The 72,089-nt window shown below is 40.2% G+C and overlaps 1 protein-coding gene across 1 annotated transcript; it reads left to right on the forward strand.

The window, feature by feature from the left end:
* Nucleotides 1–15,037: 15,037 nt before the first annotated feature.
* Nucleotides 15,038–48,677, forward strand: CHIC2 (cysteine rich hydrophobic domain 2). The gene is made up of 6 exons (XM_084627097.1): nt 15,038–15,318; nt 26,438–26,492; nt 26,684–26,839; nt 43,312–43,368; nt 43,535–43,594; nt 46,799–48,677. Exons 1-6 carry the CDS (start codon nt 15,200–15,202, stop codon nt 46,847–46,849), a joined length of 498 nt encoding a protein of 165 aa, XP_084483223.1. The 5' UTR covers nt 15,038–15,199; the 3' UTR covers nt 46,850–48,677.
* Nucleotides 48,678–72,089: the final 23,412 nt, after the last annotated feature.

Here is a 72,089-nt window from a genome sequence, read left to right on the forward strand (position 1 = left end):
GACTTCTTAAAATCTTGAACTTGCTTTAGGACTGTTGCATGTTTGCTTTTAAAAATATATTTTATACTTTGCAGACCTAACATGAACAAAAATATACAAAAACATGTCAAGGTGATGAACATTTTTGCAAGAACACCTAAAATTTTATAGGTGCCTTTGTGTATGTGTGCATAATATGGTGTGATCACAAACAAAGTAAGCAAGGACTCTGTCATATTATAGCTCTCTCTTATGAAATAAGTGACCACACACATTCCCTACTTCAGTGATTCTTACTACTAAGAACAGGGGGAAAAATTAGTGGAATGCTTAAAAGCATATGAGAGTTTATCTTGGCAGTATATAATGTGGAACACAAGTAGTTCTTTAAGTCAGGCATATTACACATTCTTTCTGGATTAGGGGATTCTACCCTCAATAATGTGTTGTGTCATGTGGTCCTTAAGAGAGGCAGCATCCAACTGCACCAGTCCACAGATCTGAAGTTACAAGGGATCTATTCTTCACTATACTTTACTATATTTTAAGAGCATTGAAAAGGAGGATATCTGATTTTTTTCTTTATAAGGGATCTATTCTTTACTGTACTTTACATGGGGCTTATAAAGAGTCTCTTTTGAAGAAGATACGACACCTCTACATAAATACCTTTTGAACCCTCTCCTCATTAGTGTGACATACAACATCTAGCTTCTTATATTATAAAGGAAAAACAGAATAAATGACTTGACTGGAACAAAAAGGACATAGAAAAACATGAAGAAAATTGAATCCACTCTCATATCTCTTTGCTGTAAGGGCCCAGTTCTGCACCATTAAAGTGAGTGACAAAACACCTGAAAACTTCAATGGTTCAAAATCAAGCCTCAGTTGAGAGTATCTCTTCCCTTTTTGGTTTACAAAGAGCATTTTTATTCAGATAACTGTAGATAAGGAGTTTGCAAACTAAAAGATGCATCAACATAAACAGATCAGCAAACCTAGACAGGGAAATTACATCAATTCTCTGATTACATGACATGGATTCTTTTTACTGGGCTAATAGTGAATTGTATCTACTTTTCCTTTCTTGACTGTGCCCCTCCATGTCTTTATTAATACATTAAACTCAACCCTTTTTACTTTTCTGCTCATGGTTTGGATTTTTTTTTTGTTTAATGTTATATAATTAAACTACATTGACCTTTAGCTCCTTTTCCTGTTTTGGATTGTTTTTGTTGGTACCTTGAGAAGAAAACCATCAGACCCCTTTGATGATCAATTTCTTTCTCCATGTGACCTTACATATTAAGTTTTCCTATTTTTCATTAGTCTGCCTTTTTCAAGTCTATTCTTCTTTCCTGATGCTTTCATCCTTCCCTGGTTTTATCACTCTGACATTTTGTGATAACTGATGCACAGCTGTTACCTACAGTTTCCAAGATCCCAACCAGTTAATTCTTGTTCATTTGTATCTGATCTAAAGTAGTGTCTACTTTCTCCTTCTATCCTTTCAAACAGAATGATGTTGATACCATTTGAGATGTACTGCAGGCCTTGAATTTTGCTATCCTACTTTTCAATTCAGATAGCTAGGTAAGTAAAGCCTCTCTTCCAACATCACTATCATTTCTTGGGGTGTGGGCACTGTTTATCTTTCTCCCTAGACATACTTTGTCCACCTCTTTTTTCTGATTTGTTGACTTTTATAGCTTACCCCCTTAATGAATTCCCTTCCATTCCTTATCTTTATCTTAACTCAGATACTTGCTGTATTTTGACGATGCAACATGAGCCGTCTTTTCTTTCTCTGCCTCTGTGACACAAACTTTTCCTCTTGTAGATTTTCTAGCTTCTATCCCCCACACTTCTGTCCTCTAGTGCCTTGTCATGGCAGGACAGCTTGCGTGCTCTAACGATTCTCAGAGTCTCTGTCGGCTGGGGCTTTTTGCTCCTGGGGTTCAACCATGCCGGATTGGTCTGTGGGGGAGAGGCCAGACAAAACAGACATCCTGGTCCTCCAGGTTGGGGGTTAGGCACAGGGCTAACAACCCTGTCCCATAAAAAAAAATTGTTACGGAAACAGCAATGGAAAAATCGACCATTACTGTGTGTGATGGCCTTCAGGAGTCAATGACCTGTAAGACTGCCAGCTGTGAAAGCCAAAAAGAAGCCACTGGCATGAAGACTGAAGTGCTCAACACCAAGACAAAAAACAAACTTGTTTTTTGGAACATATGGACAATCTATGAACAGGGAAGCTAGCTCAGGTCACAGCAGAGATGAGATGCTACAGCTTACACATCCTGGGTGTCAGCAAGAGCAGATGGACGGGATCAGGAAGATTAAGAACAGCCTCGGGAGAAACTTTGCTGTTTTCTGGACGGGATGATGGACAACACCATGAGTGAGTTGCCATCCTTTTGAAGAAGGGAGTGGAGCATTCCCTGCTTGAATGAAAATCCTTCAACAGGAGACTTATGAGAGCCAGACTGAAAGGGAAACATAATATCACCCTGATTCAGTGTTATGTCCCAACAAATGACAGTGATGAAGTAGTAAAGGACAAATGCTACCTTACACTAGAGGTGGAGTTAGAGAGAATATCACACCACGACCTAACTATCGCCATGGGAGACTTGAATGCCAAGGTCGGTAAGGACAACACAAGCAACAACAGAGCAATGGGAAGACATGGGTGTGGCACCATGAATGAAAACAGAGAAAGGCTTGTTTTTAATATAAAGTATTAAATATAGTATTAGTATATATATTAAATATAGTATTAAATAAACAGTAATATAAATGACCTAGTCATTGGCAGAACCCTATTTGAACATCATGAAATTCACAGGCTGACATCGTGTTCTCCAAATGGCAGATAAGAAACAGATTGTCCATATCATGATCAATGGCAAATGGCGACGCTCACTGACAGATGTGAAAGTGAGAAAGGGTGCAGATATTGGCAGCGACCACCACCTTGTGACAGCCTCCAACAAGCTAAAACTGAGAGGTGTGGGTCCACCAAACAAGGGACATAGACATTATGATATTGACAAGCTAAAGTCCCTTGAAATACAGAAAGCCTTCATTCTGCAGTTAAAGAACAGATTTCAAGCACTTGCAGACCTTGATGAAGAGGAGAGGAATGCAGATGAGGAGATCAATAAGAAGTAGGGCAAAGTAACAGCAATTTATAAACAGAGCAGTGAAACCTGTCTAGGGTACAGGCAGAAGAGAAGGAAGGCGTGGATTACACCCAGCACATGGAACGCCACAGAAACCAGACGAGCTCTGAAGAAAAAAAGTTTTAGACACAAAATCCCAGAAGTGAAAGGACAAATACCACAAGCAGTATAGCAAGGCCAGGTCAAACGCTTTGTGAGAGTGGACAAACAGCATTATATTGATAATATGGCAACACAAGCAGAGGATGCAGCTGCTTGTGGTGAATAAGGAACCATCTACAAAATCTTATCAGTGGTAAACGGCAGACACCAACAAACACTCTCATAAGGAACAAACAAGGACACCTACTAACAACCGAAAAAGAACAAGAAATACGCTGGACAGAGCATTTAAAGAATTGCTGAACAGGGCGCCACCTAAGGAGGAAGCAAACATCCAGGAGGCAGAAGAAGATCTTGATATCAACACAGACACCCCAACTAAGAAAGAGATCATTCAAGCCATCAAATCCTTAAAAAATGGGAAAGCTCCTGGCAAGGATAACTTGAATACAGAATTGTTCAAGGTAAATCCTAAATTAGCAGCATCTATCCTGGCCCCTCTATTTATAGCAGTCTGGGAAAGGGAAAAAGTGCCAGATGAGTGGACCAATGAGGTTATAGTGAAGATACCAAAGAAAGGAACTCTCAGTGATTGTAATAACAGGCGTGGTATCACACTTTTATCTGTGCCAAGCAAAGTACTGTGTAAGATCATAGTCCAGCATATATCAGAGGCAGTTGATAGCATTCTCAGAAAAGAGCAAGCTGGTTTTCGGAAAGGGCATGGATGCACAGACCAGATCTTTGCTCTATGAAACATAATAGAACAGTGCTTAGAATGGCAATGGCAACTCTACATAAATTTCATAGACTTTGAGAAGGCTTTTGATAGCATTCACAGGACCAGCCTATGGCGCATTCTGCGGGCATTTGGAATTCCTTTCCTTATAATCAATGTAATCAAAAGCTTCTATTTCAACTTTACATGCAGTGTTGATCACAGTGAGCTCAGTTTGGAAGTCAAAACAGGAGTAAGTCAGGGGTGTGTCATGTCTGCAGTCCTCTTCAACATTGCCATTGACTGGGTAATGCAGCGTACAACAGAAGACAAGCCAAGGGGCATTAAATGGACACTCTTCTCAACCCTTGAAGACCCGGACTTCACAGATGCTGCTGCTTTCCTATTACATACCCAACACCATATACAAGAAAAAACTACTCAACTCAACATATTCAGCCAGCAAATTGGACAGAAAATCAACTGCAATAAGACAGATATCATGACCTTTATTATTGCCTCACCATCACCAGTATGGATAGAAGATTATGTTCTCACCAATGTAGAAACATTCACATACTTGGGCAGCACCATAAGCCAGAACGATGGAACAAGCCAGGACATCCGGAACAAAATCAATAAAGCCAGGAACACGTTCAGGAGCTTAAATACAGTCTGGAAATCATCAAAATACAACACCAAAACCGAACTCAAGATTTATCAGAGCTGTGTACTTTCAACACTACTTTAAAGTGCAGAATGCTGGGGAATAAGAAAGTATGACATGTCCAAACTGTTTTCATTCCGTACAACCTGCCTCAGAAAAACCCTCCTTATCTTTTGGCCCAGAACAATCTCAAACCAAGATCTACTGACACGGTGCAGCCAAGAGGATCTGAGCACCATCATTGCCAGGAGGTGCTGGAGATGGGTCGATGTGCTTCGGATGGAAACTGATTCCATCACCAGAGTAGGAATGAGATGGACACCTGAAGGCAAGTGAAAACGAGCCTGCCTGAAAACAACATGGCAAAGAGCTGTGGAAGCTGAGCTGAAAAACCTGGGGCACACCTGGGGAACCACTGAAAGACTTGCCAGAAACAGACAGGAGTGGAGGAGCTTCGTCACTGCCCTAAACGCCAGAGGCTTAATAGGAACATCATGATGATCCCCCACACTTTTCATCTCACTTCTGTATAGAAGCTATTTGTTTTTTTGGGTTTTTTTGGGGGGGTGGGGGTTATTTTTTGTTTTTACACATCTTCCATCATCTTATCCCATCATTCCTCTTGATATCTCTCAGTTCCATCCTGAAAATATCTTTGGGGATCTGGGCCATATATTTTATGTAGAAGGCTATCCAAAACCAATGCAAGTAATCAAGGCAAGGAAGTTTAAATAAGTATCAGTGACACTTTGAATAGGCTTGTGGGGAGCTGTGTAAGAATTAGGGAGTCCAGAGATGCCTAGGGCATAAGCCAGGGTTTCAGCAGAAGAAATGGCAGGGGAAAGGATGTATTCTGTAGCAGTTACAGATGAAGAACCAGGAGCATTTGGTGACAGCTTGGATGTGGAAAGCCTGAGAGGTTTTAGACAATTCTATATTTGTATCAGCTGAACTGCACTATGATGTATGTGAATATAAGTTCCCTTTAGCCTTCTCTTGCTCCCCCCAGCTTTTTCCTCTCTCTTACTTTCTCTACTTTCTCTGTTCCCTTTTCCTTGCCAGTTGCCACCCACTTTTTCTTTTAACCCTCCCCTCTCCACTTCTCATAACTAATCAGGGTCAGGCCTGAAAAAAGAGGTTGTTGCTGCCAGCTTTCTCTGCTGCTTGGCAGCAGGAGGAGCTTAAAGAACAGGTTCACTCCTGGACCTGCTGTTTGTTCTTTGATGCCCTTCTTGAACGAAGCAATTTCACTTTAGAAGCCCAGATACTTGCTAATTAGCAAGAAAATGATAGGGGGAAACAAAGAAAAGGGGAAGATCTTCACAAGAATGGGAGAAGGAGTGAGGAAAAGAAGGGGGAGGTAAAAAGGAAAAAGTTAAAGATGAGCACGGGGGAAAGCATGAAGGAAGGGAAGGAATAAGGCCAGGAAGCAAGGAGAAAAATGGAAGAAGAAAGGGAAAGCAACAGGGCACAGAAAAAGAAGAAGAAGAAAGAAATCAAGGAGCAAGAGAAGAGGGCAATAGGAGTAAGGAAAGGAGCACAGGAAAAGAAGCAAAACGGGGACAGGAACAGGGTGAGGAAAAAAGCAGGAAGAAGAAAGGAGGTAAGCACTTATTGGTAGTTAAGATCTTGGTAGGTGGGAACACAGCTTGCTGCAGCAACTCACCCCCAGACACAAAGATTGACGTTGAAAACAAATACACTGGGTGTGCTAGTAATAAGTTATCACATGTATATTTTTGCCATAGCTACTGCACCTTTACACAGAATTTCCAGTCCAACTACTGGCACTTAATTACCAGTGTAGTAGGTGCCTTATAAATACAAGATGCTAATACAAAACTGTAGTTGTTCATAGTGTTCCCAGGGGAGTGACAGGTCTGAGTTGCTTGCATTTAATCTACTGAAAATCATTGTAAGCAGGGCTGGTAGTGGAAAAATGGTCAGGTGGTTAAGGTGCTAGAATAGAAGTCAGCAGATCCAGGTTCAATTTCCTGCTCCATTAGACATCTTGGGCAAGTCACTTAGCCTCTCCGTGCCCCAGTTCACCATTTGTAAAATGGGGTAATAGAAATTCTTTATGCAGGGGAGTGTTGTGAGGATAGCTACATAAAAGATTGTGAGGTGCTCAGATACCATGTTAAGAGGGTCACATAAGTACTTTATATTCAGGTTGCCGGACACTCCCAATTAGAAGACTGTTTTCAGTTGTCTAAAACTTTGCCCAATTTTAAGTGTTTGTGCTAAAATTTTCCGTGCCAAGTGTCTGCCACTGACAATTATTTTGAAGTTTGTCAAAAAGGTTAATGCTTTTCCAAGAATGAGGCAAGGGAAAATAGATTGTTTTGACATTTAAATTATTTTGGGCAACCCTTCTTTTGAGAATTGCTAGAGCCCTGTGCTTTGGAGCGGAGACTTGAAATTTGATAGTCGGGAGGAGGCGCTTTGTATCAGGTATGTGCCTTTTGCCATCCCCCAATTTTTGCCAACTTGTAAGCCTTTGAAAAATCACAGTTCGCATGTTCAGTAGAGAATTCTTGGGGTTTATAGAGAAAATCTCCAAAGATTCTGTTCTCACTCAGCATGATTCAGAAATGGATACTAGGATTGGTTGGGAAAGGAGACTAGGATGAGAAGTGGAGACTAGGACAGAGTAGGTAAGAAGAATGAGACTGTGATAAGGAGTCAGGGGTGGGGAAAGAGACAAGACAGGGACAGGATGGAGAGGACAAGACAAAAGGGGACAAGCCTGAAGGGAATGGGCAGAAGAACCTTTGCCCACTAGGACACATTGCTCTCGTGAGCCTGAAATGGAAAGCAAGAATCCAGAGTCTCACCATTCCTCTGCTATCAAATTATCTGTGAAACCCACTGGCACAGTGTGTGTCACAACCCCTTTTAGGACTAATCCACACAGTGGATATCAACTTACTACTGCTATGTTTTGCTCTGTTAATTTATGTGGCAGAGGTCTGTGCAGTGCATCTCAAGGTTCCAAATCAGCTGATGAACCATATGGGTGTCAACATGATGCCACATGACAGAAGTTCTGTTTTTTCAGTTTTTTTTTAAACAGAAGAAATTACACGAAAACTATGTTAAAAGAACATTATTAAGTTTGTAAAGTCAAGCATTCAAAAGTTAGGAAATGCCAGAAATGAGGATGCCTGCCTCATTTGCTCCAGAAGTTGGAAGGTGCCTCCATAACCCACTAGTGCAGATGCAGCCTACGGCAAGAAAAGCATTTTTTCTGTCAGTGGAAGACCACCACCTCCCCAAATTAAGTTAGCTACATAGACAAACATTCTTCATTGACACAGCTGCATCTATACTCTGGGCTAGGTCGGCATAACTGTGTCAGTCAGGGGCGGGTTTTTTCACACCCTTGACCAACATACCTATGTCGACCTAACTTATAAGTTTAGACCAAGCCTTAGATTCCTTGCTGGTCTTGCATGTGGCCTGTGTTTTGAGCAGTACCTTCTACCATCAAAGCTATTTATACTGTAAAGGAGCTTGATCACTTTTTAAATTTACCCTGAATGAAAGGCAGCTGTGTTATACCTACCACTTTACCAAGGTTTCATGCAACCCCAAGAACAACAATATGATCTGGTTTTACAGTGGAACTTATGTCACACTCCAGTGTATCCTTTGGACAGCAGCCAACACATAAAGAACATTTTTATCAGTGATTATCATAAATGCTGTTGAAAATAGTAGATGAAATCCACTACTGTGAGATACAGGAAGCAATCTGGCAATCAATATTCTCAATCAATTCACCCTTTCATGGCAGCCTATTATACAAAGGCTATAGACCCATCACCTAAGCACAGGATCTAAACGTTTCTGCACATTTAATAGTTTATTAGCTTACACTGTCCAAACCAAAGATAATTCTCCCTTTCTAAAATGCCATCCTGTTCCCATTAAATCCCACACCAGCACGGTCTATGCTTTGTTGTCACAATAGCCAACAGTCTGTTACTAAAAGCCTTATTATATTGCTAGAATTTTGTACCCTTTACATTAACTTCCAGTTTTGACAAGTGTTAATGGTGCAAAGGAAAAACCAAAAGCTTTTTTTAAAAACAAAAAAACAACAAATGTATAGAGTCCTAAATGTTGTGGGGAATGGGGAAGGTCTTCTCATTGTTTGGATTTTTTTTAAGCACATTATAAATGCAAGTTTTATCACTAGTGTTCTTCCTGGAAGACACTATGTAGTATTGAAGAACTGGTAAGATGATGACATCACCAGTACCAAGAAAGTGAAATCTAAATAACAGAGTATGGAAGAGATTTTCTGTCAAATTGTATTTCGTTTGCTTTTTTTAAGGCAACTATTTAATTCAAAACCTGAGTAAAAAGTTGGGAGAAAAGTTCTCATTGTTTAGAGTTGAAGCAGAAGGCTGCTAAATGATGGCTAACAAAGCTTCATTTCCATTTCTCTGCTCCTCCAACAAGAACTCCAGCAAAACCAGTGAAGACTTAATAAACAAAAAACTTAATATTTTAAGGTAAAAAAGAAACAGGAAACCCCCTGCCCTGCTTCATAACTCATAAAGAACAAAAAGAAGGGTGCAAACTGGGCCATTCACCTTTAAAAGAAAAAATGGTGCTTAAAAAAAGGCCTCGTATCAATGTTGCCATGTGGGTGATGAAATGGTCCCAAGGTTGCTATAGATAGCTAAAGGGCATGGGCAGAGGCCGATTAAGATTTATTGGGGCCCTGGGCACAAAACACCTGGGATCCCTCCACCCCATTAGAAACACAAATGTATCAAAATACAATAATACAAAGACTCCATGCATGCCCTTAACATTTCACATTTCTTTTAAAGAGATTATGTGTTGGCGTCATTTTGATTCTGTGACTTGTATCCCATCTATTGAACAGAGAGTAGCTTAGGAAACTAATTACAGCCAGACTTTCATTGCGTATCATTCCCAGTAACATCAGTACATAGCAATGGAAAAAATGTGCTACAAGTAATATACTATAAATGTCTCTCTTTAATGTACCCATTACATTTACATTTTAATAATACTATCACATTGTGTACCCAAAAATAAACATACAAAACATATCATAAGAATGTACAGTCTCCTTTTAAATGATTGCTTGCTTCTGAGTTTTGAGGGAGGAAAAAATCAGGTATAATGTCAAAGTCCATTTGTCAAACCAGTTCTCACTCAACTGCCATTAGAGACAAGGCATTCAGACGCCTTTGATGCATTGTTGATCTCAGTTCGTTTTTTATCCTTGCCATCTTGGAAACAGTACGTTCTCCTTCACAATTTGTAACTGGTAGGGTATGAAACTTCTGAGAGAAAGATACGTATTAGGGAATGTTGACTGAAGGCCGCTTTGCTTTAAAATTTGCAGCAAATGGGCTGGAGATTTGTCAGGCTCATCCTATACAAAGAATTTGAATTGTATGAGTCCATCAGGAAAATTTTGTTCCAAGTCATTCGGGTAAACTGCAGCATGCCTGTGAATGTTAGAAATGTCCAGCAAGTTGTTTTCAAATAGTACTCCAAAGTTGTCATTCAACAACTTACAGGCATCTTGTCGGTGATGAAGACAAGCTACATAAAAAGTCTCTGTGTGAAACTTTTGACTTCCCTCAAGTAAAACCTCAGGTCCTCCCAATTCATCTGCTAACTGTTTTTGTTTTCAGTAACAACTCAGATCAGTTTGATAATTCTATGAAAGAGTCTTGCATGTGTTTGTAGCAGCATTTTCAAAAATTTTGAATTAATCTCATAGAGAAGCCACAAATGATTGTAGTAATTGCAGTAAGTGAACTGCTGTATTCAGGTCGATGTCACTTTTCTGTAACTGCAAGCTGGTCATTTTAAACTGTTGAAGAATGATGTCCCAAAATTGTGCCATAAAGACAGTTTCCAGATGTTCCATTTTGCTCTGAAGGGAAGCCGCTTCCAGTTGGGTGTCAAGTTACTAGTTCACATCTTTTTACATGCTTTCTAGGGCATGTTGAATTGTATTATAGTTCTGATACAGGGCCCTTGTAGAATCTGCCCAACTGCTTCATCATGTGTCAGACAGACTTTTGACTGTCAAGAATGAGTGGCTCCTAGCATCATGGAAAACCTGTTTCCATTGATATATAGAGGCTGAACAGAAAACAAAGTAACTGCAGAAACCAGAAAAAATTAACTGCATTTGAACAACGGTTGTTAATACTGTTGACTCCCACTAAATTTAAAGAATGAGCAGCACACAAAATGTAGACAATAAGAGGGTTTAGTCGATTTAGATGTGCCTGCAGACCATTATATCATCCCAACATATTGCTGACATTGTCATGTTTGTCCACGGCAATTAGATTTGTCCAAACACAAGCTGTTTGTCATTGCAAGTACACAGTCAGCGAGGCTTGCACCTGTATAAGTCTCTAGCAGCTCAAATCCAATGAATCATTCTACAATTTGTCCCTCTGACTTGACAAATCTGCATACAAAAGTGAGCTGATCAACATGCAACATCAACTGTGTTGAATCCACAATAACTGAAAAATATTTGGCTTGTTGAAGTGCTGCAACTATTTTGTTTTAACTTTCTGGCCCATCAAATCAATGAATTCTTCACAAGTAGTCAATGACAGATAAGAGGTACTGCCTTTACTCTTCTGTCCCAATTTAGCGATATGACCTGCCAAAAATGGATCAAATTGAGCAATTAGCACCAAAATCCCCAAATAATTACCATAATGTGGTGAACCTAACAGCTCATCGTGGCCACGGAAAGTGGGTCCGCACTCACTTAAGAACTTAATAACTGATACAACATACTTAAAGACATCTCTCCAGTACTGACTCTCTGTCTGAAACTGCTGAGCGAGGCCTGGATCAACTCTACCTGTTGCCTTTGCATGCCGTATCCATGCCAGCATACAATTTCAGTGGTCCAAGCTTTTCTCATGTTCAGAAAGACATTCAGAGTGTTTCCAATCACTGAATCCTTCAATAAAGGCATGGGTTTTGGTTGAAAGAAGTTTGCAGGCAAAGCAGTAAACATTTCCAGAAGATGGTGAATAAATAAGCCCGTGTTCTGTAACAGATTCACCTTTGTGCAGCCGAGAAGAGATCTTCAGGCAGCAAACGCGTCTTCCCTCGAACCACCTGAGCAGAAGCAGATAATTTTTTAATGTTTTTACTTTAACAAGCAACTGAATCCATAGCAATCCAAAACCTCCTAAAACTTTTATCAATGTTACTCCACAATGCAGGATCAAGGCTAAATTTATTTGCTTGTATGGCATTTGTCTGATCATCATAACTCAGTACCAGCTTGCCTGCTTCCCGTAGATCCCAATCTGTACTTTCCTCCTGAAGGCCAAGGCCTCCACTGCCAACAAGAGTGTCTTCTGAACCAACCTTGTCGTCTTTGTCCGCTGTTTCTCCTTTCTCTCTCTCCTTGAAGTATTGATTTATTGTCAGTATCTTTTGTAGCAAAGCAACTTCTTTTACCACCTTTGCTTGTTTCTGCTTTCTGTTAGCTCTCCTGCTTAAGTAATGATGATCCATATTATGGGTTCTGTAAGCATATACAGCGGCAGTAAGATTTTTTTTCTTTTACTGTCTGTCACTTCTGACACTGTTGGTGTCTGACCAGTTATACAAGTCATTTGCATATTGCAACAGGCTTTGTCAGGGGCGGCAGGTTTGTAGAAATTTTGGTGGTGCCCAGAACTTCCAGAGCCTGCTCCTCCAAACTCCACCTCCCACCTGCCTAAAGCTCTGGGAGGGAGTTTGGGTGGGCGAGGAGGTCTGGGGTGCAGGCCCTGGGCTGGGGCAGGGGATTGGGGTGCAGGAGGGGTGCAGACTCTGGGAGGGAGTTTGGATGCAGAAGGGGTGAGAGGTTGGGCTCTGGGAGGGAGTTTGGGTCAGGGGGAGGTCTGGGGTGCAGGCTCTAGACTGGGGCAGGGGGTGCAGGAGGGCGTGAGGGGTGCAGGCTGTGGAGGGGTAGTTTGGATGTAGGCTCTAGGAGGGAGTGCGGAGGTGCAGGCTCTGGGAGGGAGTTTGGGGGCAGGAGGGGTTATGTGGGAAAGGGGTGGGGGTGCAGGCTCTGGGAAGTAATTTAGGTGCTGGGTGCAGGCTCCAGGCTGGGGCAGAGGGTGGGGGTGCAGGAGGGGCTGAGGGGTGCAGGCTCTGGGAGGCAGTTTTGGTGCAGGCTCTGGACTGGGGGTGGGGGTGCAGGATTTGGGAGGGAGTGTGGGGATGGGAGGTGGTGTGTGGGAAGGAGGTGGGAGTGCAGGCTCTGGGAGGGGGTGGAGGAGTTGCGGTGCTTACCTGGGCGGGCCGGGGGGCCTCTGCATGCTGCTACCCCCAGTCACTGTCCCCGCAGCTTCCTATTAGCCATAGGGATGCTTGGGGCGGGAGCAGCATGCGTAGACAGACACAGACCCACCACACCCAGGGGCCACAGGGAAGGGCCAGCAGTCACGTGGAGTGAGCAGGCAGGAAGCCGCTCAGCTCCACTGCGCTGCTGGTGATGAGTGGGGGCCCCGGGCTGTTTTAAATCTCCTGGGGGATGTGGGAGTGGAAGTGGAAGTGTGGAAGGTGGGGCCGAGGGAGAGACCTAGCCTCAAACATTGCTGGAGCTGGGCCCCGGGCCAGGAATATTCCTGGTGCCCAGGCACCACCGGCCCATAGAACTCGCCGTTGTTTGAAAAGACACATTTCTGTTAAATGTTCCTGATGTAATTAGTGAGAGAAAGGAATGGCAGGGGTTTCTCTTGGATTTTTTATTTTCTTAGGCTTATTGATGTAATGACATCCTCAGATGCATCTTCAAAGCATGCTCCATTCTCCTGCATCATGTGGGGACCTGGCATGTTGGAGATGAGTGACAATTTTACCTATTCATCTTGGTGCAGTGCCAAGAATCTGTATGTTTCTGAGAGCCTGGTGGAGGGAATATCTAAATGGCTATGAACCTTCATGGTTTGGGGCATGAGTCAACCTCCAACTGTCACCCCCACTTGGGAACCCCATAATTGCACCTTCCTCAAACCAGGGCACAGCAGGGCAGCAGGGGAATGCTCTGTGGAGCGAGGGGCTTGGGATGGGAAATCAGGGCACAGCAGGGTGGACAGGATTCCCCCCATCTTCCCTCAGCACTGCACCGCACCTCCAGAGGTGGATTAAGAGGAGGCCCTAGACCATCCACCTGCCCCGGGTGGGACACCCTGCAGGGCAGGGACATGGGCTGCTCCTGGGCTCCCCAGTCCTTCACCCAGGGCAGGTGGAGGGCCTAGGCTCCCCAGTTGCCCAGGGTCCTGTGTGGCTCTTACCACAGCCTAGGGCAGTAGTCCCCAAAGTGTGGGGGGTGCCCCCTAGGGGGCACAGAGGAATGTTTGGGGGTTTGTGTGGCAGGGCCCGAGTCAGCCCCCACAAAGGAGGTGGGGAGGGAGCACGACCCAGCCCTGTTCTGCCCCCAGTCCCACGCTGGCCCACCCCCAGCCATGGTTTTGCTCCTGGCCCTGCTCCTGGCCACAACCCCACTGCCAGCTCCACAGCAGCTCCTGGCTTCTGGGGGGGAGGGGGAGAGGGGCACAGACCAGGTAAGGTGGGGACACAACCCAAAAAGTTTGGGGATCCCTGCCTGAGGGTAATCATACCTTCCATTTTGGCTCCAGGTGTCCCAACTTTTTTGGCAAAACTGGGCATTTGTCTCATTTGCTCTTGCCAACTGATCACCAGTTGTCAAGGGCAAATGGTACAAATGCCCAGTTTTACCAAAAAGGGGTTGGGGAGGGGTGAGAGGTGGGGCTCAGTCCAGCCCTGTGTGGGATACAAGGGGGCTTGGGAGAGTGGCTCAGGCCAGCTCCAGGGGGTAGCAGGGGACGGGAGAGGGGGCTTGTTCCAGCTCCAAACGGGAGGGTGGGGGCGGGAGAGGAGAGGCAAATCTACCCACTCTACCACAGGCTCCATCACCTTCCAACCTGGCTGGGGGCGGGGCCTCAGGGGGAAGAGGCGGAGGATGGAGCAGCCGGGGGCGTGGCCAGAGTGCCAACGCTCCTGAGCAGTCCCCAAGCCCACCACTGGGCAAAGGCAACATTTGCCCCGCTGCCCTAATTACCGCCCCCGCCCTAGTGCCCCCTCCCCACACCTGTGGCCCCTGACCCTTCCCGAACTAGCCCAGCCAGGAGAAACGCCCGCCCGCTTTCCCCCGTCTCCACCCAGCCCCTCCCCCGCTCCCTGCCTCCGCCCTCCCGCCTCGTTCCTAACCGCCGCCCCCAGCCGCGCGCTCGCAGCCCCCAGGAGAGCCGGGGCCGCGCGCAGGAAGCTCTCGCGAGGTTGCGGCGGCGGCGCTGTTGCTGTGGTTCCCTCGGCTGGGGCGGAGCTAGCGCTGGCGCCGCGGCCCGGCCCGGATGTTGTTGTTTCTCCCCCTCCCCGGATAATGACGGGCGCTTCCTGCCGCTGAGCTGCAGCGACGCCGGCTCAGCCTCGCCGGTGGACCCCGGCCGCCTGCCCGCCCTTTATCCAGACACGCAGCGCGGCCCGGCTATGGCGGATTTCGACGAGATCTACGAGGAGGAGGAGGACGAGGAGCGGGCGCTGGAGGAGCAGCTGCTGAAATACTCGCCCGACCCGGTGGTGGTGCGCGGCTCTGGCCATGTCACCGTGTAAGGGCCGCGCCGGGGGGAAGAGAAGGGGGCAGGCCGCGGGCACGCGATGGGGCCGGGTCGCGGGGAGGAGGTGGCGAGCCTGGGCTCCAGCGGGGGAGCGGGCAGAGTTGTGCCCTGTCCAGCCCCTGCTCTGGGAGCTGGATCGGCCCTGGCCGTGCCCCGTGGGGTGTGATGCGATTGGCGGTGCCTGCAGTCTACCATCTGGTTGGAAAGGACCTGGCGGAAAGCTCCGCTGCTGCAAGGAGCCAGCCGGCGAGTCTGGCTTTGAACTTCCAGCCCAAGTCGGGGGAGCGTGGCTCCTCCCTCCCTCCCTGCTCCCTCTGCGCAGCCAACCGTGGGGGCACCTGTGGCGTTTCCCCTGCGCCGCATCTTGCATTTGGTCGCGTTGTAAAGCCCTACAGATCGTTTATTGAGACAGTAAGAAAACAAAGCTGACCTGGGTTGTGATTAACAGAGGTATGTAAAGTATGAAATCCAGCGATGAGCTGTCAGGAAGTATTTTTTTTTTTTAACTACACGACCTGTAGTCCTGTAGGTCTTTTATGCTGCTGTTAGTCACAGTCTCAGCCTCCTCTTTTATCAAGCCTCAACTTTCTGCTGTGGTCTGAAAAGTCTTAGTAAATGAGAGCAGCCAGCCAGTCTGACAAGCACACCCAAAACAATGTCATTAGCTGTTTGGCATGTGATGAGGGTGACCCACTGTGCTGTGGGGTGTTTTTTTTTGGCCAGGTATCAGTGCGGATCTGGTGGTGACTCCAACATAAAAGTGTCTTTAAGTTTTCAGTAATTTCACAAGCTAGGTTGTTTTCTGTGATCTATTCTATTAGGAACTCTATTTTTAAAAAATCACTTAGTGCTCATGAATGGTACTGCACATTCTTGGAAACTTAAAAAGAATATTTGCAAAAGATAGAATAAGGGAAGCACAAGCGTCTTCGTGTTCTATTCACTACTGAACTGGGCTGGATTTGAGGCAGCAGCATAGAAGTTAAAGGCCCTGTATTTATCAGATGTGATGCAGAGCTATCCAAGATATTGGGGTTAATTTTGACAGTAGTGTGGTAACTTTTCATTAATTTTGTTTTACTATGTTGTTAATGTCAGAGAAAGTTTCCGTGCAGAAAGAGATTGATTTGCTCTCTGGTGAGAAATCAGAAAGCTTCCATACGGCCTAGGTGTTCTTTGGGAGAGATGTTAGGGGTTGAGAAGATGTTGAAAGAGAGGGAATGATTTGTTTGTAGGTCTGTTTGAATACAGATCTGGTTTGTAGTTGTTACCATCCAATAGCATATGTGAAATAGTTAATTTTTAGTGGACAGCTGATCATATATTATATTAAAATCATAACAGTTATTGCTCACTACCTGGCAACCTTTTCATTGTTCTCATTAAAAAGGCAAAGAGGACTAAAGGAAATTAAGACACTTCTCTTTTCTCTTCCTTGGTTGTGGATCCAGTGGGCCAAGATCAAGGCCCATTGGTGGAAAAGCATGGAAAAGCCTTCACACTTGTGACTCATAGAAGGAATTTGGCTCTGGGCTGCCAATCCTGCCAGTTGTTCATGTGAATTGTTTTAATAACAAAAAAAAAAAAAAAAATCTCCTAATCTCTAGTACTTGATCTTTTGGATGGCCAAAAGAATGCTTCCAGCAGTTATTTTGAGTGGTCTTCATCTGGTTTGTATATCCCACCCTTTATTAAATATGCTCTGAATGTCCTCAGCCACCCATTTTCCCTCTCTTCATCCTAAATTACATCTATTTAATGTAATTCCATGACATCAGAGAAGACTGAAAATTCCTATTGAAGTCTTTCACCTCTTTCCTTCTAATGAAATAGCAACCCATTTGTAATTCCTACTTCTGTATCATCACATTTCCTTAAATGAGGACTTTGAGACTAGAGATAAATTTCAAACATATTGGGGATAAGATATAAAAGCTATTTTTCATTTAGATTTTTGTTATAGAACTTGCATGCAAAGCATTCTTCTTCCTTGATTTACAGAAATATGCATTTTAGAAGTCGGGAAAATTTTATCACAGATCTAGCAAGGAAAAGGAATACTTATGGTCCTCTCACTGATTCTGCAGTTTAAAACAGTTGCTGACTATTTGTATTTAAATAAAGGCTTCCTCCGTCATAGTCTATTGTCTTATCCTTTCTGATCTTGCATTGAAGTCATAATGTTGAATTTGTATTATCAGTCATTTTCATGACTACAGATTAATGTCACAAAGACAGAATTATTACTTGAACGTCATCCACCAGGAGGAGAAAATGGCCTATGTGTGATAGAGTCCTTAGTTAAAACTATTTAAAAAAATAACAAAGGGAATGCAGGTAAATACTGTGTAAATAAAATGTTTAATGCAGGATTAATCAATTACTTTTTGTCAAGGTCCAAATTTCTTGGTCAAAATATAGTCAAGGTCCAGACTCCAGAGAAAATGTTGTTGTTGTTGTTTTTGTATTAGTTAATAAAAAGATTTTGTGGTCAAATCAAAAGTGTCTGGTGGTCCAGATTTGGCCCACGGTCCACCTATTGACTGTCCCTGGTTTAATGTATAAAGACGGTTTTCCAAGTTTGCTTTCTAAACAGAGTTCTCCTTTAAAACAAGCTAGAACTATATGCAGAATGATCCAAATAGAGTAAGAGGTTAAAGTCTCTTGTCATTTAAAAACTCCCTCCACCCGCCCCCCCATTTAATTCAGGTCTACAACTTTCAGACCACCAGATTCTACTTGGTATGGTACCAAAGTATGTACACTGCTGGTGTTATCACTCCTACTATTTCATTCTACTACTAAGAGTCCCTCTTTTTTAAATATTACATATTTCTCTAAAGTTCTAATATCTTTAAACTTGACAAACCATAAAAAGTGATTTAAATCAGGGAGTTAACCATTAAAGTACTTATTTTTATATCTGTAGGTCATCTCAAGTTTTTAGTGGGGGGGTGGGTGATAGGGATGACATTGCTAGCAAAATATGCATGCTGGAGTGTCTCACCAACTAGCAGCTGGTGTTCTCTGTTGGGTATGAAAACTATGTACTTGGAAGAAAGAGGAGAAAAAGTTACGTTTTCATTGACAAATTTGCTCAGTGTTCCTATTCTTGATTATTTGAAGCATTTATAAAGCTCAAAGCTTATACATTATAAAATTGTTTGACTTTTTGTAAAATATGTGTTTCAGGTTGTCTTTCAGTGCATGGATTTCATGTTATTTGCCTCTTATACGTTGTATTTGAAATTGGTGTATATATCAATAACGAAGTATGGAAGGTTAGGTGTATTAATTTAAAATGGCTCATTCCCTACTGGAACCAGACAGTGCCCATGAGGAAGTTGCCTGATTTGAATGTCAAGAGGACAAGAACTGTACCTGGGTGGGGGAGTATATTGGGACAAGGAGCCTGGAGGTGGGACTGGAGGCTGGAAAACAAGGGAAGGGGAATGGGACTGGCTGGGCAAGGAGACAGGAACTGGGAGTCAAGGAGGGAAATAGGGAGTGGGGACTGGCAGAAAGTAAGGAGGGGGAGACCGAGATTGGGTGAAGATCAGAGTAGGAGACTGAAACTGGCCTGGCAAGGATACTGGAACTAGGACTCAGTGAGGTAGGGTGAGGGGATGCAGATCTGAGCTACAGTGCTGCACAAGGAAACGGGGACACCGAGCCTAGAGGTGGGGGAACACTGAGATTGGATGAGGCGCCTGGAGAGGGAGATTGAGACTGGGAGCCAGTTGGAATGGGGAATGTGGAGGTTGAACATACAGTTTGGACGAGGACCAGGAAAATTGGGACTGGGTGGGAAAGGAGTCTGGGGTTGAGGAGTAGGGGGCAGATGGGATGTGGAATGGCTGGGCAAGGAGACTGCGACTGAGATGAAGAGACGGGATTGGGACTGGCTCAGAGAATTAGACTGGGACAAGGAGCTAAATGTGGAAAAGAGACAGGACTGGGACAGGTTGGAGAGGATGGGGTAGAAGGGATCAAGCTTAGGAGAAATTGGCTGAAGAGTATGTGACTACTAGAGCCTGGAATGGAATGCAAGATTCCTGAGTCTCACCCATTCCTTTGCTGTCAACAACTGTTTGTAAATCCCATTAGCAAAGTGGGTGTCTTATCCACCTTTAGTGCTGGGCATTTAGAGGATAACTTAATTACTGCTATCATTTACTCAGTCTGCTCAAGTAGCAGAGATCTGTACAGTGGAGCTAAAGGTTCCAAACCTGTTGAAGGCAATATGATGCCACATGATGGAATTTCTGGTTTTACAGTTTGCTTTTTAAAAACATAGGAAATTACACAGGAAAAAAACCTACATTTAAAGAACATTAAGGTTGCAAAGTCAAGTGCTCAGAAGTTAGGAAATGCAGAATTAGAGTTGCCCGTATAATGTTAATTAACTCTCCCCCTTTGTGCATATGCACTATGGTACGGTCTCTATATGGTCATATACCATTTTTTCCACAGAACCGAGCCTCACTCAGTGCAGATGATGGAGGTTGCTCATCAAATAAGCTGCTATTCAGTATTTTGTTTTCCCATTGTTCAATGTGTGGCCATTGGTGGATTGAGGTTGATGTAGGAACACAACCTAACAGTTTTTCTACCAGTGGTTCTAAGGCTACAAATAAGGTCCCCCACTCCTAGAGGAACATATCATACAGGAGGCTTTGGAATTCATTATGCAGTTAGATTATGGTAGGGGAGAGAATCAAGATTACATCTGAGATTCAGAAAGTTCTTCCTTTTTGTAGAATGTCAAGTATTTCAATGCTTAGTAATTGATAGGTACCATCTTTTTGTTTTTTGTTTGTACAGCACCTTGCCCAATAAGATCTTGATCCATGACTAGGGCTCCTACGTACTACAGTAATACAAATAATAAATAAGTTGAGAACAGATTGATTTAATTCCAAATATTGTTTCAGAGTTTTATTTTTAATCTTTGAGACTGAAAATGTAGTTTAGAGGATCTCTTCCTTTTATATGTTTCTTAACATAGGTGCTAAAAAGGAATCATCATGCAGCCACTTTCAGGATGGATTATTTAAAAAAAGTGAGTTTAAATGGGATATTTTAGTTTTTAAAAATACATTACATTTGTTGTAAAATTAAATTTAAGGTTAAACTCACTAATTTATAGTTATTTAAATTGAGAATGAAAGCTTAGCGAGTTGAAGTGGATTGATATTTTGTAGTATCTAGGGTAGATGTAAAAAGACCATTTTCAAAATTTGAACGAGTTTATTTTAATTTTGAAAAGCTGATCACTATGGGGAAAGCAGGAAAACTAGTTTTTCTTTGCCAATCAGTGAACAAAAAACATCTTTCAATCCCAGTTTCCCTGTTTATATAATCAGTTTATCGAAACTTGGTTTTTCTTGTTTTATTTGGTTTTTATTATGTACCACATCAGCAAGTTTGAGTACAATGAGGTGTTTTGTTTTTAACTGCAGCTAATGAAAACAATATTCTGAGGAAGGCAAAGTCAACTAGTAAGTTGCACTGAAGTGAATGCAGTTTAGTTATAGTTCTTTTGTTATAGATGAAAAGTATTAATCATTTAAAAACAAAACAAATAACCACAGGCATGTGACAAGGCAAGACTGGAGTATCATGTTGAATAATATAACTCTAATAAAAGCAAGAAACTTTTCATGATAGTTGTACCTTTCTGATTTAATTATGATAAAGCTTACGTTACACAGCACCAGTCTTGGCTCCATAGTTAAGGTTGAATTTAGTTTTGCACTTAAAGGAGGTATTCATACCTCTAGGAAGAATACAGGATATCCTCCCTAAAACACAGCACTTACTCTTCAACCTTTCCTTTTTTCATTCTCAATCAAGTTCATTTGGTATTTGTTTTCCTCTACCAATCTATGAATAAAAATCAAGCGTGAGAGGATGAGGTCTACTAGATCTATAATCTTGTAGGTCATAGTGACCAGAAACAATCAGTTCAATACACCAACTACAGCTAACACTGCCTTTGTTTGATAAATCAGTTAGTTTTAAATGCAAAACCTGTTCTGATAAATTTACTTTTTTTCTTGTGTCCAGAACATTTAAAGGAGCTTTATTTCATTAACAAAAAGCAGTTTTAAAATGCTATTTTGTGAAGTTAACTGAATTCAAATTTCCATCCAAATGCAGCTTGACGCAAATCACAAGTAAAAAAAAAAAATTTAGTAAATAAGAAATGTGTAATTCACCATTTTCTAACGCAAAAAAGTTGCAAAGTCAAGTGCTCAAAAGTTATGAAAAGCCAAAATTAAGGTTGCTTGTGCAACCTTGATTCAGCCCCCCTTGTGTGTATGCATTATGAGAATCTTTAATTACATGATCACAAACTACTTTTTCCACAGGACTCCTATCTCATTCTGTGTACGTAATGGACCTGCTTTTGGGATGAATCAGGGCTGTGTAGATTAAGAGACTTATTTGTAGGATCCCAGCCTCCTTTGTTGCAGAAGTTGGAAGGTGTTTAGTGAATGAGATGGGACTGCAGGAAGAGAGAGGATGAACTCATGATTTAAAATAGTTGAATGCTTCCCTGGAAAACTGGATTCTATCCTTGCCTTGGTCACAGAGTCCCTGTGGGTATGTCTACACTGCAGTCTCCATGCCCAGGTAGATAGAGTTGCAATAGTGGGGCTTGAGCACACTAAAAATAGCAGTGTGGATGTTGCTACAGCAGCAGAGGCTCAGTCTAGTCATCCAGCTGCAGTGTAGACATACCTTATGTGATGCTAGGAAAGTCACTGAAACCAAACTTTTCACAGGTAGTCACTAATTGTGGGTGTGAGAGAGATGGCAATTTCTGCAAGATCTTTGAAAAACCTATTGAATTAAGTTTAAGTATCTTTGGAGACCATTCTATTAAATGTGCAAAGCGGGGTGGATTTGATTTAAATCGTGATTTAAATTGCTAGTCAGGAAGACTCTATTTAATCATGGATTTCTACATAAAAGTGCATTCTTGTTGGTTGTTATAACCTTAATGCATATTCTTCACAACTCAGAGATAGATGTATGTTTAGTTTTTAGAAGGTACACACTATGCATTTTTAAAGTGATTTATTTTGAAAACTTTTCAGATTAGTTTTACAGTTATATCAGAAAATGAATGAATGATGGTTATTTCATTTACGAAAGGTAATTGAAGCAGATATTTATGAAAGCATTGGGAAGTGAACTATCTCCAGTTCAACAAGTTAATCATTAATATTTGGAGGATTTTCTTGCCATGCTGTATTAGGACGAGAACATCACCAGAGAGACATTTAAATTGTTGTATTTAACTAAAACAACAACGTTATGTATTCTGGATCTTTTTCTTCAACAGCAAGCATATAATATTTTAACAAAACAAGCATATGAATTTTTGAATGTAGTTAAACATTCAAGTTTTTTAAAATCAGGTTTGTTTTTGTTCAAATTGTTTTTAACTAAAATAGTTAAATGAAATATTTAAAAACAACAACAACAAAAATTAAATTGACTGTCAACCAGGTCAACATGAGAAACTTAAAATATTGGCTTCTGCAGCTAACTCAGTCGTCTTCATCTTCATTTTCCTGTTTCTTCATAATCTGGAAAAGAAAAACAAGGTTTCCTGCTTTTTCAGGTCCCAAACTATTTCTCAATTTGAAATGAATTAGTCCAAAGGAAGAAAATGTTCTTTCTGTACTGGCAGAAGAAGCTACTGCTGTTAAAAGTGAGATTATCACTTCAACAGTCTCTGAATCCAAGTGCTTAAGTGACTTCCACCAGTTCACTAGTCTGACTTTCTTTAAAACATCATCAGCAAACACATAGTTCTTGAATGGTCTACCCTTAGGTCTGAAGTTTATTATAGTTGGCATTATGGAGGGATGATTTCTGGATGTCCATGTCCTAGCCAACTCCTCTTCTTCAGTAGTTAAGGTTTGGCCCTGGTACTGAGTATTGAGAATATTTGGAAGAAAATGAGCTGGAGATAGTGCTTGTCCCATTTGTTTTTTTAATGCTTGTAATTTAACTCTGTCATTGCATATTTCTCTTTTTAAGATCTCACTCAGTTCCTTCCAAATTTCAGCAATAAAACAGCTATTTCCCTGCATTTTGTTCAAGGCTACAGAAATAGGCTTCAGGGTACTCGGCATGTGTTCGACATTTCTCTTAAACCCAATGCTGAGAACTTTGGCTGTGACAGTGCCATCTATTTTTTCATGATTTTGTTCACAAACTGTCATCAGATTAGGCCAGTTCTTAATCTAGTGCTCAAAACGGTCCACTACTGAGTTCCATCGTACATCTTGTGGGAGAGTTAGCTTGGTTCCTCCCACTTTTTTCAGAGCAGCTGCTGCAAAGTGGTTGTTACGGAAGTAGTTTGCCATTTCAACAACATTAGCCTTTATTTCTGGAACACTGAAGTCTTTGGCTAGGAGGTGCATCAAATGAGCACTGCAACCGTATGTTATTAGCTTGGGACTCTCTGCTAAATAATTTCTTCTCATTTTGGAGACATTTGCAGCATTGTCTGTGACCAGGCTGCGTACGAAACATTTGAATTTTTTTTCAGATTGTTATAGCTTTTACTGCTACTTCTTGTAAGTATTCTGCTATGTGTGCATTTCCCTGATGTATCAATTTTTTCTGTAAGGAAGACATTCCCTTCTTCTGTTGTCACACAAGCACATACAACAGGATCATTGCTCTACCCATCAAGACTAAGGTACAATTTTATCCTCTAGACCTTTTACACACCGCTCAATTTCTCTTTCATACACTTTATCCAGCAATTTGCCTGCAACATCTGCTCTGTTGCGTGGACTGTATCCTGGTCTTAATGACTGAACCATATTAATGAAGTGTGGGTTCTCAATCATACAGAAAGGAAAGTTTGTTGAATAAACAAACCGGGCAATTTTTTCATCAATTACCTCTTTTTTGTAATCTGCTGGTTCTTATCACACTTAGCTATGGTTGTTTCTGGATGATGGAGGTGTTTTTCTTCTTTTTGCTACAGGTGATATGCTGTGGCTGTGTGACATACATGATATGACTGAAATGCTACCATTGGCAGATAACTCTGAAACTATAGAAAATGATGGTGATCTTGAAGGTGGATAGTCTTGAGAATCCCATATATTGAGGATGGATTCTCTTAAACAAAATAAGTCAATGCAGTTATTTAATTATTATTACTATATTGCTCATTGCATTCACTGACACTCAGTACTATTTCAAAGGTGAAATTGTACAAGGACGATCTGTCTATTTCCTCTATTTATTTTTTATCCCAACTGCATCTAAAATGATAGTACCATAGAGTAACAACTATATTTTTTGCTCAAACGTGAGAATTTAAGAATAGTCCAGAAGGAAGACAGGCAGTCCTTAAGACAGAAGTATAAAATAAAAAAGTTTACCAACCTGAAGATCCTGCATGTTCAGATATGTTCCTTTCATCATCTTCTGCACAGCTTATGATGTTGTTTCATTCGAGCAACCAGGCCTTGCATTTCTTTATTGCACTGTTTGCATTTTGCACGCATGCCTGTCTTACCCACAGGTAGAGGAACTTCATTAAAATATTCCCAAACTGGGTCTCTTTTACGGCCTGCTGCCATTATAGGTTTTCCCTTCCAGTGAGAGAATGGTATGGTAGATCTCAAATCAGTGAAGGCTACACTAAGAAAGACCTCAAGACTTCTAGAATATGCTGCTCAAACAGTTTCACTTTTGTTTGTACTGCCTGTCCCTCCCTTCTCACACTTATCTCCAGCCTACTTCTCCTTGTCCAGATCTATTCTGCCCCCAACAATCTTCTATTCATTGAACTTTTTGAAACTTTGCACTTTTAGAGAGAGGTAAGGGATTGACTCTGTGTACACAAATTTGCAGAGGGACAACAGGGTTGAGGTCTGTTATTTCTCACCCCCCCCCTATTTATATATTTGAAACCATTTTTGCTGTTAACAAGCATGTTCTCTCTGGAGACACAAATCCACAGTTTGTGAACTGCAAAACTAAGCATCTCTGATGGTATCTTCTTGACTGAGCACTGAGTCCCGTTGGGTAGATAGAAAGATTAACCTAAATAATCTATACAGAAACTTCTGGAACCGCATAAGATTGGGTCCCTAATTCATGAACTATTGGAACTCATTTACAAACTTTTCTTAAACATTATATGACTATATTGTCTCATACTATAGAATCAGAATTTATAATCCCTATTCTATGATGAGATATCTTTGAGCTATAATGTATCTTAAATAAAACTATCTTTCAGATAGGTTTTTTTCCTCAAAAAGCATTTTATCAAAAAAATCCGATTTAAAGAAATCATTGATTTTTATCCACCCTGATCCCAACCAATACCACTGTAGAACAAGAGCCTAGGTTAGAGAAAAGCAGACCAAAGGAAATTTTGAGTATGGATTTCCAGCTGGGTTATGTATAGTAAGACTTCTTGGTCAAGGTACAGACCTTTTCTTAAGCACCTTATTCTATTCCAGGGCTCTCAAACTCAAATTACCACGAGGGCCACATGAGGACTAGTACATTGGCCTTTGTCTCCTCCCCCCCCCCGCTTCACCCCACTGTCCCATTCCACCCTACCCCCTGTTCCCCCCAAGGCCACCACCTCACCTTACATGTGCTTCTTCTCCAGGGTCCAGGCACCTAATTAGTGGAGCCACGCCTGCACAGCTCCACTAGTTAGGAGGGTGGCCCTTCATTCTCTTGTGTGTGGCTGCCCAGGTGTGCACCTTAAAGGGAACTATCCGCGGACCACCCGAATGGAGATCGTGGATCACCAGTGGTCCGTGGAACACAGTTTGAGAACCTCTGACATAAAAAGTGTATGTCAGAGTAAACAAGCTGAAAAAGACAGATTTTTTTCCTCTAAACGTTTTAAGTTATGGTAATCTTAGAAGTTGCTTTTAACAATAATAGGTACAACATTTTCAGATGGAAATGTGATTTTTTTTTTTTAAAGTTTGAATGCTTGTGCAAAGGAACCTTCATGATGTGGTATTCATTAATCTCTTCATTGAATGATCGTGTTTCTGGTATGATCTACTTTTTTTTTCTTTTCTTTTTTTTTTCCCAGATTTGGACTGAGCAACAAATTTGAAGCAGAATTCCCTTCTTCATTAACTGGAAAGGTGAGTATCTATGGATAAGACTCAATTAGAAATGTACTATAACGGCCTCTAAAACTTAGAATTTGGGTAACAAGATTTTGCTATTAGAAACGATTGGTATTTGGGTTTCTACATATAATTGAGCTTTGCAGGAATACTCATTAATTTACATTATATTGCAGTAGTACTGGATTATTTTTCTTTCTTCACAGGTTGCACCTGAGGAATTTAAAGCCAGCATCAGCAGAGTTAACAGTTGTCTTAAGAAGAACCTTCCAGTTAATGTTCGATGGCTACTTTGTGGATGCCTTTGTTGCTGCTGTACATTAGGTTGTAGTATGTGGCCAGTTATTTGCCTCAGTAAAAGAGTAAGTTGGACTATATTATCATTTGGCATTCTCTGTTGTAAATCTGGAAATTGTGATTGGATTCATTTGTGTATTTTTTTTTGTTAATTTTCAAAACTCTGTGTGTTAGGTCTGGTCCACGCAGAGGGAAAATGAAAAAAGGTGTGATTTAAACTTATTTAGTTATTTCAGTGCAAGTTGTGTGCAGATCAGTCTTTAATATTACAGTGGAAACTAAACAGAACCAGTTTAGTATACTTAAGCAAGTACATGCTATTTTGAATGTTTCAGGTAGCATGGCTATACGTATACATTTTTATTAGGGCTGTCAATTAATTGCAGTTAACTCACATGATTAACTCAAAAAAATTAATCGCAATTAATTGCACTTATAACAATAGAATACCAATTGAAATTTATTAAATATGTTTGGATATTTTTCTACATTTTCAATATTGATTTCAATTACAACGCAGAATACAAAGTGCACAGTGCTCACTTTATATTATTATTTTTTATTATAAATATATGCACTGTAAAATGATAAACAAAAGTAGTAGTATTTTTCAATTCACCTCATACAGGTACTGAAGTGCAATCTCTTTATTGTGAAAGTGTAACTTACAAATGCAGATTTTTTTTTTTGGTTACATAACTGCACTCAAAAACAAAACAATAACACTTTAGAGCCTACAAGTCCACTCAGTCCTACTTCTTATTCTGCCAATCGCTAAGACAAACAAGTTAGTGTTTACATTGACGTGAGATAATGCTGCCTGCTTCTTATTTACAATGTCACCTGAAAGTGAGAACAGACATTTGCATGGCACTTTTGTAGCCAGTGTTGCAAAGTATTCACATACCAGATATGCTAAACATTTGTATGACCCTTACATGCTTTGGCCACCATTCCAGAGTACATGGTTCCATGCTGATGATGCTAGTGGAAAAAAATAATTTGTCAATTAAATTTGTGACTGCACTCCTTGCGGGGGAGAATTGTATATCTCCGGCTCTGTTTTACCCGCATTCTGCATACATTTCATGTTATAGCAGTCTCGGATGATGACCCAGCACATGTTTGTTTTAAGAACACTTTCACAGCAGATTTGATGAAACTCAAAGCAGGTACCGATGTGAGATTTCTAAAAATAGCTACAGCACTCGACCCAAGGTTTAAGAATCTGAAGTGCCTTCCAGAATCTGAGAGGGACGAGGTGTGGAGTGTGCTTTTAGAAGTCTTAAAAGAGTAACACCCTGATGTGGAAATTACAGAACCCAAACCACCAAAAAAGAAAATCAACCTTCTGCTGGTGGCATCCGACTCAGATGATGAAAATAAACATATGTCAATCCGCACTGCTTTGAGTCGTTATCAAGCAGAATCCATCATCAGCATGGAAGTATGTCCTCTGGAATGGTGGGTGAAGCATGAAGGGACATATGAATCTTTAGCGCATCTGACACGTAAATATCCAGCTACAACAGTGCCATGAGAATGCCTGTTCTCGCTTTCAGGTGATATTGTAAACAAGAAGCAGTCAGCATTATCTCCTGCAAATTGTACCCAACCTTGTTTGTCTGAGTGATTGGCTGACCAAGAAGTAGGACTGTGTGGACTTGTAGGCTCTAAAGTTTTACATTGTTTTATTTTTGAATGCAGTTTTTTTTGTATATAATTCTACATTTGTAAGTTCAACTTTCATGATAAAGAGATTGCACTACAGTACTTGTATGAGGTGAATTGAAAAATAATTTTTTTTGTTTTTTACAGTGCAAATATTTGTAATAAAAATATAAAGTGAGCACTGTACACTTTGTATTGTGTTATAATTGAAATTAATATATTTGAAAATGTAGTAAACATCAAAAAATATTTTAAAATAAATGGTATTCTGTTGTTGTTTAACAGCGTGATTAACTGCGATTAATTTTTTTTAATCGCACGATTAATCGCGATTAATTTTTTTAATCTCTTGACAGCCCGAATTTTTATACATACAAGAATAATAATTTTACTTCAGAAAATAATTTTCAACAATACAAATAAATACAAGAACTTCTGTTACTTCAGCTTTTCCATAATATCCTGTTTGTTCTTGTCAAAATATTAGACAGTTGTTGTTATTTGGAAATATTGGTTGAAATGAGTTTTAAGTTTTGAAGAGGTATTGATTATACTGACAAACTGATTACAGTCCTAATGATTACAGATGTTTTAGTGTCTTTCATTTCAAAAGGCCTTTTTTAAAGATATAAGTCAAATGAAGTGATCTGTGATCAGAGTATTGGATCTTCTTTCCAGATTCTAAATGAGGAAAATACTTTAGTGTGTTACTATCTAGACCTTGTGCTGGGGTCCACACTTCATTGGTTCTGTAGGCTGAGTACATTGCATACACCAGGGGCTCCTTGTATTCCTTCCCATCTAGCTGTCTATGTGCCACTCTCCCATTCCCTTCTATTTCAGGGACTCCATACAAACCCCCGTTCCCATGCCAGGGACTCTGCGTAGCCCCCATGTCCCTTTTCCCCCATTCTACTCACCCATGCCAGTTGCTCTGTGTACCCTCTTATTTCCCCTCTCCTCCCCCAGGTCCTTTGGGTCTCCATACCCGGGTCCCCTATTACCCACAGCATGCAAAGATTTTAATATTACAGACAGACAAATGGAGAAATGCCTTTGAGCTGAGCGTAAGACCTCACTTCTCTCAGCTGATAAATCAAAACTGAGCTCTTAAATTGCAGTAAGGCTGTTTTTTGTTTGTGATTTTAAGATTAAAACCAAAATAATTTGAAATGAGTTCTTCCACTTATCTTTTAAAATAGTTCAGGGTCCTGAGGTTCTGTTTTTTCTGTGCTATGGTTGATGACATCACTAAAACCAAAAATAGTTAAAGGAGCGTGCTTGGGATTAGATGTTAGTGATATCCTCAAATATTGCAGAAGCTATGCAGGCACTTGAGACCCACAGGTATTGGTAGGTAAAAAGCATTTTTAAAACAGCTTCTCTTACCAGCATTTTTAGAATATATGTTGGTGGACATAATGAAGACTGAAGAAGAGACTCTCTTTATTAGGCAACTTCCTGTCTTAAGAAGCCTCCCCAAAGTGTCTCCATTTCTGCTCTTTTATTACTTAAGCAGTGACTTTTTGTCAGTCCCCTGAGTGATTGCTTGAGACCAGTTTTACTATATGCGAAATAAAATTAAGGTACATTAAACCTTCATTAGAGCTGATCCTGCTTCTGTTTGAGTCAATTGAAAACTCCAGTTGACTTCAGTGGGAAAAGGGTCAAACCTTTGGCTTTTGTCCGGGCTTGAAACTGTCATCAGCTACCATGGTTCCTTTCTGTTAGACTAGTTCAAGATGGTCATATGTCCAAGCCCCCAAATCACTATTACAGTTGATCGTGATTAAACAAATCTTAAAGTGATTAACCACTTGGATGGCAGTCTCAGTAGAGATGCCATGGACTGAATGTGCTTGAACTATCTACTCAGCCCAAAATGTCCTTTTGCAGTTAGGCTTGTGGTGCAATGGAAGGGAAATCTGCACTGCTACTACTGAGGCTGAACTTGTTCTGTGGATAAACAGATGCATGGCATGCTGATCCTGCAGTCTTGATCTGACCCATTTCTTCTCTACATTGGATCAACTTCAGTGTGCTGTTGCAGCAGGAAGTCATTAACAACATGTAACAGGGTGGTAGGCTATAAAATTCTGAATAAGGATGCAGGTTTCCTTGTAATTATCCTAATGTGAAGTGCTTCCGCCCTGCATAAAGAGGCACAAAATTATAGCTGAGTTATTCTGACAGATGCATCTTATCTCCAGTCAGGATAGAAGAGGTTGGAGTATAGGAGACTGAGGGAAGTAGGGTTTGGGAGGAAAAGGAGTCCTGCTGGGAAATCCTAGAAACTGACAAGTTTGCGGAAAGTTGCACCTCTGGTTTGTTCTGTTTGTTGTTGTTTGAGTTACCAATAAAGGCAAGGTGTACCAAGGGGATAAGTTTGGGGGGGTGTGTGTGTCTGTCTGTGTCTGTCTCTCTCGGAGGGAGGGGGCGGGAGAGAGAGAGACACACACCCTAAATATATTCTCTCTCTCGGAGGGGAGGGAGAGGGGGGAGAGAGAGAGACACACACACTGAATATATTCTCATTCTCTCTCTCTCCCATTGACACCATCATTAAACACATAGCTACCATCCTGCTCCGAACAGAATATATTCTCTCTCTCTCTCAGGGGGTGAGGCGGAGAGTGAGAGAGAGAGAATATATTCTGTTCGGAGCAGGATGGTAGCTATGTGTTTAATGATGGTGTCAATGGTAGGATAGACCACTTTGCACAAGGAGAGAAAATGAGCAGCTCTGTGAAATGGATACTTAACAGAAACAATGACAGCAAGCCTGGGTTGCAGCACCCACAGGCATGGCTGCCGCAGTTCCGGGGTTTGCCCACATGCACCACTCATGCTGCCAGTAAATCCAGTCTCTTTCTTAGCAAAACTGGAACCAGAAGATAACCCAGAAACACATCTGGTTACATGAAGAGGGTTCAGCCAGGTATCTCTGTCTTATACCTGATAAGCAAAGTGACTCATTAGCTCAGGTTTGAGACCCAGAAAATAGGGACATAGATGGACCTAATAAAGGATCTTTACTTACAAAGTCTGCCTGCAAGAGTGCAGATGTGGCAGAACAATGTGTTCACACTGGCTGCACAGTGCAGCAAACAGAGAGCATCTTGGCGGCTGATGCATCCGAGACAACACAGCCGCAATGTAGAACTGAGAGAGCTTGATTGTTTGTCCAAACGATTGTCACAGAGAAGAATAAAAAGACTTAGGGCCTCAGAGAGAAACTGGAAAGGACAAGGATGCTCCTCCAAACTGAGATCCTTAATCCCAGATCTGGCTGGGGGAGAATTCAGGAGTTGAGGAAGACAACCACAGGCTGTCTTCCAAGAACTGCCTTGCAAACCCTGGTGTAAGTTGCGTGAAAGAAAGGTGATGGGTGGGGCATGCGGGGGGTGTGAGCCACAGGGTGTAGAGATTCTGGGCAGTGCTGCTTCCCATAGAGGTTTGGTAATAGACTGTGATAGCTTAGGCAGGCCTCCAAGATGAAGATGTGCTGGGGTCCACACTGACCCCCTGAGCAGCCCTGAACCTGGAAGGTACACTTTAGGTTCCCCCTTTTCCCCTAGGTTGTGAGTGTTGCACCTTTTAGAGGTTCAACACAGTATCTTGACCCCAGACTCTAGAAGAAAACCACCAAGTTCCTCCTTTTCTGTTTCACTTGTGATCAACAGAGACAGGTACAAATATATATTCTGACCACTGATGGAGCATGAGCACGAGGAAACGTAATCTTGCTGTGGTAATAGGGTCTGAAAGCTTTTAGCTTGTGTGTAATGTACCTATGCAACTAGGTGTGAGGGATGTTATCGTTATAGATGTGGACTGTGTCCAAACATTAGTGAGGGAGGGTTTGGTCAGAACTGAGCTCCTGCAGGCAGATCCTCTTTGTCCATCGGAACTTGTATACCCATTTCTCATTGTGTAATCCCCCTACAAGGAGTAAAATAAATGGGCTTCAGAGTGAGGTATCCTGCTCATTACCCTAACTGGTTGTTTTGGGTGGTCCCACTGGTCCATTAGATGCTAAAATAGTTACCAATTAATGCTATTAAAATTTGGAGGAAGCTTGGCAGGGAAATTTTGAGGAAAAGGGATAGAAGACAGGAGCATTGCAAGAAGGAGGTGGTCGTAAGAAGGAAGGCACTAAGATGCACAGTAAAAGATAGCAGAGGAAAAACAGAAGATAAATGTATCCTTTGCCAGAGATAGCACCTCTCTTGTCAGTCGACAAAAAAATCTAGCTTCAAGAAAAGCTGGTTCAACCACCAAGAAATAACAGGAACAATAGGGGTTTGCTAATTCACCTGTTGGAAGGCAAGCTTGTTAGCTTTTTTTTTTTACGATCCTTCTTTTTAAAATGTGTTCACTACCTTTCACATTTTGTTTTTGGTGGGATATGTTCCCACTTACACAAACTTAGGAATTAAACCCTGCAGAAGACTTCAATCTTCAGGGCTCTCAATCCCTCAGAATTCTGGAGTACTAAATTTACCTTAAAACATGTTAAAAATGGGAGTGTGAACTAGCCCTTCTGTGCTGGGGACTGGTTGTAGACTAGCCTTGCTGGTTCAACTGCTCATCATAGTAGTAATAATCAAGATGTGTTAGATTGTAAATTCTTTGGAGCACAGACTTTCTTTTTATGTATTTGTATAGCACCTAACACAAAGGGATCTCACAAAACGGACTGGGCAACAAAATATTGATTAAATTCAATGTTGTTAAATGCAAAGTAATGCACATTGAACATAATCTCAACTATCCATGCAAAATGATGGAGTCCAAGTGACTGCACATGTCCATCCCTCTGTAGGGGTGTGTGTGTAGTGGCGTGAGGCACCAGAGGGTGCTTGCACTGCCCTGACTGGTACTGCTGAGGGAAAAATCTCCAACCACTGTGCATAAGGTGCGCGCACACACCTACAGTGGAATGGTATGTGCTACATATCTTGAAGAACAACAGTTACGGAAAGGTAAGTAACCATTTTTTACCACTCAAGAAAGAGATCATGGAGTCCTCATGGACAGTTCTCTGAAAATATCTATTTACTGGGCAGTGGCAGTCAAAAAAGCTAACAGAATGTTAGGAACCATTACAAAAAGGATAGATAAGAAAATATCATAATGCCACTGTATAAATACATGGTACATCCTACCTTGTATACTGTATGCAGTTCTGGTCACCCCATCTCAAAAAAGATCTGAGAGTTGGAAAAAGTACAGAGGAGGGCAACAAAAATTATTAGGGGTATGGAACAGCTTCCATATGAGGAGAAATTAAAAAGAATAGGCGTGTTCAGCTTAGAAAAGAGATGACTAAAGGGGGGATATGATAGAGGTCTGTAAAGTCAGGAATGGTGTGGAGAAGTGACTAAGGAAGTATTATTTATCCCTTCGCATAACTAGGGCCCTACCAAATTCATGGCAGTGAAAAATGCATCACAGACCATGAAATCTGGTCTTCTGTATACTTTTTCCTTATACTATACAGATTTAATGGGGAGACGAGCATTTCTCAAACTGGGAGTCTGGCCCCAAAAGGGGGCTGTGGGAGGTGGTGTTGCAGTGTTATTGTAGGGGGTTAAGGTATTGCCACCCTTAGTTCTGCACTGCCTTCAGAGCTGGGTGGCTGGAGAGCAGTGGCTGCTGGCCAGGCACCCAGCTCTGAAGGCCATGCCCCACAAGCAGCAGCAAAGAAATAAGGGTGGCAATACCATACTATGCCACCCTTACTTTTGCACTGCCTTCAGAGCTGGGCAGCCAGAGAATGGTGGCTGCTGGCCAAGGGCCCAGCTCTGAAGGCAGCACAGAAGTAAGGGTGGCAATACTGCAATCCCCCCGACACACACACACACTCACTCACTCTTTTGGGTTAGGACCCCTACAGTTACAACACCATGAAATTTCTGATTTTTAAAAATCCTATGACTGTGAAATTGACCAAAATGGACCATGAATTTGGTAGGGCCCTTCGCATAACATAAGAACCAGGGGTCGCCAAATGAAGTTAATAGGCAGCAGACTTAAAACAAAAGGAAGTACTTCTTCACACAACACACAGTCAACCTGTGGAATTTATTGCCAGGAGATGTTGTGAGGCCAAAAGTAGAACTAGGTTCAAAAAAGAATTAGATAGGTTCATGGAGAATAGGTCCATCAATGGCCATTAGCCAAGATGGTCAGGGACTCAAGCCCATGCTCTGGGTGTCCCTAAACCTCTGACTGCCAGAAGAGGGGACTGGATGACAGGAGATGGATCACTCGATAATTGTTCTGTTTTGTTGATTCTCTCTGAAGCGTCTAGCACTGGCCGCTGTTGGAAAGCAGGGTACTGGGCTAGATGGACAATTGGTCTGATCCAGTATGGCCGTTCTTATTGTGCGTCTCTCTCCATGAATGTTAAAATATTATTTTGGAACTTTCTGGAGATTACTGACACATTTCACTTGTCAAAATTTAATGAGGAAGGTTTATTTTCAATTGTCCATATGTACCTAAAACTTACAATTGGAGATGCACTGATATTTGCATGAATCATTTGGAAAAATGACATAATATGCCAGTATGCATGATCTATAAACTAATGAGATTCATGTCAACTTCTAGTGACTTGGTTTTGGTATTTTATCTTGATCAGTTTTTCATGATTCCCCAGAGGTAAAACAGTAAGAGTAGTGGAAGAAGCTTGGAAAACATTGTTTTGGATTTCTCCGGCTTTATTTCAGCCAGATAAACACACTTGTGTGGTTTTACTGGTTTTCATTGTCTTACAATACAGCTGATATTTATCAGAATATAGATTCATCACTATCTGCTTGTTCTGTCTACAACTATTTTAAAGCATCTGTAGGTTTTTCAATATTCTCAGATGTATATTGTATTTTTCTTTAATGTCCTATAAAGCCCTAAATGTTTTTGAGTCTTACTGAGTCTCTGTTCTTTGGATTTCATGGTAGCTGCCATCAACAGTCACATGAACTAACAGTCCTCTGACTTTTAAAAAGAATGTAAAGCTGGCAGGGCATTTTAGTAGTGGGTCCTTGGCTCAGGAAATCACTACTCCACCTTTGTAGTATCAAAGCCCAGTTTTAATAAACTGCAGGGCACTCTGCAAAGACCCTGTCTGTTTTTTACCAGGCTTTTTTGGGAAGTAGAAAAATGAGTGAGGTTTTGGAGTAAGTGGCTGAGTCAGTGTCTTTTTATTTTGCAACCTTTTTTTGTTAAATATTAATTTTTGGCATGAAAGAGCATCTATACGAATATGAAGTAAATTACAAGATATATTCCGTGATATATAAACTTTTGTGTATTAAAGTTCATTTTTCTCATATTTCAAAAATGTTTTAAAGTGGATTCAAAATTCAACATACTAGAAAGCCTGTAAGGAATGCTACTTATGTGAACATTAGAACATAATTTTATGTATTCTGAATAAAGTTCTGTTTACATTTCAATTTAGGTGTAGGATACGCCTTTTAAATATAAGTGCAGTCATTTTTCAAAACGTGTTAGTGCATTCTTTGAATGCCGACTTACTGATCTTTCTGAAGTAATTGCATTTGTCTGTTGGAATTATGCCTTTGAACACTTAACAGTAATCCATAAAGGATATACGTCTACATATCATGGCAATATTTGAAATGTTTTAGATATAAACTAACTACAATATGTAATACATGGAAAAAATAAACCAAACAAGTTTTGTTGACCCTAACATTAGCTTAAAAAAATAAAATCAGTAAATGTTTAAATAGTGATGTGGACCTAGTGGCTTATAGTCAAAATGTTCACTACTTATAGTGATGGCTATAATCCCAGCAAAGTGCAATTAACCAGTCTGAAACTGAAAGTACAGAAAAGAAGAGCAAATATACAGAGAAGCAGAGATTGTAAAAACATGAGACTAATAAATTACACTGGAATGATTTATGTTTGAATGAAATAAGTCTGGTATATTTCCCATTGGCATAAAAGGAAATGTCCTCTTTTGGCCCTAATGACAAGGAAGCAAAAAAGAGTATATTGGTGAAGGCAGAAAAGAAACAAACTGGACCTGTCCTAAAGGTACTGTAGCTAGAGCTGTGAAAATAACCTGATTTGTTTTTTTGGTTCATTATCAGTTTTGAAAAATTGGCAGAAGGGGTAAAATTAGTTTGACCCAAACTGAAAATGACCGTTCTTAGCATTTTTGGCAAATTGAAAAAGTTGGGAACAATTTGTTTCTGGTTGAATTAAATGTTTTGTTTTGGGGGCACTTTTAACTTTATTTTTTTTCCTGTGTTTAAAAAAAAAAGAAAGACTAGAGTGACAAAACCTGTGGTGCTGGTACAGCCCCTGTTCCCCTTCTTTATGATGGCACTCACCTGGGATGTGTGGCACCCTTCGGAGCAGAGACTTGAACCCAAATTTGCCCCCTCCCAGGTGAGTGCCTGACTATAGGGTATTCGTTGGTAGGTCTTGCTCAATCTCTGCTGTGGAGATTGTTCCACTTTGTATGAAATTGTTAAGTAGTCATTGGCGCAGGGACTGGAACCCTGCCAGCTCAGTGTCCTAGCCACCAGGCTATAGAGTCATTCAGTCTCACCCTGGCCCAGTGACTGTGGTTCACCAGAGGGGAGTTGTGGTCTAACAGGCCAGAGTTGCAGAGGATTAAAACCTTTCATGTTGCTCAGGGAGAGGAAGATCATAAATGGCTTTTTTGTCCTCATCTTTGCATGTACATCCCAAATGCCTCTCCATGGGACAGCACAATCGCCTTGCCATGCCATGCCTTCCACGCCAGCCACCTTCCACGGTCCCATATGCATCCCTACTTCTTCTCCCTAACTCCACACAACCCATCTCACTTCTACCAGAGCACCAGGCTGTAGCCCCTGGGACATTTGGATTGGTGGAGCAGGGATGTGAAGTGGTAGAGAGAGCACAGTTTTGTAAGGAGTGCATGGAGAAGTGGTGCTCAGGCTGAACAGGGAACCTGTGGTGGAATAAACAGAGCAGAGGGGGCTGCACTTTGACGAACGGGGGAATCCTCTGTGTTCTACTTTTTTCATCCCAAGCAAACCCAATGTACCCTATGCCCTTACCAATCAAGCTTTTAGGTATTCACATATATTTTGATGATAGATGAGGGTTGTGGTTGACGGTGACACTCATTGGCAGAAGTGTGTTAAGGAACAGGGCTGTGAGAGATGATGGGAGTCAGCTGTTTGCAAGTCCAGTAGGAGAAGTGGAACAGGAGGGTGGGGGTGGGGGGGTCCAGCATTGGAAAGATATTAGAAAATCTGTAAGATTTCCCCAAACACACACTTGCTTAGCTTACAGTTAAGGTTGCTCAAGTGCATAGCCTCTCAACACAAACAATAAAACCAAAGGAAATCACAAGTACATAATCCAACCGCACACTTCAGTTGTGCGTTCAATTTACCTATCACGCCACCTATGTCACCCCACAACTACACAGACCTCCTTAGATTCAAATGCATGACACTGTGTTGATATACAACAATGCTAAACACTAACTCTCTACAATGACATTTTCACATGATTACAAAATCGAATCTCTTTTCATAACTCTTAACTGCATTACATTCTCACAAATTTCCTGCACAAATATAATCCCTCCGTTGTTTTACTTCTCTCACTGTATTACCACCATACCATATTTCAGATATAAGAACTACGTGTTAACTGTTCCCACAATCTCAACCTAAACACATTTCTCTAACTAATTTGGTAAGAATTGAGGTAAGCATTTGGTTGTAAAAGGGAGAAGGTCTGTGTGGCTTTTTTTGTAATCTGGGATGGTGAGGTATGTTGAAAAGTGTGGGAGAAATTTATTTAACTTGTGACTTCCTTGGCTTTCATTGTGTTGGTAGGATGTGTACCTGAGCAACTTTAACTGGAAGCTAACACATATTTGTATGGAGATAAACAAGAAGTTGTGTGTAAAATTTCCTTTTTAGGATGAAAGAAGCCTAGGTCAAGGTACAGATAAGATAAGGAGCCTTTCTGTCTCGATATTTAGTACAGCTACTGTTCAGATGCATAACCACAAAGGCCCCAGTGTTGCAAAGTCCCAACTAAGTGGTCAAGCATACACATAAGTCTTTGCAGGATCAGGGCAAAAATCATTATCATTTGATTGTGTAAAGGCTTATGTAAAATAAATGGTGATCTTGGTGCAATTCTTATTGGGCATGTTAGCACCCTTGTCTGCAATTTCAGGAAAGAAGCCAAAGATCGAATGGACATGAAAAATAAACCTCCCTATCAACCCCAGAGGAAAGTGAACAAAATTAATGAGTTGGGTGAGAAAGCCGTATTACTACTGGCCTTGTCCCTGTTCTGTTTGTTGAATAGAGGGACTTCATTCTCCAGGACTGTCACTGTTACCATTCATGAACAATACAGTCCTTTAAATATTTACAAAAATGTAGTATGACTAATCCTTAGGAATCCACACCTTAAAGTATAGGGAGGTACTCAAATAGCATTATGGTAGGTGCCAGGTTATTATAATTTAATATTTGCATTGCAGTAGCATCTAGAGGCTTCTATCAGGATTTCCCCATTCAGCCAGATGCTGTAAACATGTACGTGGAGAAGGTAGTAGGTTAACTTGAAATTGAATGATACGAGATGTTATAGGATAAGTGTTAAGCAAAATTGTAGGATGGGGTATGTTGTGTTCTTTTTGGTCTTCGTCCCACAGAGAGACAGAGGCTTGGACTCGTGGACGGAAGCTCCACCCAGACTGCTCATTTGGAACTTTGAGGGGGTTGAATTTGAAGGATCATTGTTTGGCTCCTGCAGAGAGGGGGGGTCTAGACTGTGATCAGCAAGAGAAGCACTGCTGAGGTTTTACAAGATTATGCTTTCCCTAGTGGAGTAAGAAGTAGAAGGGTTACTGAATGCAACTGTTATGTATGTTATGTTTTACTCTGGTTAAATAAGTTTAGTGGTTTTTCAAATCCAGTAGTTGGAGGCATAGTCAATCGGTGGGTTTTGAAGAGATCTTCAGTAAAACAGAGTTACGAAAAGCAGCCAGAATCATCCGGTATTTACTGACAAGAGGAAGATAAGAGGGGTAAAAGGGCTAGTCTAATGATCCAGAGACACCAGTGTTGAAATAAGGTACGTGCCCAGGAAGAAACAGGTTGTTGCCTCACATAAGAGAAAGCTCTTACAGTCTAAGTAATTTTGATAGATAACACTTCATTGGTGGCTGATAATGACTTGTCACACTCATATTGCACCTGAAAAAACCACACAAATTAAATAACTAAAGAAACGCAATATAGCTTTTTAGCTAAAGGGCTCAACTTTGCTCCCTTTGCAGACAATGGCAAAACTCCCATTGACTTAAATGGGAGCAATATCGGGCTGAAAGTGTTTATTTTGGCTTTATATTTCCTGGTGGTTGGCAGAATAATTTTTCAAAGGAGGCCATCAAACATGCACATTTTAGAAGCTGAGTCAAATCTAACTGCATGTAGGAATTTAAGCTGCTATGGTTTCATTTTACTGAAATGTCTCATTAAATTCTACATCCAGCCAGTTAATTGAAGATGAATTTATGTTATGCCACTTTTTTTTAATGGAGAGTAAAGGTCATCTGATTTGTCACATCATCTGTCCTTCAACAATTTTTTAAAAAAAATCATAATCAATTTGAATTGGTAGTTTAGTTTTGTTACAATACTGATTTTAATTTTTTTTTAAAACGTGGACAGTATGAAATCTTCCTAATAACTAAAGCTTTCTTCCACTTAATTTGTGCTTTTGTTGCTACTAACAAATAATTTGCAGTATGGGTTTTTCTGTACACCATTGATAGACTCTATGTGCTTGTCATCCCAGTATACTGGAAATGTTACTCTCAAATCAAGGGTTCCTTTCTGGTTTTGTATGTCCTCACCTGCTCCTCACTGTAAATCATTGAGATGTCAAGTGTAGTGATTAATTAAGCTGCACGTGCAAGTACTTTTTTTCACCTGTCAAGTAGGAAAGAAGACTTGCTATAGAGAATTGTGTGATGCTGTTTAATTCACTTCTTTTTCCCCAAGCTGTGGAGTTTGCAGTAACGTTTTACATTTAAATTTTCTTTCACATTTTTATAGCTGTAATTCAGTGTTGGTTTATGAATTTTAAATCTTACAAGGCATATTTACAAGGGGATATAAAGTATTATAGTAGCAGTTTTACATAAGTGAGCAAGACCAACTGTATAATATAGTGTTATCAAAAGTTATATAGTCAAAATCTTACTAGTTAGAGTAGTTCTAATCGGATACAATAGATTAGTTTTTAAACAAATTGATTAAACCTACATCACTAGCCTAACAGGTTTAATAGTTGTAGTGATATTTTTACTGTAACGAAGGATCTTTTAATATTTTATGGAAAGTACGTTTGGTCCATTCTGTGTGCAAGATTTTAATATTGTATGTTCAGTTTCTTGTGTGTATGTATTATATGCCTTATATAGTACACTGTCTATACATATGTGTGTGTATGCGTACACGTGTGTGTGTGTACACACAATTTTATTGGAATTTGGAAAGCTTGAATGTTTGTTCGACTCTTTTTCAGGCAAGTAGTAAAATTAAATTGTATTGTGATTTTAATCTAATTATTAAAAGGTCCAGGAAAGGAAGATTACAAGGTAGATTCAGGTTTTGAATCAGTTTTGCCATTGGTTTAGCAGCGGGTGGGCAGGCAGATGCCTGCTCAGAGTAGAACCTATTGCCATTTTTCACCATTGATAGAGTAGCCTTTCAGAGTCAATGAGCTCTGTCAATGTGAGCTTGTCAAGGCTACAACTTCATAGACCTGAGAGGCGGTTTGAGAGGTCAGCCCTTTTCAGGTTTGCTGTGATGCAAATGAACTTTAATGCTTAAACAACTATTGGAATTTTTATGTCTGCTCCTTGTTCTTTTTTCTTCACAAAGTCATTGACGAGACATTCAGTGCTTTTTAAATTGGAAGTTGCATTGTGCTAAAGACCTAGTACAGATTTACGGAGGGCTGAAAGCAGTTAGATCATGTTCTTTTCATGGTGCGATTAGAATCAAATCGATTTCCCTACAGCCTTCAGCATTCAGATGGCAATTTTAACAAAGCTTGGGGGCTAGACAAGGGACAAAACGACTGAACTGAATGTTAATTACACTCTGCAGCCTTATTTTCTTTTGATTTGGAGCTGACTGGCAACTAAATTAACAAAAGTGTGACCATAACTGCTGCCCTATTTTCATTTAAAAAGAGAGCAGACTCTAAAAGGCTATCTTTACAAAGAAACAAGTTAGGTCTGCTGATCATTGTTAAAGGACACTGTCTTAAAAAATAGTAGTAGTTATAATAATAATAATAATTAATAATAATAAACAAAAAGAAACCCTGAATTCCAAAAACTGATTAAATAAATTTAGTCACTGACAAAGCCACCTTTTAAAGTTCTTGTAATGTCTGCTTTTAAAATATAATGTAGTAGAAACACAACCCAATAATGATTATTCATAGATTATAATTAATTTATTTTTAATCATATGACCATAGCTCAGGCTTAAACATGTTTGGTGTTGAAAGGTTGTATGGTAACTAGAGAGCAAGTAGCTGATTTTAAATAAATATTAACATTTTGCATTTGAAATGCCAAGCCAATCATTTGAAAACAGTTGAATTTTTATTTTATTCAGCTCATACTTGCTTGACTCACAGATTTCTAGTTTGTGATTGTGAGTGTTTGTTTATACTACCTCTGTTATTTTACAATAATAACAGCAAGATGCTTCCCCCCTTCATCCCCATTGCTTTGTAAGGAAGCTGCAGCTGCACTAAGTTGCAGTTGATCCTTGTCAGAGCTGCGTCCTTTTGCACCTGCAGCTCTGTTGGTCTCATCTTAACACCTGGCATCATGAATTATCCTCTTTTATTCGTACTTGCTAGCAAATCCCATTAAGGGCTGAGCAGTAGACATTGCGGCAGTCAAATGACCATAAATGTCAGAGTACATTTCTAAAATGTAAGTATAACTAAATTATTATACTTAGATACTCAAAATATCTCTAGGCATGAAGCTGTACTTCAGAAAGATTGCTGTTTTTCATTACATTTTGCATACATGAAGATTGATAAGTTATTAGAATTGCATACATGCAAAATTTTATTTGTAAAGATTTATCAACATTTAGATTTCAGAATGTCAGAATTCTTTGCATGAAATGTCAAATGTAAAAGCACAAATGTCCAAATCTTGAGAATCTGAAATATTGGTATTGCACTGCATTTTTGTGTAAATCCTAGATTTTTTTTTTAACCATTTAGCATTTGTGCAAGTTACCATCCTACCGTTCCATATTCGGATTTTCCTGGCTAGTTTTCAGAGCTAAAGATATAAAAGATTTTCTTTAAGGTATTGGTTAGATAGAATATTTATACTTGACCTCTTGCATTACAAAATAAAGTTTACAGCATCTTTCAGCTGTTCAAATAGGGATGTTTTGGAAGCAGTATATTCACATTTTTTTGTGTAACATTCTTGCTGAGACTTAAAAATGGTCTGAAAATTGCTGTTGAGTACTCTTAGGAGTCCAAGCAATTAAAACATATGTATAAACCATTGTGCTCAAAGGTTGCAATTCTTTTTTCACATTGTCACTTAGTTTTTACTTTTTAAAAAGGATCATTTCTGCTCTAGTTACTGTTTAATACTACAGAAGGTTTGATAGTATTGCAGACCACCCTGTACTCAGTCACTGTCCTATACCTCTCCCCTTTTCACACAAAAGCAGCTGCAAAACAAAGTTTTTCTAAAACCAGTCAAGAGTAAAATTCTTTCTCATTTGTCTTCCAGACACGAAGATCGATTGAGAAGTTATTAGAATGGGAAAACAATAGGTTATACCACAAGGTGAGTGCCGCAGGGAGCAGCTTCGTACTGTTGGAGTCTGAATTGCACAGTATGGAAACAGATGCTTTTGTTGAACGAAAAATATGAAAGGTGGACAAATGGGCTAGTCTGTGTGCTGCAATAAAATACAGCTCATTTTTCTTCTTTTTCTTTCCTCCTTGTCTAGCTGTGCTTGCATTGGAGACTGAGCAAAAGGAAATGTGAAACGAATAACATGATGGAATATGTAAGTTAAAGGGCTGTTTTGTGAGTTTCTCTATTAAATGATCATTTATTTTGCTTCTGATCTTATTCTTTTCATGATTATTAATCAGTAAAGGTGTCAGGAGCTTAATCGCCTGAGTGCAAGGATTTTCTACGGTTCACAGATGCATGGTTTCATGTGCAGGACTGATTTATAAAGTTATGAATGACTTGAAAACAAGGCTTCACTGTGTTCTGAAAAATAATAAATTAATTGCCAAGATAAAATAGCTTGAACGTGTGTTGATGGAGTGTGAAATTTTAGATGCTGTATAAAGAATAACCACAACTTTGGTTACGCAGCAAGTCAGATATGGCTGTTTTATATAATGCTAATCAAGTCTAAAAGTATGGAAGAAGACCTTTCAGCTAAACTGTTGGAGCTTAAGAAATCTTTAGCCTTTATAGATATTAACTGCCCCACATCTCAACTGTCTTGAAAGTATCTTTATCTTTAATAGGGTCACCTAAAATATTTGTAAAGTCAGTCTTACAAGTAAGCTACAAAAGACACTTCGGTTTGGTTATTATTCCCTAAAAAGTTCTCAAGTTATAGAAATATATACGCTGAAAAGTTGCATGCCTTCTTCAGTCAGTCAGTATGACATTTCAGTTTGCTCACCTAGCTGCCTTCTTGCTCTTTTATTTGTTTTCTGTTTTATTACTGTTTTCAAAAACTTTTGAGTGTAGTCAAGGGAGAGTGAATGTGGTGAGATGAGTCTGTTAAATTGATTACATCACTGAAATATGTAGGATTTCCTTAATTGGAGAAGTGTGGGCCAGGAAGGGGTTAACTATTGAAAATAAAGACTAACCTTGGAGAAATACTTAGGATAGCACTTCTTAAATATGCATGGTCTTTTGTTATGTGATATTTTGTCTATTCTTTGAAACAATAAAGCCATCATAGAGGCATATAAAAAGATTGGTTAAAATAGTGTTTAAATAATTAGAAATTATCTTAAAATCATCTTTTCACTGCTAGCATTCCCCTTTCTTCCATTTTCACACTAAATCCTATTTCTAGCCTGAAACATAAAAGGATTTTTAATGTCTCTTTTCACAGTCTAGCTCTATTTACTAAACTGAATAAGTAGATTTTTTGTATCATTATCTATTATATAAAACATGTTAATTTATGACAAGATGCATGATATTTCACTATAAGCAGGAAAAATAGCAAATTTCAGTAAGCTGTTTTGAGCTTTACCCATATGAAGATGTCCTGCTTTTTTCATCATGGAATGCTTCTGTTTTTCTACAGAAGTAGTTAGTATTGTCACTTCAAATCCTTTGCAGACTAAACTGAAATTAAGCAAAAGAGGCTACAGTTTTTTTAATTAATTTTGGAGGGTGGCTTATTAGAGTTTCAACAAATGTTCATCTTTTTTTAGGTGAACTTGTATGAAATTATAGTCACTTTTTATATAGTGGACATTCTGTTTAACTAAAGATTTTAAATCAATTGGTCTACTTACAGGACTAAAGTTAAGCTTGTGCATAAGTGTTTGCAGGATCAGGATCGAAGAGTGAGAAATATTTTTAAAAGCTTCTAACAAGTTAGCTGTCGAAATATTTAATATAGTTATTTTAATCCAACATTGATTTTCCACAGAACTTGTGTTCCATTCTTTTGTCTGTAGCTAGTTAAGATGCTGGTTGTATTAAAGCTGTCTTAAATTTTCCATTTATAAGTTAACTTTAAAAAGAAGTGGGGTGGAAAAATGAAGCTAAGACTTTCAAAAATGAATGCGGAAAGTGAGGCTTCCATATCCATATTTTGGCACCTAAATAGGGCTTGTCTACAGAAAGGTTTTATCTGTTGGTCTTGATGATAAACAGTGTGCAAGTTGTTTCACTTCACCAGTAGAAAAAATGACTTGCACCTCTTCAGCTTATTCTAGTTTGAAACATGGCCTGACTTTCAAAAGCACTCAGCACCCAGCAGCCCACTGAGGTCAGTGGTGCTCAGCATTTTTGAAAATCAAACTACTTACTGAGTTGCCTAAATTTATATTTAGAATCCTAACTTTAAGGCTTTGAAAACCTTGGCCTCAGGGATCAAATCCATGGATTAAACACCCCCTGACCCCCCCGCCATACACACCTTTTTATAAAAGACAGATGAGGCATTCATCCTTTAAACAGCCAGCTAGTTTTTTTCCTATGCACCCAAATGTACCTACTGAGTGTCAGCTTTTTGTCTGTTTCAGGTAATATGCTTTTTATATGATAGGCTTTTGATGATGAAACGTATTATTTAAAAAAATTTTAGGAATGCAATTTTAATTGATTAGAAGAAAGGCTACCTCCTTTTACCAGTGTGCTTTGAATTGCACAGTTAGAAACCAATAAAATTCAATTACATTCCTTTGTTGAACAGAGTAGAGTGTTAGGAGTCCCAATCTTACTGATGTGTCAGTAATTTTATGGACAATTTTATGGAGAGGAAAGTTTTGAAAGAGTAGTTTTTCTTAAGATGCCCTTCAACACACACTAAGGGGTAGATTATATTCAGATATGTTATATTGATGGCCTCCTATAGCAAAATGGCTCACACATTAGAATCTAGCTCTGAATATTCATGTTGAAACACAAGTCAAGTTTCTTGTTACCTACCTGAGAATTTGTTTGATATGGAGATGGGCCTTGAAATATGTAAAACAGATTATTAGTGGAGTAGTAATTAGTACTTTTTATGGAAAATCATTGAAACTAAGCATGTTTTTTTATTTTCAATTGATTGCAAAACTGATCTGAACTGAGAACAAGTATTTATAGTTTAGTTATAAAGTTGTTTTTACATGTATTCATCTTCTCTTTTTAACATCCATATCTTTACATTTTGTTAGAAAAAAATTATGAGCCAGTTAGCTGAGTTTGTCAATGGATAATTAGCTGGTGGCTTATTTTAACATGACCCGTGAGCCATATGTTTCTCTATCCCATATGATACTCTGGCTGTTAAGGTTTACTGCCCTTAGATTGGCACATGATGTGTATCATCATTTCCTAGTGGTCCCTTACCTAATGAGGGTAGCATGGCCCTTGATTGTTCATTCCTTCCTCTCTCCCCACATTTTTAGATAAATGTAAACAAATTTTGTGAGTGGTTGCTGTGATGAACTTCAGTTAATGGATAAGACTGATGCCAAGTTTCATTAAATTTGTTTTTCTTTTTATACAGGTCATTCTGATAGAATTTTTACCAAAGACACCGATTTTTCGACCGGACTAGCATTTGCTTTATTTATAGAGACTTATCCAAGTATGTTGTCTTTCCAATGGTGCCTTGCTTGGTGCTCTCCTGGTGGTGATATAGCATTGGTTCTACAGATTATTGTGGTGGTTTTTGTTCTTTTTATTTTTTAATAACAGCATGTTCTAAGTGCATTTTGTCAAAATTTGCAAAAGTCATTTCATGCAAATGTTAAGTACTACTTAAGTTATTACTTGTACTTCCTATGTTTGTTAATGTATCTTGATTTTCAGAGTCTTTTATATGTGTGTGTGTATATACATAACATAAATATACAGGTGAAAATAGCCTACAAGCGAGCAGATATTTTTTTAACCCATAATACACATAATGAGTTGACTGTAAATTGTGGAAGTTTTTAATATTTAACCTGTATACCTAAGTAACTTCTATGACCCTCCCCAGATTTTGCCTGTGACATTCTAGTTGTATATTTTTATTCCCCCCGCCCTTTTTTTTTGGCCGGGGAGGGGGGGAAACAAAGGGAATATCAGCCAGCCACCTCTACTGAGATAAAAAGATATGCTTGTTTGAAACTGTCCATTTTGGAACCCAAATGTCAATGCACCAGTAGAAGTTTCTGTGCTCTTTTGTGAAGAAATCTATCAGCTGGTTCTGAAGAAGTTCTATCTTAAAGGTTAATAAACCAGAATTTGAAGTATTTTATTCAGACTGGAAAAATCATGGAAAGGTTTGCATGCATCTAACGATTACTAGAGCTCAGGATCACAAAAATACATTAGTATTGCAACTTATAATGTATATATCTTAATTCAGGTTAATGCCATGTAACAGCTTAACTCTTTACTTCTTATTGTTTACCAGAGCTTGTACACAAGGGTGCAAAAATATTTGTTTCAGTAAATTTATTGTCCCAAGAAAATCTTTTCCAGGTTTTTTAGGGCTTTTAAAAATGCATTTATAACCTTACGTAGGCCGTTGTTTGAGAGAAATCTTGAAAAATACAGTTCCAGACACAAATGGAGATGGATGCCTTGTATCACAAAATTAGTCAAAGCAGGGTACGCTGGACAATAGTGAGAACTTAAGAAATGTACTGGATAAATATTTATTGCACCCTGATTTCTTCCCATTTAGGTTTACAAGGTTTATTTTCTGCACAAATATGATTTTAAAAAACCTGGATATGTGATGTATGCTTGGGTCAGGCCAGTCCTATTTCATTCTGTTACTTATCTCACTTTGTTGTACGTATCTTCATATATGTTTGTTTTTAATAGCTACTCAGTAATCTTATTTTTAAGTTTGTTCTTTGTATGACTGGAATTACTGTACATGAACATTAATGTATGCTAAGAAACTGTTACTCATACATCTGTGGTAGCAAGCAATAATGTGAATAACTATGACAAATATACTCTGCTTAATATTCGTATGAATGAAAAGTTGATATCACGACACAAATACCTTTCTCTTTTTACTCTTTTTACTCTTTTAAATACAAGGTTCATTTCTCATTAATATATACAAGTACCTGGATGTTATGAACTATTTTTGTATTCTTCTTCAAAATAGTTATTCTCTATAAATCTTCACTAGTGAATGTCATATTCATTGTTTGATATTGGGAGCTGTCTAGAAAGGTCAAGGGTTTTCTCTGAATTATCTTAATCTGTGTTCTCTATATATGCTCCAGAATAGAGATCTTCCATTACTCAGCTTTTATCTATTGATTCCTACTCTCTGCTTTGAAGAAAGGAGCTGTTGTGCTTTTTGTGTAAGCTGCAGGTATGTTTTACTGTTATCAAAGTTCCCAATGGACTGTATAAAATAGCTCTTTCATGGACATATTGTTGGGTATCTGTTATCCCTTCCAGTTCCCCATTGGTATTTCATTAATGAAGAAGTGTCTGAGTGGCTTAAAGATTTGCACTTGGGGCATATCTCTTGTAAAGCTCTTATATGTAGTACTGCCCTGTGTTAACACAAGAGCCATGACTGCTCAAGGTGTCAAATGTTTATTAACCAAATGGATGTCAGTCTCATTTTATCAGACTTTACAGCTCATTTTTTAAACTTCTGTATCACTCTTTGAATATCTGTTGTAGAAGTCCAAATTAGAGTTTTTGTAGATCAAAAACTTTGGAAATTCCTTGACATGAAGGACAAGTCAAAAATATCTGAAATGCTCGAAGAAGCAATTCTCAATGTCTCTGAGATGATTGGGATGGCTCTAGAGAGACTCAGGAGTTTGGGATCATTGAGGCAGTTATGGCTGACCAAGATTCTTAAATCCTCGTGGTTTCTCCTGTCAAAGTAGACCATTCATCCAGTAGTAATTATAAAACTTCTTTACACAAATCCCTTAACTTCTGAACAAAAATAATAGAAATTAGAGATGGAAAAGACCTTAAAAAGTCATCAAGTTAATCTCCGTTGTGGCCAATAGGGATTTTTTTTAACATAATTTCTAGTGTTTTGTCCAATCGGCAGTAGGTTTACGTGACTCTAGCAATGGTTTCTTTCCTACAAGTCCCAACTACCAAAATAAAACAATTTATAGTTTGGGCAGGCCGCAAGACAGTGGTAAAGAGAAAAGGGAATCAAAATGCTGCACTCTGTTGCAGGATATTTTCAGGCTGCCCTTTTATAAATGAAAAGCAGTTAACACATTAGACTAGTCTGTGTGTTAACTGCTTTACAATTATAAAGGATAGCCTGAAAATATCCTACAAAAGGAAGTAATCTTTCTGATTCCCTTTAACTAGTTAACTTATCAGTCTTTGCTTGAACTGTGAAGGCTGGATATGCACTTAATTAAAAAGAATACTAATGAGAAATCTTAACACAGTATCTAGTTATGCCTATTTAACCTTTAGCGTGAAAAACTGGTGCTAAGGGCATCAGTGACTGTATTTGAAAGTTATTTTAGATAGTTGATTTGTAAATGCAGTTGCCTTTAATTGTTTGGCCAGGATTTCTCTTTCTTTCCATAGTATAAGCAAAGAAAATCACTTGTCTCCATCATCAAAAGATGCACTGTAGTTTTTGGGGAAAGGCTCCCATTCCGGAGGGCTTTGGATCAGGCCCTACATGAGAAGTCCTGATGGTATAATATATTTACAAGAGCCATTAACAGTTGGCCATTGGTTAAGGTCTGAAGCTTCCAGTGGGATTTGCAGAGTTTGCAGTGAGCTGTTAATTAGAGGAGGGAATCTTTATAGATAAAAGTTACATACAGCTAGTAAGCATTTCACAGTCCCTTTGGTAAGGGTACTTTTTAATAAATTTTACAAGTAAATCCAAGAGTCCCAGTTATACTCATCAAAATAACTGAATTTTTCATTACCATATGATGTGGATTCTGAGGACTTGTAGTAGTAGAGTTCTAAATATCATAGGAAAGGGTTTAAAAACTGTTTTTCCCCAAATAGTTACCAATTTCAATGTTGCCAACTCATGATTTTTATCACAAGCTCCTGGAGGCACGTGATTAGGTTAGAGTGTCAGCTTTTTTTTTAATTAAGTAAATTTGTAGCCCTCGTGTTTGCAGGTAAAAGCTTGAATACGTGAACCCTAAAGGCTCAGAAACTAGAAGGAAAAGAACCCTCAAATGTATGTATTTATTTATTTAAAATCAAGAGACATTTAAACAAATCTAACTTTGAGGAGGAGTGACTCATGATTTTGCAATAGTTGAGGTTGGTAATCCTGCAGATTGCTGATCCAGAAAGCTTAATACTGAACAATTTAAAGAGATATATAAATGGGACATGTACCTCTTAAATCCAGTAACCTGTGCTATATATATATAGACAGCTCTAGTCTACACTTCAAAGCACTGCATTTTTGTAGATAAGGGCCTTCTCCCTCCCTGAGGTCAAATTTTTTAATGTGAAGGATACTTAAAATCAATCAAGGATGCATCCTTGTCTCAAAAGATGTCTTGGATTCATTGTAGGAACCCAGTAGTATGGATGGTGCCTTCAGCCTGGCTGGCTTTGGATCCATGACTAAAACCAAGTTCTTGCTTAGATAATTTGCTTTTGAAAGGAGGGTGTTTCAGAAGAGAAATCTGTATTCATCATCATTACTAATTCCCTCCAATTTCTGTGATTCTTTCCCTAAAACCATCCTTCCCATCCTGTTAAGTGTACACTATATACTGATTTTGTTGGCCACGCTTAGGTGAAAATATAATTCCTGAGGCATTAATAGGAAAGATAATAACAGAGCTAATAGGCTGAATGGGCCTGACTACATGGAAGCTTATTTTACAAATTGCTTCCCAGAAGATTACTTGGACTTTAGTATGCATGACCATTTAAAATGTAATCAGCCTGTGGCCAAGGCAGCCCACTTCACTGTGTGGTGCGAGGATGTTAAACACAATGAGCATTTTAGATCACCAGATAAGGATAGATGAATTCCCTTGCTGTAAATGCAGAACTTGAATGTTTCCAAGGAAGACTAGTTCCACATTGAAATGCTTTCCATATGCTTCCCCTTTCTATGACAGGTGTGTCTGCAAACTGGGTGAGCCAGGATTTTCTGGTAACGATAAATGCAAATGTTCTTTTTGCTGGGAGACTTAATCAGCGGGAGCCAGTGGGAAAAAGTGCAGTGGAAGCAAATGCTCTTGCTACTGTGTGATGTGGCTCATGTGTGCCATATCCTCAGTTAATGCAGTGCTCTAGTTCACCGCCAGATTAATATATTCAGTTTTGTTAGTAACAGTGTGTCAAACTTTGGACTTTGTTATTGTCTACTGATATAGATAGCATCGTTCTTTACTGCTGGAATCTCCTGGAAAAGTGGTAGTCAGTGTGATTTGGTATGTTTTGAGACTAGTTGTTAAAAAAAGAATCCTCTGAGTTATGTGTATTAAATTTAATTTTGTCAGTGTATATCCCCACCACATCACAGCTGGATGAAATAGATTTTTTGTAACCTAGATTGTTTTGTTTAATTGAAAGACACTCTTTTTAAAAGTTCATCCAGGCTTATTTCCTTTGATACTGCTTCATTAAAATCAGCTTGTCTTGGAGAAAATGAAGTTACTCTCCCATTTACCCTCAGGAGTCAAGCATTTGTGAAAGTTACAATAAGGCAATGGTGCAATCAAGGTAATTGTAATAAATTTTAGTTAGGAAGGCAAGGTGCAAAAGGCTGAACATAGAGCTTGGTAACAGAACTCTCTGAGTGTACTTCAAAATGGGTTTCTTTCTGTATCAAACGGTATTGAAGGATGAAGGTTATGTCAAGGCTAATTGAATCCCTTTCCTGAGCTTTTTGTAGACAATGTTCTAATTCCCACTACATTTTGGGTCTCCAGTAAGTGCCTCATTAACCTTTTTGGCTGTGCCCTAATTGATAGAGATTTCTCCAGCTCTGTTATTTATGAGAAACACTTCCACTGTAGAGATAAAGCATCTTCTACCTTTCTGTTAAACTAGTTTAAAACTTAAGATATCTAGCTCAAATAGGAATCATGGATAAAAGTGGGACAGCCTTAATTACACACCAATCTCTTCCAAAGCTAGAGCCTGTAATGCATGGTTAATTGTATTCAAAGAAAAATCTTAACTTGTCCATACATGTGACAACACATATAAGACCCAAGAGTTAGGATCCAGTGAGGATAGCTTAAATTCAGGTAAATTAAGTAGATTTTGTAGCTGGGTGTGTCTTACTGAAATGGAACTGTTAAATGTTCATCTTTAAGGGGCAGATATAACATTTTTTAATGGTTCTTGCAGTTTAATTTTCTCTTTGTAACAAACATTGAAAATTACTTTGCTTCAAATTTCAAAAATTAGGATCAATCATTGTAATCTAAAAATTTTGTTTCAATCATTTTTATTTTGTAAAAATGGGGTTGTTAATCCATTTTATAGACCATGCTTTAGCAACCTTTTATAAATCAAAATATGCTGGTGCAGTGTAATCCTAAAATACTTTAAGGAGGGTCTGCATATGGAGGAACTTTCTTAAGGAGCTTTAAAAGTTAAGTTTGTGATCTCTTATGTTATGGTTACAACACACTTCCTAATCCATCAGGATATGCTTTGTATATATTTTAAAATAGAAGGTTTTTTTCAGAGTAAATTATTTCAAGGAAATTAGAGTAGTTCAGCATTAAAATGTGTAACTTATTAGATATCCCTAAAAGACCTGAATTTTGCAGTGAAAATGCTGACCTAGGTTCAACTAAAATAAGGACAATTTATTGCAGATTGTATGGGCTAAATTAATCTCTCTGTAACTCAGCTGATTAAGTGAAGTTACAGAGAGATACCGTTGACTGTATATGGTTAGTAAAATCCTGTGAAACACGGTTATAAATCAGTAATCCTAAAAATGACCTAAGAGAGCTGTCAAATTGGCTAAATAAACAAACTTGTTAAAATAACCACACTGCATCAATCTATGTTAAATAAAAACCAAATAAATAAATTTACTTTACATTAAGATTTAGTAGCAGCCTCCCAAATACCTAAATTCAAAAGTAATCATGTGATTTAAGGGTATCATGGTAATAAACAGTTGAGAATATTAGAAGGATTGGATTGCTGTGACTTGAGGATATTAACATTACTCTTCAGATATTTTAAATCCAGGATGAGTGACTGAAAGCTTAAAGGCCAGTACTATGTTAATGGGGAAGGGAGGGAAATGAGTGAGGAGAGGATAATTTTAAAACTGCGCAATTGTAAATATGCACATTTAACAATATTTAACCACCTCTGCTACTGTTACTGAAGTTAATCTCTTGTTGAATTTCACAACTTTTTTTAATGCATCAACCTTCTGTAAGTTTTTTCTGACCTGACCCAGGATTGGAATGGATTCCAATACAAAACCTTTTTAAAGCATTTAAGTTGTATGTATTACAAACTAATAAAATAATTGTGAAGCTATTTACTCAGGCTTATTTTCTTTTATAAAACATTGAAAGTTGTTTTATGGCATAATAGCTTATTTTAAGTGTTGAGAGACAAGGTGGGGGAGGTAAGAGCTTTTATTGGACCAACTTCTGACAGTGAAAGACAAATTTTCCTTACACAGAGTTCCTCTTCAGGTCTGTTTTAAATCATATCAAGTTAATACTTTAAATCTGATTTAGATAGAATGAAAAATCAATTGTGAGTGATTTACTGTTCATAAACTCTCTAGAACTGCATTATTCAAATTGGATAGTTTTGCCTACACTGAATTTTTCAAACTAGCTTTTATTTAACTCTGTGGCTAAAGTTCTTAAGTATTTCATACCAGAGTGATATTGGTATATATTACCATTATGGTGGAGTAAATAACACCATTGTTAAGGCTGTGTTTCAGTTTTGTTTTATATCTTACTTACTTACACAGTTAATATATTATTTCCATCCAATTGACAAAGTCACCAGCTTATTCCCATCAGAGTCATTATTGTTTCCTTACTTCATATTAGGCAAATCTACCAGACTGTCTTACAAAACCTAGTAATGTTCCTTAAACTGAACCTTAATGAGCAATATTAACTCCACTTCTATCCAGTGCTGTGAGGAGAGCGTTGAATTTAACCAGCCAACTTATTTCTTTATGTATGAAATATTTTACCCTCTTCGGTTACTCTGCTTAGGAAATCCCTAACAGCCTCGTTTTAGATATATTTAAAAAAACGCCCTGGAACTATTCTGAAGCATGCAGGGTGTTGTAATTTCAGCTTGCAAAGCGGTATGATACAATGTTGCTGAGCAGAAAAGCGCACGATAGATTTAATGTAGCCAATTGTGTACTTTTGAAAAAAAGAGTAACTGTTCAGTGTGAGTTAATTTTGGATTTTTTCAGCATCTCTCTTTTAGGCTTTGTGCTGCATTCTTCTAGACAAATGCGTATTCCATGTGGGCCACTGTTCTGCTAAATGCTCTCAGTTCTCCCTTTGCAATCAAGATTATGTTGCTAAGGAGATTTTGCTTTTATTGGTGCCATTGATTTGTGTTAATACGTTTTGAATACCTCTCGGTATTCTTCCGTAGACAAGGCCAAAAGAAAAACTTCCCCGAGTTTCCCGATTTACATTACAAATGGAGCGGTGGTGTAATGAAGCCGATATAAAGTGGGCAGTTGAAAGGGAACTAAAGAAGCGCACTCAAGTGAGAAATGAAGAAATGTGCCGAGTGCAGTCTGCGGGCCGCCTTCGGCCCAGCTGCAGGAACTGGCTCATCAGGCCCGAGGGAGCAGAGCGAGCGCCTCCCTCCGCACAGACCACCCACTCGCTGCTGTCCGGGGATTACCTCACTGCGCACAGCGCTGCTCTGCCGGCCGGGGCACGCTCGCTCAGCGCCGCAGCTTCCCCTGGGGGTCCCCCAGCCAGGCCGCTCGGCTCCCCGGGCTTTTCCCGGCCTCGCCCTGGGAACAACCTTAGCGCTGCCCGAGGGCGGGTGTCAACTCGCCATCGGACCCCTCCGTGCCCCCTCATGCTGCTGGGCAGCTTCAGTTCGCTCTCGGGCGGGGCGCAAAGGATCGGCTGTGGCCGGCGGGGCACCTGTTGTGAATGCCAGGGCAGGAGGCAAACGGGGAGAGCGGCTCCCGCGGTGTGCCGGTGCTTTCCATTAGAAAACGTGGATTCGCGTCCGACCCCCCCCCCCCCCGACCCCGGCCAGCCAACCCCGCTGCCTCGGGCCTAATAAACAGTGAGCTGACTCACTACTGCAGCAGCCGTGCTACAAAGCGGCTCCCCTTGACACAGCTCCTCTGGCGCCTGCAAAATCAGGAGCTGAGGGAGGGCCCCACCGGCACCGGCTCCCGCTCCTCCCAAGAGGAGTGTTGCCAGAGGCTTGAGCAATTTGAAGGCAAGTGCTCATCGGCACGTGATAAACTGGGGCCTCTTTAACGTTTGCACCGAACCATCAAACCCCCCAGGCGAGTCGGTTTTGGAAAAGAAACGGTGGTCGCAACTCGTTCCTGTGCGAGCAGGATCGGTGCACGGTGTAGGGCATCGCTGCAAAGGTAGGACCCGGTCAGATCAGGGACAGAGGGTGTTCCCTCCCCCCCCCCCTTTCAGCCTTATCGTTATCTGTCAAAGACCTGCTGGGCGAAGCGGGAGTTGGTTGGGGTGATGGCGCTGCCAGGCAGCACTGCTAAAGGCGGACCAGGCACGTGTGCAAACTACCAGGGTAAACACCGCATTGGCGGACAGGCACTAGGTATGTCGTCAGGATCTAAGCCGTCAACGCAGTTTCTAACCCGATGCAGCCAGAGGATGAAAATGGATGTTTAGTACTGATGCTAAAAGAAAAGGAGGACTTGTGGCACCTTAGAGACTAACCAATTTATTTGAGCATAAGCTTTCCTGAGCTACAGCTCACTTCATCGGATGCATACTGTGGAAAGTGTAGACGATCTTTTTATATACACACAAAGCATGAAAAAATACCTCCTCCCACCCCACTCTCCTGCTGGTAATAGCTTATCTAAAGTGATCACTCTCCTTACAATGTATAGGATAATCAGGCTGGGCCATTTCAAGCACAAATCCAGGTTTTCTCACCCCCCTGCCCCCCCTCCCACAAACCCACTCTCCTGCTGGTAATAGCAATAGTATTACAATATTATATTATTACAATAGTATTACAATAGTAATAGTATTGATGCTGTTTGTCCCATCAGGTCTCCAGGCATTTGTGCTCCCTTCCTTCCTTGTCCCTCGTCACATCAACTTGTTTCTTTTTCTCCTTCCAAAATGTGCACAGCTGAGGAGCAACTTGACCCTTTTTAAATATTTGACCATCATGTACACAGTTGGCTTGCTCATCTTTTTTAGGACTATGGGCTATGCTGTAGCTCATGAAAGCTCATGCTCAAATAAATTTGTTAGTCGCTAAGGTGCCACAAGTACTCCTTTTGTTTTTGCGGATACAGACTAACACGGCTGCTACTCTGAAACCTGTTGTTAGCAGTGAGTATCTCACTGCCTTTGCTTCTGCCAAGAAATTAGTACAAAAATGCAATTAATTAGCAATTCACTTTGTAAACATTCACCAGGCAAACAGTTTGTTCTGCTACGGAAACCGCAAGGCTCAAGCTCTGGGTTAGGTTTTGGTTTATTTTATTGTTTTGAAGGGGGGGTTTCAAAGGAAGGAAACAAAATGTAACCCCACTTTCCGAGAAAATGAACCATGCTTGCTTCTAATAACCCTGCTGACCAAAGCAGTTTGATACAGCCAGATCAGAGAACCAGAGTCAGTAATACCCTGTGAGCAGCCACAGCCCAAGAGCTCATGCTAGGCTAGAAAAATGTCCTCATTTTTTCAAATGTACAATTGTTTACATTGTGTTAGATGTCTTACAAACTGAAAAAATGAGCATTTTCACCCTGAATATCAATCCCTCTCTTTAGGGATATCATAAGTGCAATAAAGCAGTGAATATGTGCTGGTTGAGTGACTTCATTACCTTTCACTTCCTTATGAAGGTGATAGCCATAGTACTGATGGTGTCTAAGTGTCTTTAGTTAGAGAGAGAGAGCAATTTAGCTCTAGTCCATACCATTTCCATGCATTCTACTTTTCCAGAAGGCTGTAGAAAGAATGAAAAATAAAACTTCCCCTCCTTTTGAAGATTTGGTACTAATGCATCAGATCTTCAACTATTGAAGTGAAAACATTTTTGTAACAAGCATATTTCATTCCTGAATTAATGGGAGCAGGTAGGAAATCCAGTAGCCAAGCCTAGTAGTAGATGTTACAGCATTCTATATAATAGAACACTTTTTCTTCTTCCCTACCTCTTATAGCAGAGGAGGCTTTTAAAATTATTTATGCCTTTCTGCACAATTCAAAGAAAACAGCCCAGTTTCAAAAAGGGAAATCACAATGGCTGTATAGCGGTAGCACTGTGAGAACTCCTTTAACAGACCCCCCCCCATTAGTAACAATTGAACAATATTTTGCGCTTTCATTTAAGAAAGTCAAAACACTTAATAACATAACAATGGCCATACTGGGTCAGACCAAAGGTCCATCTAGCCCAGTATCTTGTCTTCAAACAGTTGCAAATGCCAGGTGCTTCAGAGGGAATGAACAGAACAGGTAATCATCAAGTGATCTATTCTTAGTTTCTGGCAAACAGAGGCTTGGGACACCATACCTGCCCATCCTGGCTAACAGCCATTGGTGGACCTATCTTCCATGAATTTATCTAGTTCTTTTTAGAACCCTGTTATAGTCTTGGCCTTCACAACAGGGGCCATTTAGGGATTTGGGTCAGAAATGAGGGATTGGTCCTGCTTTGAGCAGGGGATTGGACTAGATGACCTCCTGAGGTCCCTTCCGACCGTGATATTCTATGAACCTCAACAAACATGAATGAAGCCTCACTTCAACTCCGTTATGCCCAATATACTGTTGGGTTAGCTGAAGTCAAGCGATGTTAAGTGAGTTGTGGGCACAAAGGACATCAGTAGGAGAGCCAGGAAGGAGAACCCAGCTCTCCTGAGTCTTAGTCCCACATTCTAGTCACTAGATCAATTCCTTCCCAAAATAATTCAGACAAGCTGTTTTTCTGTTTTTAAGCTTACTAATTATTTTCTAAGAAGTCCAATAATTGTTGCTTAATTTGAACTAAATTAGCTTAGAGGCTTAAAAACAGTGTAGTCTTAACAAATATGAATTTTTCCAATATAAGTTGTATGTATTTCATATACAGTTTTACAGATCACAGGTGACTCACTTCACGGCACTGTTCCCTCTAAGCTGTGCGCGTGCGCACGCAGATCCTAAACCCCGCGCACATGGCGAAACACCATGCATACAAAACTTTGCACAGAAGCACAAAAGAAATTTTTTGCACACACAGCCTGTCAAAAATTGGCACAGAAGGAATTTTTTGTGCAAACGGCCTGTCAAAAATTAGAGGGAACATTGCTTCACAGTATGTTGTGCCAAAAAGGAAATAGAGAACAATCGGATTCTCTTTCCTTTAAAGCTTGCACTTGTAGTGCACCACAGTGCTTATGTACTGCTTACTCCATGTACATAGTTTGTTTTGTGTTTGCAAAGGGCTCATGGATTTTTGAGACCTTTTAAAGAGCAGTGAACAAAACACTTTTTTTCAAAAAGGGGACACTGGGAACTTCCTTTTTAAATTCCAGAAGACAGTTAAAAGAACTTAGTACTGGCTATATATTTAACTTGTGCTTATACTGTCTATGGCTATACAATATACGTTATAACCTAAACCAAGAATTATTCTTTTCAGGGGGTAGTGCAAATAGCTATAATAAAAGGCTCTAAACATCAGCAGGAGAAACGTAGGTTATTTTTTTCTCTCTAAAACCTTTAATCTGATGCTCTCAAAGCTTTTTACAAATAGTAGTTAAGCTTTTATCTTACCCTTTGAGGTGAATGCTAGATCTGTTTTACAGATAAATAAACAGAGGAATGGTCCTTATGCTGTGTAGCAGCTCAAGCAAGGAGCTGTCACAGAGCCCCCTACTAGTCCTGCAGCCAGGAGAGAGAGTTGGGTACATATAATGGAAGATACACCAGAACCCCATAATATGTAGGACCTTCTTCTCTACTAGTCACTCTTCCTCCATGTGCTTGAGACCTGCATAGCCACTAGAATATATGTAGAATAGGCACTCAATCCCTTAGGGAAAGGGCATGGCAACTGTGAAGAAGCAGAGAAACTGCCCACCAGCAAAGCAGGGGTTAAAGAGAACCTTTTGGGCCCAGCTACTCCAGCCCCATTATACCTGCAGCCAATGCCAAGTCTGGAGGGGGGAAGAAAAGGAGAATACCTGGCTCAGTTTGGTGCTGAACGCCAAAGGCAAGAGCTAGCTATCTCCGTACCTGAGAGGAAGGGTCACTAGCCTGCCAGCCAGTGCAGCCACCTGGTAGTAAGTATTGTCTCTTCAGCCAAGGAGGAGACCTAGGAGTCTCCTGCACCTGAGGAACTGGTGTATGAAGCCCAGAGACATTGTGGGGTTCAGCCTCACCATCTCATGGCTGCCCCACTTGAAGGAGCCTAGGACTGTGGCAAGGTGCCGGCAAGATCCATGAGAGGGCACTATGAGAGGCAAGTCACCCAGCGAATTGGACTAGAGGGCTAACACCCCGAACTGAAGAGACAGTGGAAGCAAGAAGCCCAGGGCAGTAGATTTAGACTCTCTTTTTCTGGGAGGCTGCTCCCCCCTCACCCAGTTCAAGGGTCAATGCACACAGGGCCAAGGGCTGGAAGCCTGTGGAGAGAGATGGTCTGGGTCCCCCTCCTTCCCTGCCTTAAAGACTGAGGCTCCTCAACCAAGCAGTGGGCTAAAAGTCTAACGTTCCAACCACTAGGCTGCCCAGCACCCCAAGCCCCCTGATACAGCAACCTTCAAGAAGAAACTGATGAAGATAATTTGCCTGTAACCCCTGTAGATTAGATCTAGTGGAAAATCAGATCTCAGCCAAAATATTTAAATATGTGGTGTGCAGACAGATAAAGAACACCAGGATCTGAGAGAATATATGGAAACAGATAATCTTGGGTTCACACATGTTTAAAATCCCAAAGAATGTTCACATAATCCAGGAATGCCATCGCTTGGCCTCGAGTGCTCTCTGTTGCAGTGATCAAATCTCTCACACACAGTTTGACTTCTGAAAGTTACAAAATAGAGACCTAAGCCCAATTACACAGTATAGGAAAATTTATTGGTGTTTGTACTGCCGCATGTGCACCTGCCAGTCAAGGTAGAGATACACAGTATATATATATTTGAAGACCCACAAACTTGTACCTAATTAATTAATCAAATTAAAACAGCATTCCAGTTTTCAAAAGTGTTGCTTCCCTAAATAAGAAAAGCCCTGTCATGACATTTAATAGTGTTTATCAATATCTTAGTACTCTCAGAGGATATCAGTACTTTACACACATCTTAATTATTGCACACCATCTCTGTGAGTCAGGTAAGCATTATTATAGCTATGTTCCCCACTAATGGGTAAATGAGGCTTGCCTCAAGATTACAGAAGTGGTAAAAGAACCAAAAAGCATCTTGACTCCCTGCACAAGAGAACCCTATATTCTCATATAAAAGAGGGCCGTTTATCACTTACATTATGAATGCTTGAGTAGTCTTTTTGTGGCTGGAGCTCAGACTGTTCTCACTGATATAAAGTGTTAGTGCAGTTATCTCATATTAAACTTGTTTTGATTTTCAGTTTGTTGTTCCATATTGTGCAAATAATTTCATTCTAAGGTTTAATGACAGCTGGACACATTGCAACCTCTCCGCCCACTGATTTCTCCAGTGCAATGCAATGGGAATGCTAATAGTAGAAAGATCGATGCCTCTTAGGGTTGGATCTTGAGTTTGTAATATAAACACACTTAGCAATTTCTTAAAGTTGTAAGTACTACTTTTCATGATTGGGTACTTAAAGACAAGAAGGTAAATCTTTCCTTAAAAATTTTGCCAACATTATTTTACCATTCGACCTTATTCACAGCATATTATACTATTTGAGTGTAACTTTATTAGTCTCTCAAATTAAATCCTTCCATAAACATTCACAAGTCTGTGCCTGGGTATCAAATGCTTGGTATGTAAAGTTCTTCACAGACTTTAAAGGCGTAACTTTTCCAACATGCTCCAGGTAAATCCTGCTCCCGGAGAAGACAATGAGAGTTTTGCCCATTACATCAGTGGGAGCAGGATGAGGCCCAAAGCTCCTACTGGATTGCGTATAGCGTACATCTTTTAAAATCCTCTTTTTTGTTTATATATTTAGCATTCAGAATGCAACTCAGTTGCATGTTCAGCTGATTTTAATGAGTATCCTCTAATCAGTTAAATGGGAATGTGTGGAAAACCTGAAGAGTTACTTCATATCTGCAGAGAACGTCTGTTTACATTGTTGTGCCTCAGCTCAGAGGACACTTGGCATGTACGATGCATCTAAAAGAAAAATGTGGAAAGCCAAAGAAACCTTGAAGAGGATTGGATCCAATTCTGCTTCTCCCCCACTCCACAATACAAGCTCTGATGACTTAGTATTTTAATTAATGTCAATCCTTACCATCAAGGCTCATGGGAGCAATCATTAAACCAACACAAAAACATTTTAAATGGTTGGCAACCTACCAGACACTGAGCTAAGCATTCCCATGGTAGACTGGATTGCTTCATCTCCAACTCTGCGTCAGATTAAATACATTCTCTGTTAGCACAGACTCTAAAGCATATTATTTTCATACTAAATAGTGCAAAGTTTCAAATGGTTTCAAAGTTTTCTATTTTAGAATGTTTTTATATTGACTTTCCAACACGAGTCCATGATAGTTATATGGATGTGGTTTACTTTGTTTTTTGTTGTTCCTAAAAATTATTTTCTCTTTCATATTCTTTTTTCCACTTCCTCTCCACTAAACCAAAAACATTTTCTCTTAAGAAACTCTCATGATCATCAGACAAAGTATAAACCAATGATGGTTGTGTATGTAGTTCTAAAAATTGCTGGCTGAATAGATTTTAAAATTAGACAAATTTATGCCTCTGGCACCTAGTTTCACATTATTTCACAATAAGATCATGTTGGTGTCCTCCGCTATCTATCCTGGTCTGTATGTGACTCTCATCACTGTAATATCTGAGCACATGTTCTTTCTCATCCCTGCCAGTCTTTTTTCCTCCCACCTTCTGTGTTTTCTGTTAGCTCAAATTGTTTTAACATGATGCTCAGTGACAGGCTATTAGTGCTTGTCAGAGCCACACATAATGTAGCCATATTTTATGTAAGCTTGACCTGAAATACCTCTGCTATTCCAATCCGTGGACCGCTTCCTGAGCAGATACTGTCACCCGTTCTAAGTTACGATGAACTGGTGAAATCAGATATTGGGCCAAATCCTGCTTGGCTTTCTCAGATGGGTAGCCCCAATGCATTCAGTGAGTCTGCTTTGGTAAGGAGAGCAGGATCTAACCCTTTGTCAAAATGTTGTAGGAAAGAGAGAGAGAGACCTGTTCTCTTTCACATGGGATATCTCTCTCCCCAGGTGACATAACAGTCTAATCTATTGTGGTGTCTCCTTCTCTCAGCCTTCCATTCTTTCTTATGTGGACACCTCTTGCTTAAAGGCCTGAGGACATACCGTATACATTTAGTTTTTGATGTGGCAGTCCTGTAAACAAACAGATGACAAAGGCGTTGACTGTGTGTTAGGCAGTTCATTAAAAAGAAAATGACTTCCAAGACCTGGGTGACAGCAGAAGACTGCAGAGGGAATCTTCTTGATGATTCTGCCTGTGTTGAGATCAAATGAAGCAAAAGAGGAGCAGGATAACAGAGGCAAACTGATCTTGGCGGAGTGAATGTAAAGGGGGGTTTGGTTCATAAAGCACTGCTCTTTCTTTCATGGGGGTGTGATGGGTGACCACCCACCCAGGACTGAAAGGGGTTAAGGTGGCCAGGGAGGCTATTTTAACTCTACAGGCTGCACCTGGAGCAAGAGGCAGGGAGCTAATCAGTGTGTAGGAACAGGCAGGACCTGTATAAAGCCAGGTAGCTAACATCAGACAGCAGTGGCTGCTGGGAAAGGCTGCAGGAAAGCAGGCAGTAGTCACTTCCTTAGAAGAGGGTTTGGAGTTAGTACACCCAGAGAGAGAAGGGGAACCAGGTGTGGCAAGAAGTGGTCCAGGGAAGGAGCAATGAGGGAAAGCGCAGAACTGCTGAGCTCAGGGGCCCTGGACTGGAACCCAGAGTAGAGGGTGGGCCTGGGTTCCCCTAGCAGCTTCTAAGAGAGTGGCACTAAAGAAGTGGAAGGGAAGACTGCCTAGAACTGGTAGAGAGAGGGGACTTTGTTACTCTGGAAGGGAGGAACACTGAGTCACCTGGATGGAGGGCTGAGTCACGAAGAGGACACTGCGGTTCCTGGGATGAGAGTAGCTGCAGGCCTGAGTGAGAGACAGTGACTGCATGGAAAGGGAAGTTGACCTCAAGAGCTAATCCCCAGAGTGGCCAGGAAGAGGTGCCAGACCAGCAGTGAGTGGTGCACCCCATGTCAGGGGATCAGAGAATGAATGGGCCCAACTGGAGCTAAGGGATGGGAATTGTGGACAATCAAATGGCTACATTAGTACATAAGGAGCTGTGGCTCACAGGATTCATTTGCTGGGAAGAGGGCACTAGGTACTAAGGGACGGGGATGAATTGGATTAGTAGGGTTTTTTGGAGGGAGGGCTGAGGCCAGAGGATCTTTAAATGAGAAGGAGGTTGGGGTCAGAAATGCAATTGGCTGGAGGGAAGGCCTGCAGGACAGAGGATGGCTTGATTAGAAACTGGTGGGGACACAAGCTCAATGGAGCTGTAGGGGTAACGGGCTGGATGAATTGATGTGGATGAAGTAGGGAGGTGGTGGAATCTCCTTCCTTAGAAGTTTTTAAGGTCAGGCTTGACAAAGCCCTGGCTGGGATGATTTAATTGGGGATGGGTCCTGCTTTTGAGCAGGGGGTTGGACTAGATGACCTATTGAGGTCCCTTCCAACCCTGATATTCTATGATTAAGTGTGCATGGAAATAAAGGGAGGAACAGGACAAGAAGGCTATGGGGGCTCCAGCAACAGTGGATGGTAAGAGAGAAACAGTTTATGGAAACTGGAGAAAAAAGAAAAGAAGGGAAGTGATGGGAGCAGCTCAGCAGAGCATAGGGAAGCCATTGGTGGAGTGGGGCATAGACTGGCAAGAACATGAGAGAGTAAACCTAAGCAGAAGTCAGAAGATTACTAGCAAAGGAAAGCAGATAATGTGGGAAGGGTGAATAAAAAGAAAGAGCTGCTGGAAGGGCAATGGCAGAGACAGATAACTAGAAAAGGAAAGATTTGGAGGAGGAAGGGGGGAATGTGGAAAATAGACATAAGGAAAGGAGACAGCCATGAAAAGAAAGTCAAATGAAGATAGAGGAGACATACCTCTCTACCCCATCTCCTCTCAGAAGAAAGGCAAACACATACTTCATTTATTATTATTTGTATTGCCATAGTACCTAGAAGCCCATTGTACTAGGCACTGTACAAAAACAGAACAGAAAGACAATCCCTGCCCCAAAGAGTTTACAACCTCCATAGAGGGCAGGAAACAACAGATGGATACAGGCAAATGGGGGCATACAAGGAAACAATGAGACAGTATTAGTCAGTGTAACAGGCAGTTGTCTCAGCACACCAGCAGGCTAACCATTGTCATGGGTTTTGTAGGTATGAGGACAAAAGAGAGTTGTGAGAAGAGATTTGAAGGGGAACAATGAAGTGGACATGAGAAGCCCCAATCAAGCAAAATGACAGAAGGTGCATCTCTCTTACATTTTTTAAAATAAATAAGCTGCCCCAGTGTTCTCCCTACATCCATTGTCTAGGACTGACCCAGCCAGCTCCTTCCACCATTGCTGCCCAAATGTGTCACCCTTATTTCAGCCTGCTCACTTGTTGGGAGAGGAAGTCTGATTTTTTTTTTTATAAATTCTCAGAAGCCTTCATATTTCCTGACTCCTTTCCTTCAGAGAGGCAGTTGTCTTTCTCAGTTTCAGTGTGACTAAAAAGAGTGAGTAAAACATCTTTAGATGTCATAGAAGAGCTGTATCTTCTCAACCCTTTGTGTTGCTCCAAATGTTGCAGCCAGGACAATGGGGTCGTCATCATTCCTGCCACATTTTGCCTCCCGCCAATGGCAAGCACATGGTTGTTTTTTTCCCCTCAGATTAGTTTAATGTGCAGGGTAAACTTGATTTGAAAAAGACTTCTCTTCTCTTGCGCTAGTCAGCACAGAACTGATTCTGTAGCTCCAATAACAAAGCATTTAGAGCAGTCACTACTTTTGAAAATGTTGATTCAACTCTTTGAGTGACCATGGCAACAAAGATAGGATGGAGACCTTTGAAGAAAACTTTGAAGACTATTTAAAAGAGGAAGAATGGATGGGGGTGACAGAGGGAAAGAGAATAGGATTCATTTGCTTCTTAGTGATGCTATCATTTTAAGAGGCTGTACTAATTCCTATAATAGATTTCGCTCCTGGGCAAAGAATGCTACCGAAAAGCCTAGCATGAGTGCCACTTCCCATTGAGATAATGTCTAGGACTGTAGTCAGGTTTTTTGCTATATTTGTTTTGACAAGTAGATTCCTTTGCTTTATCTCTCTTAAACAAGAGAAGTTTTAAGGCTTAAAGATTTGAGCCCTCTGAGAAATCAAAACTTCAGTCTTTGAGGTTGTGCTAAGTATATTTACTCAAGATTTATGACAAATCCCACAGAAATAAGGAGAATGCTTAATACAATTCAAATAGGCTGGAATTTACCATCTAAATAAGTACTAATCTACTGCCTGCCTGTGCTTCCCTGGTAAGAGACACCACTACTCTCAATGTAAAACAAAAGAGGACTTTAAGGAACTAGAAAGTCTGAAAATCCTCATCTTCGATTCATGGGATATTCCCTTTTAACTGAAATTTCAAAGGTTATGCCTGCTCATGACAAAGGCATTTTTCAGGTTTTGCAGCAGTTTTATTCTTTACCATTTTTAGTCTGTGTTAAGAAAATCCCATCTCTTAGTTCTGTATCATATTCCTGCTATAAACGAGTAAGTTTCTTGATCAGCAAGCCTTCTGCACTTCTAACAGCTATCTTTCATTGTACTGTGTTTTCTTGTCAGTTTCATCTATGTGTTTTGAAGACAAACAGAAGTCTTCTCAGATTTGGGGTGAGATACAGTGGAATACTTTATCTTCTTGAGGCTTTATCTCAAAGCCCTGACGAGGCAATAAAAGGGGTGTCCTGCAGCAGGAGCCTTTAACTTAGTTTAAAGGAGGGATAACAATGGATTCTGCTTTTGTATTTTCCTTAGCATTCCCCAACTGCCATGTCCAGCCATCCAGAAATGGAACTTTGTTTCCTATGAACAAATATGGACAGGCATTAATTACAAGTGAAGGGGGTTCAGGAATACACTGCCCTCCTCTTTCTCTAAAAGCAGAAGGAGAAGTCCCCTCCTCCTGCCTTTTCACTGGCTGGTAAAGAGACAACTTATTAGGCAAGACAAGCAGCAGGAGGAGCTGGTACCTGAGTGGGGAGCCTTCTCATCAGTAGGTGGAGTAGCAGCAGTACTCACACTGTCCCAACTCAGAGTCACTCTTATGTCTAATCTCTGTAGGAAGATTTGTTGCCCCAGTGCCTTTTTCACTTCCTTTAGAATAGTCTATTTCAGTGAAAAATCCTTGTGCTGCTGTCGAATAGATTCAAAGTGCATATTGCATCAGCAGCATTCTAGTCTTAGGCCTTTGTATTTTATCTGTTGCTGTTAAATAGGTTCCCTGTTAGTTCTTGGTTCACTGGATTCTGAAAATCTCAAAATTCATTGACTCAATAGACTTTAAGAAGGAACCATTCTAGTCAGTTTGCCACCCAAGAAAGATAGTGGGAAAGCTATGATTTTCACTTGGATGAGGTGATCATCTGACAGAGAGAAGTATGTTTTTTATGTTCCCAGTATCCACCCCTTGGCTAAAGCTAGTCTAGTATGTGTCTGGCTGACAGTAAAGATCTGGAGATAACTTGGGAGAAACCAAGTATTTACCATGCAGGTCAGGATACAAGGTTGTTGATAGAATTGTCTAGGTGGGTATTTAAGTCTCCAAGGACCTAAATAAATAAATACAATCTAGAGGACTCCCACACCATACCTGGCTCCCTCTGGTAATTCCTCTAAGGCTTGAAACAGTAGAAGTCCCATGTTTCTTGTCCTTTTCTACAAAATAGAGTACTCCAGACATCCTTTATTACTAATAAAGCTGGCCACTGAAGAAATTTCTGTTTTGCAAGAAATTTACAGGTTGTTGGTGTTTCATTTTGTTCCACATCAGCGTGAAACATTGACAGCACAGTATTTCTGGCAAAACAGAGCAATCAATTTCAGGGCCCACCAACCGAGGAGCTAGCGAGCTGGCTGGCTTGTTGACTGTCTAGCAAACGAGCAAACAAGCTGAGGCAGCCCAGGGAGCTCACTGGGCAGCAGGTGACACTGGGTTCCTACCAGCCCCGTGGCTGGCTGGTGGGCGGACTGTTGGAAAATCAGGTTGAGAGGGTGGCCATGAGGCAAGCAGCCTGGCCAGTCCACCAGTTAGCTTGTCTGCCTGACTGGTTTCCCTCTAAGCTTTTGGTGGAATTGACGTGTTCCCATAAAATGTTTAAATTCCACTGAAAACTGAAAATTCCAAAGGAAAACTGTTCCATCAGAAACTCTTCTACCAACTGTTGTCACGCATACACGGTACTGTGTTGTTTTTTGCATACAGGTCTGAGTTACATTTCAGCTAATTATGTAAAGTAACAGTGATTTACACATATAAAACCTTACTTTTTATTTAGTGTAAATTACATTATATTAGAATTTCGAAGTATTTGAGGAGGGAGTGTTTGGTGGATTATTTTATTTACATCAGAACCACAGGATAGCTAAGTGAAGTCCACAGGATAAATGCAGCTGGCAGAGTTCTAAATGTTGGCCTCTCGGAATCAACATGGGGCATTGCGTTCTATGAACTGTAGTTTCCATGGCCATGGTATTAGATTAAAATGGCTGCTCCAATTTATGGAAATTAGGTATGGTCATTGGTCTTTGGCATATTGCCAATGTAGCCCTGAATTGGCAATCCTGGTATAAATGACCTGCCCATGACTTGCTGAAGGTCATTAAATGCATAAACTTCTAACCCTATCAGGTCTCCTCCAACAGAAAATCTTTTTTTAAATGTTGCTTGCTCCAGTCAATTCAGTAACACTGTTTGCTTTCTTCTGTGTTGACATGATGGCTTAGCCTTAGCTTCATCATGACTGTTTTATTGTCTGCTAGATCTTTATTTTCCTTTCCAAACTTCCTGTGAACAAACCAATTGTACTTCATCAGATTCAAACTTTGACTGTCTGCCAATTGCTTTCAAATCTAAAAACAATTAACCAAATTTAAGATCATTCAGAAAACAGTGAGAGATGAGCACTTCCACTTCACAAAGGTTAACCAAATGTTTGGGCTGGGTTTTTTTTAAACTTTGTAAGGATGGCTTTTCAGCATCTCGGCTTTATTTTATATGTCAGTTCTCAACACTGTGCCTGACTTTCCCTACTATACATGCACACAAACAGTCTGCTGTTCAGCTCATCATTCAAATTCTGTTCAGTGCAGACTACAGATTCCAGTCTTATCAGCAATTGCCAAGAGAGATGCTTTTTGAATACATGTGGAGGATATCTGCTTTCACTGTTGCTGATTATTATAAATCACATGACTAGAAAAATAGAAGGACAGTTGCATCCTTTCACAGACAACTAATTTTGCTTGTTTTAAAGAACTAAAGAAAAGATGTCTATAATAATTTTTTTTTTCAGAGTCAGATTCCAATCAGTTGCGTATCTTGGAAGCAAAGAACACAGCTAGCTCATACAAGTGTCAGGGCTAAATGCAATTTAGTTTATCAGGGAAAAACTCATTCCAGTTCTAACACTACTAAAGTTAATGGAGTTTCACTATGGATATACTTGGCCCCAAAGTTTTATTTAAACCTTAAGAACTCCAACCAAAGAAATACGACACAGTGTAATAACCTACCATTTTCCCTCAGTGTGTAGCTTTTTCATGAGTTACTGCATGTAGAGCCCAAAGTATGGCCCCTTATCCTCCATGTGGATCCATCTTAATAGCCATTGCATCTGCACAGTCCCATTGACTACAAAGGGGCTCCATGTGTGTGCAAAGGGCCACTCATTTGCATCTAACTGCAGGATTGAGTGTAGTTTTGTACACAATATGTACTGATCTCCTGATTTGTGTACTTCCCCAAACTGTGTTCTTCTGTGGATTTGAAAAATAAGTACTTCACTATAAGTTTTTCAATATTTTATTTTTGTCTTAAAAACAAAACAATAGAAAACAATGGAAAAAAACCCTTGGGTTATCTATTCAATTTCCAAATGCTTTTTTGCATCTGAGATGGTCATATTGAAAGCTAAAGGGAGGGGGCTAAATTCTGCTGTTACATCAAAGTCACTCCATTGACTTAAATGAAAATCTGCTATATTTACATCACTGTACTTGGGAGGGGAGCAAAATCTGGCTTAAGAACCTGTATTTTCTACAATACTACATAGTTTGCCATTCAATCCTTGTCGTGCCACAGAATTAGGATACAGAATATAACCTTCCTTTAAAAAGTGTGTAGGCCTCATATTTGTGAAGAAAATCTTCTAAATATAAAATGTTGCAGTGTTACATATCAGTTTGCAAACATGCAGCAAAACAATATATTTGAGAGGCATCAACTGCCACATTCTTCTCAAGGGGGTATTAACTCTAAAACACAATTATGACAATTTAAATGTCACTTCAAGCTACTGATCATTTTAGCAGAAATATACAGATAATGTTCCACTCCATCACTGCTGAATGCAGTAACAAATACTGTTGGAGGAGTGAAACAGGGCAAATAGTTGTTCTCAAAGGTTACAGGGGGCAGAGAAAGAATGGTTACTTACCTTACAATTACTGTGAGTCTTCCTAAGATGTTGTCCACATAGTTTCCTCTTGGTGCATATGCATCCAAGATTGGATTCTTTTGGACAGCAGCATACAGCGGTCTACACTGCCTCTTTGTTAGACTGTTCACTGCCTTTTGACTATTGAACCCAAAACAACTCAGACACTTGCTGATTCTTGTGTCTCAGGTGGGCACCAGAGAGAGTTCCTTCCTGCTGCTCTCTTGCTCTCCAGGATGCAGGCAGACAACTATGGACTCTTCTTTGACATAGCAAAGGACCTTGGGCTAGAATCTCTTGGCTCACTGGGACTCTTACAGCGAGGAACTGACCAAGGTCTGAGGTTTATATATTGTTCTTCCTGTTGATGTCTAACAAGGCTTGCATAAGTGTCTGCCATAGGAAGAATTTTAAGAAGGCTGCTCTACCTTTTTGAGTCTACTTAGAGAAGGAGAATTGCTCATGAAAATCATCTTCTACTAAACAAACAAGGCACCTTTAGTGCCTGTCATTGAAGCTTCAGTGCTGCTTAAACAAGGGTCAGGTTTGAACCCCAGAGGTTTCACTTATGCCATACTGCTAGAGCCCCTGCACAGAGGGTAGGGTCTAATCTATAAATTAAATATCTAACTAAAAATGTTTGGGGCTTTTTGTGCCAACAGGCAAAAAGACTAACACTACTAATTAATTAACAATACTACTAATTAACACTAATGCTACCACAGTGCTCAAAGAAGCAGGCAGACACTACAGGGATTCTGTCTCACTGCTATGATTGGTAGGGAACTGAGGGATGGTTGAGCCTATTCTGCCTTTTACACCTTTGGGTGGTCCAAGCACGAGTTGCAGGTACTGGCCAAAAATATAATCCATGTGGACAGTCACTTGAGGAACTGAGTTTAAGCCCTGCTAAAAATGTCAAATTATCTCCACCCATGTCCAATTGGGGGAGGAAAAGAAGAGATGCATCCCTTCTCCAGTGCCAACAACATACTTCTCAAGTATCAAAAACAAGTGGTCTTCTACCAACAATCCAAGATTCCTCCCCAGTGTTCAGATCCAGCTATAGTCTGTATTTTGTTTTATTTTTTAATACTTCCCCAGAAATGATCACACTAGGGTACTTTAAGAAGTCTTAGTAACAGCTTCAAATAGGTGTGACAATTCCTCAGAAAAGATTTTTGGAGTTTAATGTCCCCACCTTAAGCACACCCACATTATATGTCATTTGAAAGCTTATTTTATGTATGTTTAGATAAGGTATGATGTGGAACTGTCAAGTGGTGCCGTAAGCCTGTAGGCAAGGTGAAACAATGATACCCCAAATGAGTCTTTTTGTTGTTGGTGCTGCACACTTCCAGAAACACTGCAACATGACTATGACTTCAGTTTTCACCATCTGAGTTAATTTCAACACCTTAATGTGGTATTTATTGATCAAAGCTATCACACAACAATGTATTAAATTTTTTTAATTGGTTTTGCATGGGCAAGTATTTTTGCCACACACTGTTGGCATATGGCAAATATTGCAAAATGTTCATATACAAACAAGAAAACACGTTTTCACATCGTATATTCTTAATTGTCAAAGTATTTCAAATGATAATAGTTTTCAATTGAAATTTGCTGACCAAATATGTCTCTCACTGAAGGCTGTGCATCGGTAGCAGTAGATTGCATGTACTGCATAGTGGGTAGATATAA

This window comes from Lepidochelys olivacea (genome assembly GCF_965140295.1).
Source record: "Lepidochelys olivacea isolate rLepOli2 genome assembly, chromosome: 4".
Lineage (NCBI taxonomy): Eukaryota > Metazoa > Chordata > Testudines > Cheloniidae > Lepidochelys > Lepidochelys olivacea.

What these genes read in the sequence shown, in the direction of transcription:
- CHIC2 (XM_084627097.1), top strand. Translation starts at nt 15,200, where the DNA reads ATGGCGGATTTCGACGAGATCTACGAGGAGGAGGAGGACGAGGAGCGG. An exon ending in ACAATAGGTTATACCACAAG is followed by an intron (nt 43,369 to 43,534) that starts GTGAGTGCCGCA and finishes CTCCTTGTCTAG; the next exon opens with CTGTGCTTGCATTGGAGACT. An exon ending in CGAATAACATGATGGAATAT is followed by an intron (nt 43,595 to 46,798) that starts GTAAGTTAAAGG and finishes CTTTTTATACAG; the next exon opens with GTCATTCTGATAGAATTTTT.